Source organism: Pelodiscus sinensis, chromosome 29 (genome assembly GCF_049634645.1).
Source record: "Pelodiscus sinensis isolate JC-2024 chromosome 29, ASM4963464v1, whole genome shotgun sequence".
In the NCBI taxonomy this organism is placed as follows: Eukaryota; Metazoa; Chordata; order Testudines; family Trionychidae; genus Pelodiscus; species Pelodiscus sinensis.
Window position 1 is genome coordinate 14,868,877 of NC_134739.1, and position 71,925 is coordinate 14,940,801.

At 45.8% G+C, this 71,925-nt stretch overlaps 1 protein-coding gene across 7 annotated transcripts; it reads right to left on the reverse strand.

The window, feature by feature from the left end:
• Positions 1-6,775: 6,775 nt before the first annotated feature.
• SPOP (speckle type BTB/POZ protein) lies at positions 6,776-50,018 on the reverse strand. Of its 7 annotated transcripts, XM_075911546.1 has the most exons (13): positions 49,866-50,018; positions 44,594-44,662; positions 37,997-38,109; positions 35,103-35,158; positions 27,837-27,979; positions 26,130-26,251; positions 25,540-25,691; positions 25,319-25,446; positions 15,193-15,370; positions 14,128-14,183; positions 13,586-13,708; positions 9,530-9,672; positions 6,776-7,979 (listed from the first exon to the last, which is right to left on the reverse strand). In XM_075911546.1, exons 5-13 carry the CDS (start codon positions 27,912-27,914, stop codon positions 7,835-7,837), a joined length of 1,125 nt encoding a protein of 374 aa, XP_075767661.1. In that variant the 5' UTR covers positions 27,915-27,979; positions 35,103-35,158; positions 37,997-38,109; positions 44,594-44,662; positions 49,866-50,018; the 3' UTR covers positions 6,776-7,834. The 7 variants fall into 7 exon arrangements, with proteins under 7 accessions (XP_075767661.1, XP_075767660.1, XP_025039051.1 ...); XM_075911545.1 differs by lacking the exon at positions 35,103-35,158; XM_025183266.2 differs by lacking the exons at positions 35,103-35,158; positions 49,866-50,018 and adding an exon at positions 49,272-49,400.
• Between the last annotated feature and the right edge of the window lie 21,907 nt (positions 50,019-71,925).

Here is a 71,925-nt window from a genome sequence, read left to right on the forward strand (position 1 = left end):
TAAGGCTGGGCAGGGAGCTCAGACCCAACATGGACAGGGGCTGCTGCCACCCCGAGCGTGCCCTGGCTGCTGACTTCACCCCCAGGGACTATTGAATAATCATGTAACCGCTGGGTTTTGATGCGGTTACATGATTATTCCATTAATCCATCTCTAACATCCCTAGCAGTAAGCTTAAAGGTAGACTGCAGTTATAAAACTTGGGCCTGCCACTTTGCATCTCTCGCAAGGCTGGAGCAGCAGGGAAAGGGTGAACAGTTGATTACATGCCTCACTCTACCTAAAAGGAAGTGCACACTGAATCCCACACACAGGGTTAGTCAGCGTTTCAGCAACAGATACATGGTGGGAATTTGAGAGCCAAGTGAAATGTGGAAAAGGCAGTGAGTGTGTATGCTGAGGGTCTGGCAAGGGGAGCAGGCTGGGACAGGAAGGACACTCTCCTGCAAGCACTTGAGTAAAGGCTCTTTTTTAAACAACTCACAAAATCATCCAAAGCACAGGATTTGGTGGCGATGGGGGATTTCAACTGTCCAGACATAGGTTGGGAAACTAACACAGCAGGGCACAGATTATCCAATACATTCTTGGACAGCATTGGAGACAAAATTTTATTTCGGAAGGTTGAGAAAGGGACTGGGGGGAAGCTGTTCTTGATTTTAACAAATAGGGAGGAACTGGTTGAAAATTTGAAAGTGGAAGGCAGCTTGGGTGAAAGTGATCATGAAATCACAGTTCATGGATTCTAAGGAATGGTAGAAGGGAGAACAACAAGAGAGACAATGGATTTCAGGAAGGTAGATTTTAGTAAACTCAGGGTAGGTAAGGTTCCATGGGAAAACAACTGAAGAGAGTTGGCAGTTTTTCAAAGGGACATTATTATTAAGGGCCCAAAACAAACTATTCCACTGCATAGGAAAGATAGAAAGTCTGGCAGGAGAATACCTTTGGATCAACCAAGAGATCTTAAATGATCTAAAAATCAAAATGGAGTCTCATAAAAAGTGGAAACTAGGTCAAATTGCAAAGGATGAATATAAGCAAACACCACAGGTATGCAGGGGCAAGATTAGAAAGGCAAAAGGCACAAAACAAGCTAAATCTAGCTAGACATAGAAAGGGCGATGAAGACATTCTACAAATATATTAGAAGCAAGAGGAAGACCAAAGGTCAGGGTAGGCCGGGGTGGGCAGTAATTTTGAAGGGGGGGCACTTTACAAATTGCAGAAGTGGTCACAGGCTGGCCCAGACGGGGCAGGGCCTCAGGAGGAACGGGCGGGGCTGGGAATTACACTGCCAGGAGCTTTGCTTGGCCTGAGATCCCTGCTCCCTGACTTCTGGCCAATGGAAGGGACCTGGAGCAGATGGGAGGGTGCTGGGGGCTAGCCTCCTCCCAGAGCTGTCTGGGGTGGAGGCTTAGAATTCACACAACAGGCTTGCAGCTCCTGGCCCTGCTGCTAACCTACCTGTTGCCTGGCAGCTGCCCGGCAGGCACAAGTCCTTTGAATTGAAGCAGTTGAAAGGGCTCGCACCTCCCAGGCAATGGGCCAGTGGGACTGAGAGCTGCAAGCCCTTTCAATTGGTTCTGTTTAAAGGGCTTGCGCCTGCCAGGCAACGCGCTATGGCAGGGATCAGCAATCTTGCAGAGGGGACGTGCCTCTAATGTATGGATCCAAGTGCTGATGACACTTTTTTAAACCAATAATAGCCCTACTTACAGCAGCTTCATTAATAAATAAATAAAGATGCAGATCTTACCTGTTAGTGCAGGGTCAGCAACCTTTCAGAAGTGGCGTACTGAGATTTAACTTATTCACAGATCTGTGTGCCGGGGGAGGGGAGGCAAGGGCAAGCTGGGTACAGTGACCTTATTTTCTAAACCAGCTGCAGCTAGTGAGAACGGTTCAATTTAATTATGAAACAGATTAAGCCTTTTAACTATCTCATGTTAGTTCATCAAACTTCATTTCAAATAAAGTAAAATATTACGTCCAACACAAAAGGTTTCGATGTTTTCTTTATGGAGGGCAGGAGTGGGGAACCCTTTTTGGGTCGAGGTCCCTGACCCACAGAAAAAAAAAAAAATCAGTTGAGGACCACACAAGCGAGAAGCAAAAAAACTCCTCCAGTGCTCACAGATGTGGCCCCAACTGAGACAACTCACTTGTGTCCCAGCCTCTCGGGTTGATGGGAAGGGATGGGGGGCACTGAGGTTCAGGGCTTCCCATAGACCAGATTTACTTTTCTGAGGTTCCGGAGTTAGTGGATTTTATGGACCTCCTTAGGCTCTGGGGTAGGGACAAAAATGAGGGGTACAGTGCATGAGACAGAGCTGCCAACAAGTAGGATAGGGATGGGATGCAGGATCTGGGAGGGAGCTGGAGTGCAGAAGCAGGCTGGGAGTAGGGTGTCTGGCCAGGTAGAGGGAGTAGGAACAAAGGAGGGTGCAGTGTGTGGCCAGGAGAGGGGGTGCAGGAACAAGGGAGGGTGTCGGAGCAAGGTGGGGGTGCCAGGTCTTGAGGGAGAATATGGGGAGTTCTAGGCATGAGGGGGACCTTACCCAGCTTTGTGTCCCTTTCCAGCAACGGCTGCAGCCACACTGTCCCAGCCCCGCAGTGGCCACATAGTATGGGGCCGGCCCCGGCAGCGCCACAGCCATGCGATCTGGGAACGGCCCCAGAGGCGCCGCTGAGAGGCTTTTGCCCACCCCTGGGGTAAGCCCATTGCTCAGTGAAGAGGGAGAAACAATAACAGGAAGCTTGGAAGTGGCAAAGGTGCTTAATGACTTTTGTTTCAGTTTTCACCACGACGTTTGACGAAGGGATGCCTGACAGTGAATGCTAGTGGAAATGGGGTAGGTTTAGAAGTTAAAATAAAAGAACAAGTTAAAAATTACTTAGAAAAGTTAGTATTCAAGGAGCTGATACAGGCGGTATCTGAGCCTTTAGCTACCATCTTTGAAAAAAAATAAATCATGGAAGTCGGGAGAGATTCCAGAAGACTGGAAAAGGGCAAATCTAGGGCCCATTTATAAAAAGGGAAATAAGAACAACTCAGGAAACTACACATCAGTCAGTTTAACTTCTGTGCCAGGGAAGATAATGGAGCAAGTAATTAAGGAATTTATCTGCAAACACCTGGAAGATAATAAGGTGACAGATAACAGCCAGCATGGATTGGTAAAGAACAAATCATGTCAAACCAATCTGAGAGCTGTCCTTGATAGGATAACAAGTCTTGTGGATAAGAGAGAAGTGGTGGACGTGGTTTACCTAGACTTTAGTAAGGCATTTGATACGGTCTCATATGACCTTCTTATCAATAAACTAGGGAAATACAACCTAGATGGGGCTACTATCAGGTGAGTGCATAACTGGCTGGATAACTGCTCTCAGAGTTCACAATCATGCTGGAAGGGCATAACAAGTGGGGTCCCACCAGGTCTGTTTTCGGTCTGGTTCTGTTCAATAACTTCATCAATTTAGATGATGGCATAGAGAGATTATTATTAAGTTTGCAGACAATACCAAGCTGGGAGAGGTTGCTTTGGAGGATAGGGTCAACATTCAAAATGATCTGGACAAACTAGAGAAATGATCTGAGGTAAATAGGATGTTTAATAAGGACAAATGCAAAGTACTCCACTTAGGAAGGAGCAATCTGTTTCACAGACGCAGAATGGGAAGCGATTGTCTAGGAAGAAGTACTGCAGAGAGCGATCTAGGGGTCATAGTGGACTACAAGCTAAATATGACACAATGTGACACTGTTGCAAAAAGAGCAAACATGATTCTGGGCTGCATTAACAAGAGTGTTGTGTGCAAGACACGAGAAGTCCTTCTTCCGCTCTACTCTGTGCTGATTAGGCTTCAACTGAAGTAGTGTGTCCAGTTCAGGTACCACAGTTCAAGAAAGATGTGAAGAAATTGGAGAAGGTGCAGAAAAGAGCAACAAAAATAATTAAAGGCCTAGAAAACATGATCTATAAGGGAAGACTGAAAGATTTGAGCTTGTTTAGTTTAGAAAAGAGAAGACAGAGAGGGGACATGATAGCGGTTTTCAAGTATCTGAAAGGGTGTTATAAGAAGAAGGGAGAAAAATTGTTCTTGGCTTCTGATGATAGGACAAGAAGCAATGGGCTTAAACTGCAGCAAAGGAGGTTTAGGTTGGACATTAGGAAAAACTTCCTACCTGTCAGGGAATAAATTGCCCAGGGAGGTTGTATATCTCCAGTGATGGAGATTCCACAAGAACAGGTTAGACCAGGGGTGGACAATAATTTTGGGGAGGGGGGGGGGGAGAAGCCCTCTAAGATTTTGGAAAGTGGTCTAGGTTTGCACTTTTCCGTGGTGGGGATGCGGGATCTAGGATGGAAGTTGGGCACAAAGGGCACACAAGGTAAGGGACTGGGATGCAGGAGACGGTGTGAGGTCGAGCGGGAGTCTGAGCAAAGGAGGAGGTTTTGACCTGGGTCAGGGGATTGGGGTGTAGGGTTAGGGAGAGGGTATTGGTTAAGGAGAGGATTTTGGCCTAGGGGAGAGATTTTAGGAGGGGGGGGGTGAAGTCTGGGAGGGAATTGTGACCTCCCAGGGGAAAGGGGGTCCAGACTGTAGAGGGTTTGGGTGGTCACCTGGGGCAAGGAAATAGGGTGCAGGATCTGAGAGGGTGTTTGGGTGCAGGAGAGAATTCTGGCCCAGGGGAGGAGTGTAGAAGGGGGTACAGAGACTGGGAGAGAGTTGTGACCTGGGGCAGGGAGGTGCAGAGGGTTTGCAAGGTGACTTTGGAGAGGGAGTTTGGATGCAGGAGGGGCAGGGTGCCAGGGGCAGGCTCTAGCTGGGATGCGCTTACGTAAGCCAGCAGCCATGCAGCACCCCAAGGCAGGCTGGGCTCCCTGCCTGTAGCAGCTTTGCTTGAAACTGCAGGCTGCTCCTTCCACATGGCTTGGGAGAGAAAAGAGATTTGCACTGCTCTCATCCCCCAGACCAATCTCTCAGCTCCTATTGGCAGGTTGTTTCCAGCCAATAGGAGCTGAGGATTGGGCTGGGGGTGGGGAGATCGCACAAATCTTTCCCCTCTCTCCAGAGTAGACAGCCCACGGACTGTGCTTTAAACGTGCAGCTACGTGCCTGAGGGTCCCGGCAGGGTGGTCCACGGGCTGGATCCTGTGGCTTGGCAGGACATATGGCCTCTGGGCCGTATTTTGCCCAGCCCTGGGTTAGACAGACATCTATCAGGGATGGTCTAGACGGTGCTTGGTCCTGCCGTGAGGGCAGGGGACGGGACTCGATGCCCTCTCGAAGTCCCTTCCAGTTCTAGTATTTTCTCTTTCATACAAGAGACAAAGGCTGTGAAAGGGAATCATAACAGAATCAGAAACAAAGTACAGGCAGTCCCCGGGTTACATGGATCCGACTTACATCGGATCCCTACTTACAAACGGGGTGAGGCAACCCCGCACTTGCTGCTTCCCCCCAGCAGACCAGGGAGACGCGAAGCTAGAGACCCCTCCCCAGCACACCAGGGAGATGCGGAGCGGCTTTTCTCAGCAGACACCTTAGCTTGAGAATAAAGGACAGAGGGAAGTGAGGTGTGGGAGAATAAAACTGAGCTCTGGAGAAATGTTTGGCTAGAGTTTCCCCTACAATATGTACCAGTTCCGACTTACATACAAATTCAACTTAAGAACAAACCTACAGTCCCTATCTTGTATGTAACCAGGGGACTGCCTGTAATCTAATCCATTTCCCAGACAAACGCTCAATTGTTGTCTCAAGTAGATTTCGTGCTCTGATGAACTGGGGGTTTCATTTACCTTGTTATGTTGTATGTGAGTTCTACTGTCCTATAGTAACCCACGTGTGTGCCTCTGTTCCCCTGGGCACTGCATCAATACCTAGGTGGGGGTGAGAATTTTGGGCGTCACTTCCACTGAGGGAGCCTCCCCACCTACAGAATGGCTGATGTCCTTTGTAACTTGGGCCCAGGAGAGGATGCGACCAGGTGACACCTTTTGCCCAGGAAGCAGGACAAAGGCCAGAGGAAGAGCCTGTCTGGGGAGCTGGGACCAGAAGCGGGTCGGTCTTGGCTGGCTTGGGAGGCAGGGGACAGGCCAGGGCCCTGGCTCTGGGCCTCCCCTCCCCCAGAGATGGATTGTACAGAATGCTTCTGGTTACTGTGCTGACATGTCTGTTCTACGTTGTATCCCTGTTGACTAATGAACCTTCCGTTCTATCTGCCGGCGGAGGAGCCGCATCTGACTGCTGCTGGAGTGCACGGCCCAGTGACCCCCAACACACCTTCAGTGACACGTCCTGCCTGGCCATCTTGCAGTCGGATCAATTTTCTGCCACCCGGAAGCAACGTGCTTCAATTTAACTCCCATAGATATCTTGGCCTAGTGATAGCCCAAAGAGATGATCCCTCTCCCCCACATTCAGCCATCCAGCCTTTCATACTGCTCCTATAAACCAGATCAATTGAACAAATGAGCTCTCTTCCCATATTTATATATACATCTCTAGATACAGGTAAGGCTAGGGGTCAGCTTCATGTAGCTAGTAACACAAAATGTTCTCGGGTATTTCGGCAATATCTGCTAAAAGGAATAATATGTAATTTGACATTATAGCTCTGTGCACAACCTTCCTTAACTCCCATTTGGATTCTGGGACTGGAATGTCACTATCAGTACCCGATACACTGAACATTTTGGGAACTGGCTTGCAACTGGGGGGAGTCTAAAAATAGAGGGAACAAGAAAAAAAAAAGATACTGCACAGTACAAAATAGTAATTATTTATATTTTTCAAAAAGAAAAAAATTACCAGCTATTTTGGAACTTCTTCCCTGTAAGAAGAGTGACTAATAGAAAGGAACAGGACTGGCTCCTAGACAGTCAGCAAGTCAGGTACAAACAGTTGATAAGAATCATTAGCAACTCAGGACAGGGACCTTTGACATAGCATTCATGAACAATAAAACTTCTTTTTTTAAAAAAGGGGGAAAAATAAAGCAGGGAAAAATGCAAAAACATTTCCCACAATATCTAAAAACAGGTAACCATTGTCCTTGTCAGACAGCACACTTCAGATCAAGGATTTTCCAGTCCTAGAAAGCCAACAGATGTGTAAAGGCTGCCTTTAGTCTATTCACATCCTCCTTAGCACACAACATTTTGCTGTCCCCTTTCACTTCAACTTGTCATTCAGTAAAAAAGATTTTTTTTCAATCAACATACAAGTGCTACTAAGAGAGAAACTGATCTTCTTGTTGCTGAATGGCATTAAGGAGTTACACAAATGTCCAGTTTTTAGCACAAGTGGAAGGACTTAAATTCTTTCTTTTATATAAATACTACTGGAGCTCCCACCAGGTACTTCCTCTTCAGAATCTCGTTGGAATTTTTCTTCTTTTCCTACTCTCTCCAAAACTAAAATGTCCTCTTTGCTCCGGGAGTCTGACGATTTGTTCTGTGCTGTCAGACACAGAGCCTTTGTTTCCCCCAGTACCACTACTGGGATTGTCCGAGTGGGCTGGTGCTTAAACCGAACCCCGTAGTTACTGACTCAGCCAAGTGGAAGGGAACACAGACGATGCAGCGACAGGGATTTGTTAGGTTGAACAGCTTCTGGGCCCCAGGCCCGCCCACCCTCCCCCCTTCCCACAAGTTACTTGGTGCTGTTTTAAAAAGTCTGGGTCTCACGAAGCAGTCTCTCCCCCCACAAACAGAGTAAAAGCTCCTCAGATTGCGCTGTCTACCTGGTGGCCAAGGTCAGAGCAGCAATAGCTGCTGCTGCTTCCAGAAAAACATGGGGTTATGTGACAGGGATGGCCTTAGGATTGCTTCAGTCGCTTACGTGGTGGACCCAGGAAGGGACACTGTGCGGAGGCCAAAGAGCGATATGCTTCAGCCACCAAATGGGGATGTGATACCACCATGGACTTCCAGCCTGAGGTCTCCATGACATCAGAAGCATGACTAGAAAGAAAACAGAAAATTAAAAAAGTTTAGAGTTATTGATTTTGCTGAGTAAGCCACATTAAAACAGATTGTTTTCACATGCCCTGAGGAAGTTCTCTCTCTCGGGTACTGGAATCTCTCATTTAGTGCACATGTTTTATCACTTATAGTCTGTTCGCAAATTTTGGTCCTGTTAGTTTACCTTTTGTTTTGCATGGTCCCTTCAGCATGGTAAAATTTAATGATCAAAACATGAATGTTCTGAGGCAAGACACAATGTACCTCTCTTTCAAGAATGGGAGCGGTACTACTCTTTTCTGGGTATCCCAGCTATTCAGGGTGTGTCCAGACTACATCGCTCCATCGACAGAGTCATGTAGTCTAGACACACCCTCGGTTAACTAAATTGCCTATAAGAAGTGGGCAATAATTTTTGATGTGGGGGGGGGGGGAGGTGGGGAGAGGTTGACTCCAAGATTTTGGTAAGTGGTCAAGGGCAGTACTTTTCCATGGAAAGGGTGTGGGGTCTGAGACAGAGGTTGAGTGCAGAAGGGAGCTTGGGGTAGAGGATTGGGATGCAGGGGAAGATTCTGGCCTGGAGGAGAGGTGTAGGAGGAAGTGCAGGGTTTGGGAGGGAGTTGTGACCTAGGCAAGGGGTGGGGAAGGTGCAATGGGCTCAGCACAGAGAAGTTCACCAAACCCTCCAAAAAAAGAATAATCTGATCAGGTCCAACTAAACATTCCCTGTTCTACTCACATCCCTGTTGTTCCAAGGTTTAGTCCTTGGAGGCATGGATATAGCTGGGTAATTCCAGCTTTGTTCCTGGCTCAACCCATGGTCTTCCAGCTCTACTCGCATCACACAAGGACTGCAGCAGGAAGATTATTGCTTCCGATTCAAAAACCCACACTCTTTACTGGCTCTCCTGGCTTCCTGCCAACACTTCCTATCTCCCTAGCATTCCTGGAGACTCTCTAGGACTCACTGTCTATGAGTTTAATCCTTACAGGCAATTTAGTTAACTGAATGGCTAGGATGTTCAGAAAAGGGCAGTAAACCTCCCATTCATCAAAAATCCCCATTCATGACAAGAGATAGGACTTCTCACATATGCCACGTAGCTGGGAGACAAGACAATCAGCTAGCACCACGAAAGATTTCAGACCTTGATATAGTCAAGTTTACCTAGGAAAATATCTGCTATATGAACATTTCCAAATATTAATGACATCTCTCTCCCTCTAGTGTTATTTTATATTTTAAAAGTTCCCACCCACAGAAATAGTGAGGCAGTTCAATAGTCTGCAGCACTCCTCTCCACACATCCCCTGAAGTGATCCAGAGAAAACTTATTAATTAATCCTTAGAATTAATGGCATTTTCTAGGATGCCAGAAAAATAGATTTTTATATTTCAGTATTACAGACCTGTAAGATTAAAGAAGATCGCTACCTCCACCCTCTGGATTGATCAGTCTCACAAGAGGACTGGGGTAAATTCAGCAGTTTGTTTTCTCCTCCAAATTTGTTTCATTCCTGACCCAAGGGTGGGACTGTAGCAAACTTACTAGTTAATGAAGTCCACAGCTTGAGTTTTTAGCTGATCAGCACTGTGTAGATCAGCCAGAATGAGAATCTCAGCTGCATTTTCCACAGATAGGTTACTGCACAGTGCATCCTCGCACATCACCTTCAAGCGTTCCAGAGCATACTGCAAAACAGAAGCCAAATTATGGTTACAATGGAGAAAGCCTTAACTTGACCTGCACTGAAGCGCTATTTGTGCTGCTTCTCCCTCCAGTAACAAAGGCTATGCTATTATACTGCACAGACTTCTCCACTTTGTTAGTTACACACACTCACAATCTGTATTCATAAGAGGCTTCTGACCAGCAAAAGTGTAGAGCTGTGCGCCCACCCTGAGCAGAAGAATGGACAGGAACCATACCCACCATAACTCTTATCCCACCTTCTTTTGTTACAGCATTACTAGCGTCGTTGTCATGCTTAAGGATGACTGGAATTCTCATTCAAAACTCTTCTCTCAGATATTTCACACCACATATTGCTGAAACCTAGTGCTTCTTTTACTCTATTGCTACATATAAAGTTCTTGTTCAGTAGACAAACCTATGTTATAATGAATGCTCCATAGGTGTTCTAACATTCCAGTAATGCTCCATAGGTGTTCTAACATTCCAGCTTTCACTTGGTTTCTTTGCCATTAATACTCAGCAAGTCAAGAACCTCGTCAAACACAAAGTACTACTTTTTAACTAAGAAGTTAAGCAGAGACCTGTTTCCTGTGGTAATCCAGATAGAAACTGAAATTATCACAGCACATCTGAAAAGCATGGGCAAAAACTCTACTCTAACTTCCATTTCTCAAACAGTTTCTGGTCATCTTGTGTTACAACAGTATCAAATAATTTGAGCCATGGGGTGTTTGGGCCAAGTGAGTAGTCAGTAGATAGACTGAAAGGGAACCCTAAGAAGAGGAGCAGCTATCAAATCTCACACACCAGTTTCTGCAGCTCTTGAATCTGTATTGAAACAATCGGCAGGCAATATGATCCAGGTTTTCAAAAGCAACATGTAATCTTGGTGCTCAAGCTGACAGCTTAAAAGGAAATGATTTTTAGAAAGTGCTGAGCTTCCAACCTCCTAAATAAGATTCTTTAAAGTCTTTCAGCTGGGAACCAAAAAATGGAGGCAACTAGAATCTCTAGTCACTTTTGAAAATCTTGGTCTGTGAGATCTGATCCTGGAGATGTCTTTTGGATGAAACAAAAAATGAAGTCCTGACTCTCATGATGTCCTTCACAAGCAGAAGGCCAGATATCCCAGTGTTCTAATCAAATTCTACCTTGACTAGTTACATTCAGATTACATAAATTCCCCTAACACTTAAACATGGTAAGCTTTCGCACTTATCTTAAAATGATGTGCATCATTACTGCTGTTAAAGAGCTGCTGCTTTTCATCTGAGACATAATTATACTCCAGTGGTGGAGAGGTGATCCTAGTGAATAGTTTATAAAGCTTTTTGGAACCCTTTGGGGTGAGAAGCTATATTAATGGCAAATCCTCAGCAATATGCGAGAGATTATGTATGAACTACAACTGGACTCATGAGGTCGGTTTCATTTGCCTACAGTCACTGCAGTGCTGGTGTCTGTGTCATTTTCTTGACTTTATAAAGAGCACTGGGATACTCACAATGTGAAAGGCACTGTATAAAACTAATTTTTAGACATTCTGGTGGACTTTATTCCATTATAGATAACGTTATAATCAATGGCTTCATATGATAAGACCTGTTTCATTTATAAAACATGGTGAGAACGCTCCTTTCAGTTTGACCCATGGCACGTACAGCAAGGATAGTTTTCCCTTGCCAAAGAATCTGAGGGAGGATGGCAAGTTTTTTAGCTGAATGACCTCTATGTGAGAAAGGGAAATAGAATTTACTAGATAAATTTGTATAACTGAAAGGGGGGCAAGGAGGACTTTTTGCAAGGACTTTATAATACTCCAGTCATCTGAATAAGTGGGTTTTGCCCACGAAAGCTCATGATACCATCTACATGTTTTGTTAGTCTTTAAGGTGCGACTAGACTATCCGTTGTTTAAGTTTTTCTAGTTACAAACTAACTTGACTATCCCTCTGAAGTTTTTGCAAGCAGTTATTCCATACTGCTATCTGCTAGTAGAAGCTAAAAAACATTTCCTGTGTATACTGAATCCATTGCTTCCCTCACATACAATTTTCATTTCACTACAAGTAACAGCTCCCAATTATGTAATTGGACAAAAGTAGACATTCTGGTCTCTCGGGTACTAAGTTTTTTTTCTCTCTTTCTTAATTACACTTTTGAAAAAAACTGCCTAATAGCGTACTTACCCAAGAGACTGAAATAGTGTCTCCTGAGTTTAGAAGACATGTTTTGTTTTGTTTTTGGTCTAATTACATATTTTCCCCCAAGAGACTGGAAGAGTTCAGAAGAAGCAGTTTCAGGTCTCATGGGCAAATATTAGATGTTTTATATGCTTTCATGAAAGATTTCTGCTTCTGCTTTTCAAAAGACACACGAGGGGAGTTTAAAAGAAAAAGCGCTATTAAAAGCCAAGAAATTCAAACTTAAAGCTGACTCTGTCCTTAATATACTACTACGGATTATCTACTTTGCCTCAGTTGAAGATGGCATATGAGCTTTCAAATAAATCCTCTTTCAGCACAGAATAAAACATGTGGCAATGGTTATACTGTGTGCGAGGATCTGCTTGTATTATCCCCCTTTGTAATTCTAGTTATGCTATTACAAAGCCCTCATATAGAATGTGTCACTTCCACATCACCAATTTGGACGAGGCCCTGGTCAGTACTGGCAGGAAGTAGTTACTATTTGCTGGCTGCATGGTGGTTTGTGTGGAACACAGTTACATGCATCCACATCTTAAAATCCACCAGGCTAATTGGCACCCACAAGAGAATCCAAGGACTGAAGAAGCATGGAGACTGAACTACGCTCTCACCCCTAGAGGTGGTCCCTCCAGGTCAGAGTTGAGGCACAATGGCAGGGCAGTGTGGAGAATCTTGCACTGCTGCTACCCGTGCTGAACCTGTTTGGTGGATAAATAGAGGACTTTAGTCTCCAGTGCTGTCAAACTGGCATCTTTTACCAGCACTAAATTCACTTTTAAAAGCAAAAGAAAGGAAATAAAAATTCTGGTTATAGATTAAGAATTTCCACCAGTAAATATGACTCATAGGCCAGCAACGCATCTTCTGTCCTTGGTGCTCCAAAGGGAGGTGGACAGAGGCTGGCAGGCTATGCCACTGCAGTGCTCTTGCCAGACATGGACTACCACCAGCCCTCCAGCCAGAGTATCCCCAATACCTCCCTGTAAAGTCATAGCAGAGTTAAGGCAGTAAGCTCCCTCCAGCGCACCCATTTCTTCTCAAAATGCAGGGACTGCCACTGCAAACATTAGAGCCTCCCCATTGCTTATGTTCACAGCATTCCCGCTAGGAGTTTCCACCACCAGCCAGCCCAGAGGAAAAGCAAAGACTAAGACTAGGATTCCTGTCTGGCAAAACAGAGCACTACTTCTGAGATTCAATGCCCTGGCCACCTATTTCCAGTTCTGTCCTGAACTTGCCTCTTATCTCACATGCTAGACTACGATGAACAGAGATGAACCCTGAGTTCTAGGACAGCTTTTTAAGCGAGCATTGGGACAAGTATTTAACATGGCCATCAAGAATTTAACAGAACAAGGTGCTCTCTCTCCTCTCGCTACTTGAACTGAGGACAGAAAGCTTTGAATTAATTCCTTGTATGAGTTACACTGGCATTTCTTTCATTTTCCCTATGCTACATAAGACTAGATTCAGTTAATAGGAGCAGTTCAACAGAACTACCCTGGTGTACTTTTCACCAAAAACCACAAGTGCATGAGTGCCCATGCATGCATGTTCATCTAAGCTCACTCAACAGTGCCTCAGTACAGTTCAAGGATCTCTGTGAAAACATCAATGCAAAAATCTCCAAGGCTCAACCATGTAAAACAAGGCATATGTCATTACCAATCCCCCAAACAACCACAAATCCCAACTGTACCTTGTCAGCAGCTGCCAGCAAATCGTCAGCCATTTTGTCAAGGTTTGGTGCCTTCCCCGTGTAAATAAAGCACATCATTTCCTTAAAAACTTCTGGCTCCACATCATTGATTTCAACCCGATTCTGTCTCAGAAGAATGAAGATTATTAAGATCCTAACATAATGCTAAACATAGATCTCTTTCTACCAGAGTTTTCTGAATTTCAAAATTATGTATACAGAGAACTCTTAAGCAACTTGTACTACTCACAAAAGCGAGTAAAAAAGTTGGTTTTATTTAATATTTTCTAATTGTCTCTATCCTACTGCTCATTCTCTCTCTCTCAGGTAACAAACATCAAAGATGTCTCATTGACCTTTCTTCCTCCCTCCAGGGAAGCTAAAACAGAGCCATGTGAAAAAATGCCAAAACGTTTAAAAAACAGTTTGTGTCCATGACATACATCAGCTTCTACCTCGTATTCTCAAGTCATCAAGGATATTAAGAATTAACCTGAGATCTATTCAGCCAGCTGGGAAAACTCCTCTCTTTAGTTACTTACCTTTTTACTCTCTTCCATCTCATGTTCAAACATGGCACTGAAAACTGGGGAACGTGCTATGGTGATGGGGGAAATAAAACAAATACAATTAAAATACTAGCGCTCCGCCTTTATCCCCAGAGGAACTGAAGGATATAATACCCCATATCTTTCCCTCCCCAATGTTTTCTGGTATTAGACAGGAAATATTACAAGACAGCAGCAGTCACAAACTCAAAATATCATCACACCTATACACTGCCTTTGTTTAGCTCAGTGTTTCTCAACCAGTGGTACGAGTACCCTGAGGTACTCAAGTCTGGGGGGGGTGGGGGAGGTATGTCAACACAAATGAAATTTGAAGAAAACTAAATTTTTGTTTAAAGTTTTACAGCCCTTTATTATTTTTGTACTTTTCACACCCAAAAATTTCATTGCCTGCCCATCTACGATTAAGCTGTTTAAACAAATGTGTTGCAATGGTAGAAAATAATGTTGTGTGTCTGAAAACTGTAGGTACTGGGGTACTTATAAAAAAAGTTTTTTTGGAAAAAGGGGTACTTTAAAAAATAAATAAATAAAGGTTGAAACACACTGGTTTAGCTGACCCAGAAGCAAAGTAACTTGAAGATGTGTAAATCAGGGTTTCCTGGGGCTCTTCAGACAAGGCCAAAGACTAAATGAAGAGATCTAAGGCAATCAAAATGTATTTCATGGCACTAAGCAAAGATGCTTCTGAAAAAGCTGGCAACTTCCCTGCCCAATTGCTTTGGGGACACATTACACTGCCAATCACAAACATATCTCCACACCCTTCTCATCTAGCAAGGAAGCAGGAAATCCTATTAATGGAGAAAACCCTCCATCCCCGCAGCAACATTACAGCAGAAAATTAGCTGCCATCGTCAAAGAATCTTCTTTCACTATAGAACTATAGTTGGCTGGGATCTGAGGCATTTTTGCTGCTATTTCCTGGAGCACTTTCCTAAAAGCAGAAGTATCTCAAAGACTTATTATGAGACCACTCCATCTGCCATACTGCTGCTGTTTCCCATCCTGTTAAGACTTTCACAAGTCAATACTGACCTGCCAGTATAGCTTTGTGAGCCTGGAATTCCTGGCCTGCAACACACAGACAGCAGTCTGTGAAGCGAGAATTCTCCCAGAGTCCTCCCAACTCATCCGCCAAGCGGCATTCAGGTACCTTCACCATGTTCATGGTGTTCTGGCCAGAGATATTGACCGAGTCCTGTACCACACTCACCTGAAAAGAAGCAACATGTTAATTTGTCTACATCAGGCTTCACTTTCCAGGACATGTGAAGGGAAATTGAGAGATCAAACCCTCATCTCCCAAATGAAAAAACAGTGGAACTAGATATATGCCCACACTGAAGAGCCATCTGTATCTGAAACAGCCTCCATCCAAGTTCTCTCCTACAAGATCCCCAACTAAAGCCACCGCCATCCAATCTGGCAAACGGTCCACCTATTCTGGACACCATTCCTGACTAGGGATGTAAAATACCATTTAATTGGCTGACTGGTTATATAGAATCATAGGACTGGAAGGGACCTTGAGAGGTCGAGTCCAGCCCCCTGCCCTCAAGGGGCAGCACCATCTACACCATCCCTGACAGATGTCTATCTAACCTGTTCTTAAATATCTCCAGAGAGGAAGATTCCATCACCTCCCTTGGCAATTTATTCCAATATTTGACCACCCTGACAGTTAGGAATTTTTTCCTAATGTCCAATCTGAACCTCCCTTGCTGCACTTTAAGCCCATTACTCCTTGTCCTGTCCTCAGAAACCAAGAGGAACAAATTTTCTCCTTCCTCCTTATGACACCCTTTTAGATATTTGAAAACCGCTATCATGTCCCCCCTTAATCTTCTTTTTTCCAAACTAAACAAGCCCAGTTCATGAAGCCTGGCTTCATAGGTCATGTTCTCTAGACCTTTAATCATTCTTGTCGCTCTTCTCTGTACCCTTTCCAATTTCTCCACATCTTTCTTGAAATGTGGCGCCCAGAACTGGACACAGTACTCCAGCTGAGGCCTAACTAGTGCAGAGTAGAGCGGCAGAATGACTTCACAAGTTTTGCTTACAACACACCTGTTGATACAACCTAGAATCATATTTGCTTTTTTTGCAACAGCATCACACTGTTGACTCATATTTAACTTGTGGTCCACTATGACCCCTAGATCCCTTTCCATCATGCTCCTTCCTAGACAGTCGCTTCCCATCTTGGATGTATGGAACTGATTGTTCCTTCCTAAGTGGAGCACTTTGCATTTCTCTTTATTAAACTTCATCCTGTTTACCTCTGACCATTTCTCTAACTTGCTAAGGTCATTTTGAATTATGCCCCTATCCTCCAAAGAAGTTGCAACCCCACCCAGTTTGGTATCATCTGCAAACTTAATAAGCATACTCTCTATCCCAATATCTACATCATTGATGAAGATATTGAACAGTACGGGTCCCAAAACAGACCCTTGCGGAACTCCACTTGTTATCCCTTTCCAGCAGGATTTAGCACCGTTAACAACAACTCTCTGACTACGGTTATCCAGCCAATTATGCACCCACCTTATCGTGGCCCTATCTAAGTTATATTTGCCTAGTTTATCAATAAGAATATCATGCGAGACCGTATCAAATGCCTTACTAAAGTCTAGGTATATGACATCCACCGCTTCTCCCTTATCCACAAGGCTCGTTATCCTATCAAAGAAAGCTATCAGATTAGTTTGGCATGACTTGTTCTTCACAAACCCATGCTGGCTATTCCCTATCACTTTATTACCTTCCAAGTGTTTGCATATGATTTCCTTAATTACCTGCTCCATTATCTTCCCTGGGACAGACGTTAAACTGACCGGTCTGTAGTTTCCTGAGTTGTTCTTATTCCCCTTTTTATAGATGGGCACAATATTTGCCCTTTTCCAGTCTTCTGGAATCTCCCGTCTTCCATGATTTTTCAAAGATCATAGCTAAAGGCTCAGATACCTCCTCTATCAGCTCCTTGAGTATCCTGGGATGCATTTCATTAGGACCTGGTGACTTGCTGACATCTAACTTTCCTAAGTGATTTTTAACTTGTTCTTTGTGTATCCTATCTTCTAAACTTACCCTCTCTCTGCTTGTATTCACTACGTTAGGCACACCTCTAGACTTCTCGGTGAAGACTGAAACAAAGAAGTCATTGAGCATCTCCGCCATTTCCAAGTTTCCTGTTACTACTTCTTCCTCCTCACTGAGCAGTGGTCCTACCCTGTCCTTGGTCTTCCTCTTGCTTTTAATGTATTTATAAAAGGTCTTCTTGTTTCCCTTTATGCCTGTAGTTAGTTTGAGCTCATTTTGTGCCTTTGCCTTTCTAATCTTGCCCCTGCATTCCCGTGTTGCTTGCCTATATTCATCCTTTGTTATTTGTCCTAGTTTCCATTTTTTATATGACTCCTTTTTTATTTTGAGATCATGCAAGATCTCCTTGTTAAGCCAAGCTGGTCTTTTGCCATATTTTCTATCTTTCCTACACAGCGGAATTGTTTGCTTTTGGGCTCTTAACAACGTCCCTTTGAAATACTTCCAACTCTCCTCAGTTGTTTTTCCCTTCAGTCTATATATATACATATACATATACATATACATACACATACACACACACTATATATAGTAACTGGTTAACCGATTAAATAGGCGGGCGGGCAGGCGGGAGGTGTCCACTGCAGCCTGGCTTGAGCAACCCCACCACCGCAGGCGGGGGGGCACTGGCTGACGTGGAACAGGCCTGTTTGCAGGGCACCAGAGCCTACCATGGGACAGAGGCTGCAGCTCCCTGCAGATGCACAAATGTCTTCTATAATCTAGCACTTGATCCGCAAAGATCTTAACAAGATCTGACGAACAAAGAGTCTGACGAACACAAGACAGCCTAATGAGCACTCTACTCTACAGGTTTTTCCACTATTGCTGTTTCTGGTTCAGTTCCAGTATTTCAATCTCTTGCAAAGTCCCCCCCCCCCCCACACACACACTTCTTTTACACTGATACATATCTGCAAGCAATTAGTTTCTATCTTGTGTAAGAATCATAGAACACTAGAACTGGAAGGGACCTTGCGAGGTCATCAAGTCCAGTCCCCTGCCCTCACGGCAGGACCAAGCATCATCTAGAGATCACCCCTAATAGATATCTATCCAACCTACTCTTGAATATCTCCAATGATGGAGATGCCACAGCATCACTAGGCAATTTATTCCAGCGTTTCACCACCCTGAGGAAACTTTTCTTAATGTCCAACCTAAACTTCCCTTTCTGCAATTTAAGCCCATTGCTTTTTGTCCTATCATTAGAGGCCAAGGAGAACCATTTTTCTCCCTCCTCCTTTTAACACCCTTTTAGATACTTGAAAACTGCTATCATGTCCCCTCTCTGTCTTCTCTTTTCTAAACTAAAGCCCAATTCTTTCAGTCTTCCCTCAGATCATGTTTTCTAGACCTTTAATCATTCTTGTTGCTCTTCTCTGGACTTTCTACAATTTCTCCACATCTTTCTTGAAATGTGGTGCCCAGAACTGGACACAATACTCCAACTGATGACTAATCAGAGCAGAGTAGAGCAGAAGAATGACTTCTCATGTCTTGCTCACAACATTCCAGTCAATGCCTCCCAGAATCATGTTTGTTTTTTTGCAATAGCGTCACACTGTTTAGATTGCGTAGACTGTCATGTTTAGATTGTGGTCCACTATGACCCCTAGATCCCTTTCAGCAGTGCTCCTTCTTAGGCAGTCACTTCAGTTACAACTATTATTCATGAAATGATGAAGGGATTGGCGAACTCAGGAGATCTGGGATGGATCCCTGGTCACTAGCTATAATCTCAGAAATGTTACGTGGCAACCAAAAGTAGCTACCATGTGATGGGTGTGTGAAGCCTACATGAAATGAGTTGGTGATATCCAAGGGTAAGATTTTGCCAGAGAAGTTCTGGATTCTGTGACTTTCAGAGACCTCAGTGACATTTTCTACTTCAGCTTGGAGCTCCCAACAGCTGCTGTGGGGGCCAGGGAGCTGTTAGTTCCCGCACCCACCATTTTTAGTAAAAGGCATAGATAAGTAACAGACCTCTGAACTTTTGTTTACTAAAAATAACGGTGACAAAATCTTCACCTTAGTGATGTCTTTCCAATTCCTAGTGGACAAGAATCCATAAAACAAATGATACCCTTTTGGCAGACTCAGACTGAGCAAAGAACAAATGGTCCATGAATATTAAATCCCCCAATCCTATAAAATGGAAGAACACTGATAGGGCAGCACAAGTAAAACTTGGATGGCTGATGCTGTAACTTTTTTTGGAGTCTATTATTCCTGGATTTAGAGAGCAATTTAACAGCAGACAGGCATGCAGATGAGAGCTAGAGAGGGAAACACCACCTACACAGTCCATCCAGAGAATCTCCAAACTGATGAGCAAGTGGGGTGTGAATTGAAAGTGCTAGACAAGGACCATTATTCTCCTCCCCAACTGCATTCTCAACAAGTTGGTAGAAGGGTTCACAGTCAGAGGTGAACAAAGCAGTGGGGACACTTGAGAAAAACTAACAAAATAAAGAGGGTGCTGCTAAGACAGAGACAACTCAGCAATCTATACAGAACTGACCCTCCCCCCTCTCAAAAAACCCTACATATCACTGACAACCCCCGCACAATAGTCGCTCAACACCAAGTGTTGCTAATTCCTTAGAGAGCTTCTCTATAGGAAAGATTCTTGCTGAAGGAAAGCACAGATGCCAGCAGTAGCACCAGCACCTGTGGCCAGTAGAGAAGTGTTAGAAGAGCATATGGCACACCTATTTATGTGGTAAGAAACATACAAGCATCAGCAAAAACTAGCAGAAGTTCCCTCTCAACAACTTTGAGCTTACAAATTACATTCCCTTCCCCTCTGACATCAGCAACCTATAAATTTAAGCTTCTCCTCGTGCACAATGAATATCGACAGAACAAGCCACGGAACAGGCAACAGAAAAAAATGATGCCCTGTGAGAACAGGAAAAAAATTCTCTTTGGGAACGCAGACACTTGGCTTAAAGATTTGGACAACATGATTTTTTTTGTTCACTGGCCATTCAGAAATTTGAAAGTTTCAGTTCATGTCAAACTGAGAACAAGGGTTGGTCACCAATGTATAGAATGGATAGAGAGAAACCCAAAAGCCAACAACAAAGATGACCAAAGTCATATGATCAAAGGCTGAAGGAACTGGGTATGTTAGGTTTGGACATGAGGAGACTAAGGGGGAGAATATGATCACCATCTTCAGATACTTGAAAGGCTGCCATAGAAAGATGGAGAAAAAGGTGTTTTCTTTTACCACAAAAGGCAGGACAAGAGATAATGAATTTGAACCAGAGAATAGCAGATTAAGATTAAATTGCAGGAAAAACTTCCTATCAGTAGGACAATAGAACAGACTGGGTAGGAAAGCTGTGGAAGCCTCGTCCCTGGAGGTTTTCAAAAGGAGGCTGGATAGCCATATGTCTTGGATGGTTTAGATGACAAATGCTGCATCTTGGCAGGAGGTGAGACTAGATGACCCTGGTGGCCCCTTCTAGCCTATGAGTCACAGAACAGGCAGAGAAGGAGCTGCTGGAGATGCTCTCCTTATAACTTTGAACCACGGACTTAAGGTATTCTCTCGACACATGGATAACCTGGGTTCAGTTCTTCCTTCTGCCTAATGGAGAAGGAATTTGTACTTGGGCTTCCCACACTGTAGGGCAATGCTCCAGCCATCGGCTATGGGATAGTCTGGTGTAGATAATTCTCAGTCTCGCCCATTGAAGCTGTTCCACGGTGTAGAAGTAATTAAATAGTAACCGGAGCAGGAATTTGAATTTGGATCTTCCACATCTTAGGAGAGTGCCCTCACTACCAGGCTATAAATTCACACTCATTGTTTAACATGGCCCATTGACTATTCATCATCACTCATGGCAATTCATAGCCATTCATAATAATAATTAAAGGAAAGAGAAGCAAAAATTGCTAAAGCTACACAGGCCTCATGCAAGACATTTTCCCAGCCATAAAAAACACTACCCCAGATATTAAAGCATGGATCCCAACCACAACACTAATGGCTCAATACTCAGCATTAACAGATTGAATAAGTCTCTTAAAGGAGGTGTCTGCTGAGGCAAACAGATACAGTCTATAATGCTTGGAGAAAACATGCAGAGGAAAATAACCACTCTATACAACTGTAAATGAAGCATTTTTCTTTTCTTTTTTCTTTTGAGGTGGGAGATTGGGGTGGGTTTCAGCTGCTGCAGCAAAATCAAAGACTTTACCCTCATGAAAAATCATGTCCATGATACCCAGCAAAAAAGGGGGCCTGCTGTCTCTGCCTTTCAACAAAGATCACAGGTGCCAGGAACACTGAATTTCCTAAGAAGGATAAAGAGGAACAGAAGGCAGGGGTACAAAGAGGGACACTAAAAACTAGATTAAAGACCAACATTTTCAGACCAGGATGCAAAATAAAACTATAAAATTGTATTTAGCATCCTAAATAAATACAGTTATCCTGGTCTAAAACATTTGGTTTACAAGGCTACAGTGCTTTGTAAGCCACCAAACAACAGTAGATAAGATACTGCCCACAGAAAACCCCACTCATCTCAGCGAGACTAGTTTTCTAAGGATGTCTGACTGTGTTCTAAAGAGGAGACCCTTTCCCTTTCTGAACCTCACTAGTGAGTAACGGGAATGCCCATTTCCTTATCAGAAATATTCTTGGATGCACATATTGAGGCTGAAATTTGCAGAAGTACCTTGGTGATTTAAAAGCAGAAGTTCCACTGAAAGTCCATGAAACTTTTGTTCCTAAATCAGTCAGGAACTTTTGAAAATCCCACTCAGAAAACAATACAGATAAGATTGCATAAATCTTTCGCCTTTTACTATTAGTAGGATTTTCTAAAGGCCTCAGTATTAACCTAAAAGTCTGCTCCCAATCAAGCTAATGCTCCAACTGAAGTTAATGGTAAAATGTTAGGACTTATGACAACACTGAGCATGCCTGAAGAGACCCTCCACAGAACCATAGAATCATAGAACCGGAAGAGACCTCAGAAGGTCAAGTCCAGCCCCCTGCTCTAGGCAGGACCAATCCCAACTAAATCAACTTGGCCAGGGCTTTGTCAAGCCGAGACTTAAACACCTCTAGGGATGGAGACTCCACTACTTCCCTAGGGAACCCAGCCCAGTGCTTCACTACCCTCCTAGTGAAATAGTTTTTCCTAATATCCAACCTGGACCTCTCCCACCTCAACTTGAGACCATTGCTCCTTGTTCTGCCATCTGTCACTACTGAGAACAGCCTCTCTCCATTCTCTTTGGAACCTCCCTTTAGGAAGTTGAAGGCTGCTATCAAATCCCCCCTCACTCTTCACTTCTGCAGACTAAACAGACCCAAGTCCCTCAGTTTCTCCTAATAGGTCATATGCTCCAACCCCCTAATCATTTTGGTTGCCCTCCACTGGATCCTCTTCAATGCGTCCATATCATTTTTGGAGTGGGGGGGCCCAGAACTGGACACAATACTCCAGATGTGGCCTCACCAGAGCCGAATAAAGGGGAATGATGACATCTCTGGATCTGCTGGCAATGCTCCTCTTAATACAACCTAATATGCCATTAGCCTTCTTGGCTACAAGGGCGCACTGCTGACTCATATCCAGCTTCTCATCCACTGTAGCCCCCAGGTCCTTTTCTGCAAAACTACTACTTAGCTGGTTGGTCCCCAGCCTGTAACAATGCTTGGGATTCTTCCATCCCTAGTGCAGAACTTTGCAATTGTCCTTGTTGAACCTCATCAGATTTCTTGTAGCCCAATGCTCCAATTTGTCTAAGTCACTCTGGACCTTATCTCTGCCCTCAAGTGTATCTACCTTTCCCCCTAGCTTAGTGTCATCCGCAGACTTGCTGAGGGTGCAATCCATCCCCTCACCCAGATCATTAATAAAGATATTGAATAAAACCAGTCCTAGAACCGAACCTTGGGGTGCTCTACTAGAAACTGGCCGCCATCCTGACATCGAGCCGTTGATCACTACCCGCTGGGCCTGTCCTTATAGCCATCTTTCTATCCATCTTACTGTCCATTTATCCAATCCACATTCCCTTAACTTGCTGGCAAGAATATTGTGGGAGACCGTATCAAAAGCCTTGCTAAAGTCAAGGTCTATCACATCCACTGACTTTCCCATGTCCACAGAGCCAGTTACCTCATCATAGAAGCTAATCAGATTGATCAGGCACAACTTTCCCTTTGTGAATCCATGCTGACTATTCCTAATTACTTTCCTCTCTTCCAAGTGTCTCAAAATGGATTCTTTAAGGATCCCTTCCATGATTTTTCCAGGAACCGAGGTAAGACTGACCGGCCTATAGTTCCCTGGATCTTCCTCCTTCCCTTTTCTGAAGATGGGCACTACATTTGCCTTTTTCCAATCATGCGGGATTTCTCCTGACCTCCACAACTTTTCAAAGACAATGGCCAAAGGCTCCTTAATGACATTTGCCAACTCCCTCAGTACCCTCGGATGCATTAAGTCTGGACCCATGGATTTGTGTACGTTTAGCCTTTCTAAATAGTTCCTAACCTGTTCTTTACCCACCAAGGGCTGTCCATCTTCATCCCATCTTGCGTCACTTGGGATGTACTCTTTGTAACTCTCTTGGAAATCATTTCTCACAAGCGAGGTCAACAGCAAAAGATTACTTGTTTGGTCTTGCAAACACAGGCTCTGGAAGAATGTGTCTTTTTATACATAGACACAAATTTCAAGCCTTTCACGATTGGACAAGGGGCTGTTCAGTGTGTTCCTGACCGATCACAAAAGTTACCACTAGGGATGTGAATGACTAGTTGACTATCAGACAAGCAAATGCTTATCAGACAGTTGACAGGCTAGTCGACTAGTCACTTCCCCCCCTTTCTGCCTCTATCAGAAAGAGGCAATTAGGGAGCGTTTCAAAGCAGCAGCACTACATGGTGCCGCCCTGAAACACCATGTGCAGCCCGGGGCCAGCTGGGGTATCCCCAGGCTGCACGCAGAGTTTCAAAGCAGCAGTGCCACGTGGAGCCAAGCGTCAGATGGGGACTCCCCTGCTGACCCCAGGCTCTGTGAGGCGCTGCTGCTTTGAAACGCCACGTGCAGCCTGACGGTGGGCTCACTGCAGCACTTTTGCCTTTGAAGTGTAGCAACAGCCGTAGTAATTTGCATTGACTATTCGATTAGTCAATCTAAATTTAACATCCCTAGTTACCACTACTGTGTCCTCTTCAGAGGAACATACTACTTATGTGACTTGTTCTTGAACTCCAAAGGCCATTCTGCATCTTTCAGTTTCAAGATATTTGTGTGCCCTTCTTGTTCCCAAATTGTTGGGGTTTTAAATTCAAATGCACTCTCATTCACAAGGGGAGCATCTGGCCAGTCTGAACACTGAATAGGTATTACACTGACATTCCTTCAGAGTATTATTCCTGCGTAACTACCAGCTGAAACATTTTCCCACAGAACTGGGCAACATTCAGTCACTAGTCCTCCCTTTGACTCAGACAGCTATCCCAGATTTTACTCTGTGAAACAATTTGTCCCCTCCATGAAGTTCTTAGGTACCCAAGCAAAGTATACATTTATCAATCAAAAACTACATATCACTCTAAAAAAAAAAAAATCTTTTCTACTGTAAAGAGTGATGTATGCTGGGTACATTTAGGAATCTTCAAACTGCATTTGCCCCATCACCAAATGTCTTTATTAACCCACTTACATTATCAAGTGTGTGGGACCCAAAAAACCCTACTTGATGACTATTTCAATGAGTGTCAAATCATGAGTTATCGAGGCAGAACCAGAACTGGAATGATAAGGAGTGTATGAATGTGTTTTGTTGTTGTCTTCCTCCACGGGTGACCTCAGAAACACAGCAACCAAAAATAAATGAAATGACAATATTGTAGTCAATTACTCATTAAAAAAATCCATATAGCACTGTAAACGTAGACAACCCTCCTCCCCCACAGGAGTGCCACCTGTGACTTCTTAAAAACCAATCCTGAAAGAGAGTGACATCTCAAGCCAATAAAATTGCTACCATTTCAGTTGATGAGGAGACTTGCCTCACAGAAGAGAGTGAGTTTGTCATCTGGAAGAAGTCCATTGGCCTCATCCAAGAGAAAGTCTCTTCTAATGAACTTCTTGAATCCCCAGTCCTTGCCTTGTACAAACCGATATGCTCGCTGGCTCTCTGAAAGACAGATGTGTTGGTTCAGACAAATGCTAGTGCTGTTAGCATCAATAAACACAAGCAAGTGACTCAGCAGATAAGAGCTACACATACCCATTGCTTTTGTTTCTTCTCCTTTAGCATTGAGGATGGAGAATTTGAACTTTGCACGAACTTCACTCTTTGGACAGCTAACCAGTAATAGGTAGAGGGACAGATAATCTTTACTTTCTTCATCCAAGCCCTTAGGGTTCACACGCAAACACCTGTAGAAACATATAGTTGCATGAGATGTGAGGAACTATTTTCTGGCATAGCATTGAATAGAAGAGTGAATTTTATACAAAATGAACAGCAAATAAATTCTGCTACACTGACCACTGTCTAAGGTAAACATAACAAGAATACTGTGTGATATTTCTTCTAGATTACATTTCCTATATGAGCGCCTAAATTCATATCTTTGGACCTACCTGTCTATAAGACAATCAATTCAAAATCATGAAAGGGTTATGTACTTATTATGGAGAACATTGAAGACCATAAACTATAGAGACAGATGCTGATGTGTATGTTGCATGCACCCAAACACTGTGCCAGGGCAACAATATCTTTTCCCTGAGTGTGTATGCGCCCAGTGTGCTAAGGACATAACTGATCTCTCCTGTCTGTATATGCTGGGTATCTTCTGTAACATTTCTTACCATTTCAGTTTATCATTGGCTCCTGATGAAAAGGTTGAACTTTTGATGACCTCGCCCATTTCCTCCCGGCAGAAACTAAAGTTGTTTATGGTCCACATGTATGAAAACTTTACCACTTTAATCTGAAGATTCAAAACAAAGAAGCAATTCAGGGTCATAACTGTGCATACTGAGTGGAGTTCTAACAAATTCAAGGCCATGAAAAACAAGTCACGAACTGTGAAATCTAGTCCCCTGCTATAAAATCTGATCTTGTGTGTGCTTTTACCCTATCCTATAAAAATTACACTGCTCTATCGTGTGCATCTCAAATTGGGAGTCCTGATGCAAAAAAAAAAAAAAAAGTTGCAGGGAGGTCACAAGGTTATTTTGGGGGCAGCTGTGGTATTGCCACTCTCAGGGCACATCTACACTTCCAGGAAGATTGACACTCTGGAGGTCAATCTGGCGTTCAATTACCAGTGGGTCTGGTAAGGAGCCACTAAACTAAATGCTGAAGGCACCCCATCAAGCCTAGTCAACAGGAGAGTTTCTCTCGTCAATCTCCTGCTATGGGGCCACCCCAAAGGGGGAGGGGAAAAAATAGATGCAAGGTAGATCAACTGCAGCAACACAATTCACATAGCTAGAGTTGTGCATCTTGCAGCTACTTTCTCCTTCAGTGTAGACTTGGCCTTAATTCTGTGCTGCTTTCAGAGCCAGCTGGCAGGATAGCACCCTCCTCTCAAAGCTGCACCACGTCAGCAGCAGTGCAGAAGTAAGGGTAAGAGTACCACACACACACACACACACACACACACACACACACACACACACACACACACCCACCCACCCTACAAAAAAATCTTACAATCCCCCACAATTCCTTTTTGGTTAGGACCCCTACAATAACAAGATCTGTGTAAGTTTACATTGAAGAAGCTGAAAAAATGAAAATTCACTATTTTTAAAAATGTTAAAAGCTAGTTCCCCCCAGCACTGTCTCCTCGGTGCGGAGAGAGGCGGGGAAGGCAGAGGTGCAGCACTGCAGGACCCAACAAGAGCAGGACTACTCAGTCCCAGCTTGTGCAGGGTTCCAGACCTACCCCCACTGCAGTTTAAATGTAGCAGGAGCTGGGCTGTGGCTCCTACCACATTTAAGCTGCAAAGCTGCAGAGGGACCCCTTAAATTGTGTAGTCGATACAAATTGTATCAACACCACAATTAGGCAATTACCCGCTTCTTAACATCCTTAATTAAGATACATTGCTCTACCTACACCTATGACTGCACTGCCCAGCAACCCATGGAGAGTTCTACCAAGGCCCTTGACCTCCTCTCTTGTATGTGAAAAGTAACCCAAGGGAAACAAAACTGAATCTAATTCTGTAATAGCTGCATCTCCAAAATGGAGCACCTCAACTTTTTCAATATACCTCAGGAAGTTCCATAAGAGTGGAGACAGAGTGACATTAGCTTCCCACTTCCTCTGACCTGAGTCAGCCTGTGCTGCTTCCATTCATAGAAGATCCAGTTTAGAGATGAAGTGATCTAAATATTTGTAACTAAAATCTACTGTAGGCCTGGCAGCAATGGTTTAGGCAGTTAAAGTAATTAGTCTTTCATTTCTGAAAACCTGGGCTCTACAATTGTTTAGATCACCAAGCTTCTTATTGTGTGGTGTGATCTTATCAACCTGTGAACATCTGGGCACATTGTGAATTTACCTGAGTGTAGCACCAGCTTTCAGCTACAGGTCCACTCGACATTTCTGCCGGAGGAGGAGGACTCGGCACCCTTGACATCGCCAGTTTGAAGATTAAACAGGATTTCACAAGTCAGCGAAAGAAATAGCTATGCTGTCTTCAACCTACCGAGCCCCCAAAAAGGAGAAAAGAGCAATTCCATTAGAATTTGCAGGACATTTTACTCAAGGATAAAAACAAAACAAGACGTGACGCCCATTCCTCTTTTAAACACTTTTAGATTAGAGATGTGAACATGTCACCTTTTACACAATTAATTGATGAGCTTGGACTCATTGGTTAATCCTAACTGTTACATGCAGGCCCCTCTCCCCCCACCCACTGCCTCTGTATCAGAGTCGGGGGGGGGGGGGGGGAGAAGGAAACCAGTGCACACAGAGCTGGCTTTTCCAGCTCCCCGCACATACAGCTCCCACAGAGCCACATGCTCCACCACTGCCACTAATACAGCGAGGGGGGGTGTTAGGTGGGAGCCAGTATGCATGGGGTGCCACCTTCCACACAGCTGCCTCACCCTCGCTGCTGCCTCCCTCAGAGACAGCAGCGCGGCGTGAAGGAACTGGTGGAAGCCAGAGTGCATGGGAAGCCCACTACATTGACAGTGTGACTACACCTTGAGCAAACATGCCAGCACTAGTACTATTAAAATAGCAATGTGGATGCACTGGCAACAGCTTCATACCCAGGGTCCTTGGCTTGCTTGTATAGCCCACGTTGAAGTCTGTGCCAGCATATCTACACCGCTATTTTTAACAGCATAGCTATGGGAAAAGCTAGCACAGGGATGTCTACCCAAGCTGTAATTACACTTCTGACTGCAGTATAGACATCGGATCACAAAGAAGGAAATTAGAGACAAAGACCATATTCACTTCTCCTTTCAATATACGAACACTTAATGGGAACAAACCCAGAATACAGAACCCTAACCCCAAATCAAACTAGGGCACTCCCTACTTGACTTGCTTTTATTATTGTTCTTCTCAGGTCTTTGATGAAGGTCCCTGACATTTACGCATTTTGATTTTGGCACATTCCTAAACTGTTATACAGCAATCTCAGAAGAATATACACAAGCTAGTACACAGCCCAAACTTATTCCAATTGTGGGGCTTGGCTTTACTGGTTGCTGAGAGGGATGTGAAGGACTAGTTGACTATCCAATAAGCAAATGCTTATCAAATAGTCGACAAGCTTGTCAACTAGTCGCTCCCCGACTTTGCTGCCTCTATCATAAAAAGGCAGCAAGGTGTGGGGGAAGAAGGAAGTACTTCAAAGCAGCAGTGCTGCATGGAGTAGGGATATAATAGTGTAGTCAATAGATAAGCAAAAGCTTATAGCTTAATGCTATAGACTACACGCATTCCTCCCCTCCCTTGCCAGTTCTTTTTTAGCAGGCTGGCCAGCAGCCGGGCTCAATCCCTGCTTGCGCTGGGGTCCAGGACCTACCCCCACTGTGCCTCTGATACAGAAGCAGCAGCACAGAGTGGCAGGGGCTCTTCAGGGGTGGGGAGAGAGCACACTGGCTGCTGGTTCCACACCAGGTTACTATAGAATAGTTGAGTAACCGATAAGAATTCATGAGGTTACTCGACTGTTCAATTAACCGATATTTCACATCCCTAGCATAGAGTCTGGGGCCAGATCCTGGGCTCCACGTGGTGCTGCTGCTTTGAAATGCCACTGCGGGAGCTCGAGCTCCTGCAGCATTTCAAAGCAGCAGTGCCGCATGGAGCCCGGGGTCAGTGGGGAGTCCCCAGCTGACCCTGAGCTTCACGTGACACTTTCGCCTTTAAAGTGTAGCAACAGCCCTAGGGCTGTTTCTACAATTCAAAGGCAGAGATGCCCTATCGACTAGTTGAATAGTCAATTACCCGCAATTTAACATCCCTAGATCTTATTGTTTCTGGTATTAAAAATAAAACATTGAAATGCACGTACTATTGGAAATCCTTATGAGATAAAGTTTTGGTGCCCTTTTTTAAAAAACAAACCCTCCCAACTAACTAGGGTCCCCCAGCATCAGGCTCCTCCTGGCATTTCAAAGCGTCAGCGCTGCGTGGAACTAGGGATCAACTGGGGAGTTCCCAGTTGATTCTGGGCTCTGAGAGATGCTGCTGCTTTGAAATGTTCCGGGAGCCCGGGCTCCTGCAGCAGTGTTTCAAAGCAGCAGTGCTGTGTGGAACCCAGGGTCTGGCCCTAGGCTCCACACAGCGATACCACTTTGAAGTACACCCTTCTTCCCCTGCTTTGCTGCCTCTTTCTGATAGAGGCAGCAAAGGGGGGTGAGGAGTGACTAGTCAACAAGCTTGTGACGATCCAATAAGCATTTGCTTATCGATAGTCAACTAGTCGTTCACATCTCTAGTGAGATCTAATTTCAATCTCTGAATGAAAGCTATTCTGAAAAATTATGAGAGGAGTGGTAGTGAAATTACAGGGGTCCTTATGCTTATTAAAAAACAGGAAGTTATACAACTATCAAGTAGTTTAAAGAAAAAGGATGGAGGTAATAGTGACTGGACAATTGTTATTGAATGTTCACAAGGGGTGGGGGTGGGAAATGTTACAAGGACTTGCTTTGCAAGGATCTATAAACTTCTAGGTGGTGGTCAGAACTGTGGTTTCATATGCCCTATTTAAAGCTGGCTTTATTTTTCTGTCTTCATATTGCTGAAATGACGATGTGGTTTTCTCATTCTAATTGTAGTAAATATGGAAAATACTGGCAGCAGGCATGAGACTACCTGGCAACTTTTTGATGGATCTTCCCCGGCTGCAGCTCTGCAAACCTGCTTGAGACTGCAGGTAGGGCAGCACTGGGAAGAGGAGCCAAAGGAGATGCTGAAGATCAAAGGGATGCTCAATACCTCCCTGTGCTGCATCCTGCTCTTGCACTTGGACCCTGGGTTTGGCAAATCCCAGCAGCCCTTGAAGGAAAAGCTGGGATATGCCGTCCTTGGGATGCACCCCACCAAACCTCACTGCCCCCTTTCTCACAGTCACTCTTTCTAGCTGCAGGCACATCTGCAGGGCTGCAGCCAGGGAAGGAAGCGCTGGGACATGTCAATCACTAGCAACAGGCAAGTCTGCACGACTCTATACAAGGAAAGTATGCGCTAGCACTTCCTTCACCAGCTGCAGCCATGTGCACCTGTCCTCCACTTACCCGCAACGCTCAGACAGAATAGAAACTATTTTGCTGGTTAACAACTAACAGATTGTTAAAAAGTGCATTCTACTGCACTCAACACACTTTTGCAATGTAAAATATAAACACTATCAAGTGCTGTTAAATAAAAAAAACTTAAAGGGGGACTGACTATTCCTCATTTTAAGAAGTGCAGAAAGTTAACTTCTTCTGGATAAAATGTACCATAGAAAAACCATTTACTAAAGGGGATGAGCAAAACCCGGACATGTTTGATGAGCCTCATGTGAGACATGTTTACTGTCACTGTTGTAATCAGAGGCAACCAACATAATAATTTAAGTCCCTATTCCAAGCTTCCAGCAGCTCTTCAACATTTGTTGCATTCAGTAGTAGTGTATGCCACATTTGACATCCAAAATGAGACAAAAATCAGTGATTTACTACTAAAAACCCAACCACCAAATGAAAGGCAAATGACTTGGACATAAGGAAGTTACAATTTTTTAAAAACGTCAACAGCATCATCCTCAGTGTAGAACAAAATGAGCAATTTAAATAAAGCACTTTTGTCCAAAACTCATTCCTCTGGGAAGATTTAAATTTGCAGGTCCACTGACCGATTTTGAAAGTGAATTAATAAAAGAAACAGCATGCTTGTTAACACAAGATAATTGATCAAAAACAGCTACAGCGATTTTTATAGGAGAATTTATATTCTTTGCAATAGTATTGATTATGTGCAAAACCCACAAAGAAAGGTATAGTAAAAATCTTAAATTGATTGCATAGTGAAAACAAACTCTGTGCTTCTGGTTTGTACAGTATCCAGCATAATAGGCACCCTTTTTGTCCTTAGGCACTAATATAATAACCATTATTAATAATAATTGCAATAAACCTAATCTTCAGGCTTATGCATGCTTGGCATTATTTAGTCTTTATTTTCTCAACACGCCTAACAGTCCTACAGCATGCTGTGAATGTTCAAATTGTGTAACTGACATCAGCTGGAAAAAGGAGGACTGATGTCCCTGCTTTCTTGTGACATTCAAAGGAATTCTCATGAAGATGGAGTCTATTTAACAGCCATAAGTATGCTGCAATGTGCATTGACAATGTGGACCACTTAGATTAAAACATAGCATTTCTCACACAAGCAGCAATTCCATGGAGAGGTTCTACATTTGAAAGAGCAACTGAAACTAGTTTTGGAGGGATCAGATAGTAGTGTCATCAGCCTGTGATCTACCTGAGTCTCAGCAGAAGTCTTGCTTGATTTTATCAAAACTAGAACCACAGAAGGATAAAAATATAAAAAGCAATTAAAATGAACTATGGAGATCTGTTACTTGGCCAACGAGAGTGATCCTCAATACAGTAGAACCTCAGCATTATAAACAACCTCAATTCCTGAGGTGTTTAACTGAAACACTCATAATTCTAAACAAAATGTCATGGTTGCTCTTTCAAAAGTTTACAACTGAAATTGCCGTAGTAAAGTTTCAAAGCTGTATTATGCATAAGAAAAAGTCACTTTCATTTAAATTAAATAAGCATTAAAAACAGTTATTACACTGTCAAATCTTTTAAGATCCCCCCCCCTTTTTTCAGTAGTCTATGTTTTGCACAGTACTGTACTTGTTTACAGGAGGTCCCCAATTTACAAACAGGTTATGTTTCAAAAGTTTATTTTGCTTGGAACTCAGAACACATTTTCCCATAGAAACAATGTCATAAATGGTAGTAAGGTTCCCAGGCTAGTCCACAAATGCCTATTTAACTCATAATGTAGCTGAAATACTGTATATCTGCAATGAAAATTAGTAGAAATAGTTTATTTAATCTTGAATGCTGTTGCTTGAGGAAAGGCAAGTTTAATTAGAGCAAGATGAGGCAGGTGGAGATTCTGAAGGGGACTTCTGGGCATTTCCCAGCCACTCACTCTTCTCCCCTCCCTCCCCACTTGCATGGGCTCTGTGCCAGCTCCTGCAGCCAGCCCCATCCCGTCTGCCACTCCTCTCTCCCCACGAACTGCACCCAGCCCCAAGTAACCAGGAGCAGGGGGCAGTCAGTGGCTGGAGAGAAGTGGCAGTTTACCCTTCAAAGCGCAACTTCTCTCTAGCCACTGGCTATGTGACCATTCCCTGCTCCTCCAGTCAGCATTTGCGCTGCCCACCACCACCTGCGCTTCTTGCCTGTTCCCTGAGGCAGCAGGTGAGCTTTTGTTTCTATGTGCAGATGTCTGTAACATGGGGAGTGCCTGTATTTTGGGTTGTTTTTTTTAAGTCCCTGCTACTGCCTGATTACATACTGCGGGTTACAAATAAGGTGTGTGCTTGACTGGTCAGTTTGTAACTCTGGTGTTTGTAATGGAGGTTCTATTGTACAAAGGTCAAAAGTTGAGTCCAAACAAAGAAAGATGAAACATGGCTCATAAGAAAAAATTCTGAATTATTTTTAACAGAAGATGCAAACTGTACAATGCAGATACATATTTATGCAGAAATTTGTCTCAAGTTGCTGAATAAAGATGGTGGAAAATTGTGCAAGTACAAAAATCACAGACAGCTGAACATTTTAATTTGTACACACTCAAACATTCCAGTCAACTCAGCATGTTTTAGCACCTTAGACTGGTGTTGTCAAAAGAATTTGTAATAAGGGGTGCCCTGAAAAGCCCAATTAAAAATCAGTAAAGGGATTTGGTGTCAAGTGCCAGAAACAAGAGTGGTTGGTTTAGCTTGCTAGCAGACAGGGAACTACATTATATGTTCCGCTTATAGGAGTGCAAGCTTGTCATTGTGAGCGCTCTCACATTTGAGGAATGTTTATGAAAATGAAGAGTATTTAATATCATAAACATTTTATGGGGTTTCCTGGGTTCATTTTTTCTCCTCCAGGAAAAAGCTAAAAAAGTTTTTTTGGGTTAAGTTTAATACCTGTTAAGGTAAATTAGCAGAAGAGTCCTGCCACCATATTGCATGCAGAGGAATTACATTAGTAAGCTCCCTCGAAACGGAGGATTCTCAGCTCAGCAGAACCCACTGTTATCTGCTCTTTAGCTATTTCTTCACCCACCTTGCAGTTTTTGTATTAATGCCTATTTTCTTCATCTTAAATAATTACCACCAATGTGGTACTATAAGAATGCTTTATGGAAGTCAAGCTAGATTAGATCTACCACATTTTCCTCGTCCAGATCTCCCCCCCCCCCAAACTTCAGTAAGCCAACATTGCATTTTATCTAGTTTCCCATTTACCTCCATGTCTTCACTGTTTCTTTCAAAATCTGTCCTAAAGCAGGAGTCTCAAATTCAATTTACCTTAGGGCCAATCCTCATAGCAGGCCAGTGGGCACCCCCCTTTCGCAGGCCTCCACTTATTCCACCTCCACTGTGTATCTCCTGGTCCCTCCTGCTGGCCCGTGCACTCACCCCACACATCCCTTGGGCCCCCATCTGCTGCTCCTGGGTGAATAAAAACTCATGGAAGCCGCTGCTGCCTCCAGAGGCCATACAGCAAGACTAGAGTAAATCCCTGCTCCACGGGTGGGGATGGGAAATGGGAGGGAGGGAGATGTGTGCAGAGATGTCCCTTTCACGGGTATAAACTGTGAAACTATTGACTCGTTTTGTGAAAATGACTAGATATCATGATGCCAACTCTCCTGATTTGATCACAAGCCTCCTGATAATTGGGGATTTCCCCCCCCCCTAGAAAGTCCCACCCACCTGATTAGAATTAAACCAGATATGGGAACTTCACTACTTGACAGCTCATGTGCCATGATTAACTGACTGCTCTGATTTAGTAGATTGACTTGTTTGCTGGTGCACAGTATTAGAAGAGAATCTCAGCATTCTTTTTCTTTTTTTAAAAGGAAAACTTTGTCTCAAGGTTTGTGGAAAAGAGCTAAGAAATGTGTCCCAAGTTCAGCCAAATACTTCAAACACCAGATGTCAAATTAAAAGATCCCCAAGTGAAATCTGTGATTTCAACAAGTCATTCTCCTTTTGAGGGATAGGCAGACTGATTCACGAGTTATGAATACTTAGGGGATGGGAATACAGTACATGCAAGTTGACAGCATTTCTTTCTGATTCCAGGAGCCCAGGCAGAGTCCAGGATCCTACAAAAGACATGAAACTGAGTCTCAATCATAGAATACTAGAACTGGAAGGGACCTCGAGAGGTCATCAAAGTCCAGTCTAGTCCCCTGCCCTCACCGCAGGACCAAGCACTGTCTAGACCAGTGTATCGCAACCAGTGGTACAAGTCCCCTTAGGGGTACTCGAGAGAAGGCTGGGGGGGGTACATGAACACAAATGAAATGTGGAGAGAACTGAATTTTTGTTTTAAGTTTTACTGCGCTTGAAATTTTTGGGTGTAAAAAGTACAAAAATTATAATCGCTCACCCAGCTACGATTAAGTTGTTTAAACAAATGTGTTGCAATAGTAGAAATAAAAATTGTGTGTCTGAAAACTATAGGTATTGGGGGTTCTTTATTTTTTTAAAAAGGTGTACTATATAAATAAAAGGTGAGACACACTGGTCTAGACCATCCCTGATAGATGTCCGTCTAACCTACTCTTACATATCTCCAGAGATGGAGATTCCACAGCCTCCTTGGACAATTTATTCCAGTGTTTAACCACCCTGACAGTTAAACTTTTCCTAATGTCCAACTTAAAATTCCCCTGCTGCAATGTAAGCCCACTGCTTGTCCTGTCTTCAGAGGCTAAGGAGAACAATTTTTCTCCCTTTTCCTTGTAACACCCTTTTAGATACTTGAAACTGCTGTCATGTCATCTGTTTTCTCTTTTACAGGCTAAACAAACCTAATTCTTTCAAATTTCCACATGAGCCATGTTTTCTAGAACTTGCATCACTTGTTTGCTCTTCTCTGGACCTTCTCCAGTTTCTCTATATTTCCTAAAATGGACACCGTATGCCAGTTGAAGCCTAATCAGTAGAGTGCACTGTTGACTCATATTTAGCTTGTGTTCCACTATGACCCCTAGATCCCTTTGTGCAGTACTCCTTGTCCTATCCTCACAGGCCAAGATGAACAAGTTTTCTCCCTCCTCCTTATGACACCCCTTTTAGATACTTGAAAACCACTATAATGTCCACCCCAAGTCTTCTTTCCAAACTAAACAAGCCCAATTCTTTCAGTCTTCCCTCATAGGACATCTTCTCTAGACCTTTAATCATTCTTGTTGCTCTTCTCTGGACCTTCTCCAATTTCTCCACATCTTTCTTGAAATGTGGTGCCCAGAAATGGATACAACACTGCATCAGAGGTCTAATCAGCACAGAGTAGAGCAGAAGAATGACTTCTCCGGTCTTGCTCACAACACTCCTGTTAATGCAATTTAGAATCATGTAACAAGAAATACCCTGTCCATTCTTCTCTGAAAAAACAAAAAGCTCTCATGCCTTCTTCATACAGAATAAAGGGGGGATGGGGACGAGGAGAATTCCAAGTTCTTCCCTCCCCTTTGTAGGTCAGTTTGAAGTAGAGCTCTGTGCAGATACACTTATCTATCTGTGGATGTGGATATCCGTGAGAGAAATTGGTATCTGCTGATCTGCAGGGTTCTACCACTGGGAACTGCAGCATACCTGTGCCAGCTGCTCCTCCTAGCTGTGCTGTTGTACTGCCCTCTGCTCTGCCCCCAGTCATGTTTCCTGTTTAGGGTTGTACAGCCCAGCAAGTGTCAGGGCAGAGGGTGGTGCAGCTACACAGGCTGGCCAGTCTGCTAAAAAAGTACTGGCAAGGGAGAGGAGGAATGCTTGTAGTATATAGCATTAACTGATAAGCAAAAACTTATAGGTTAATTGGTTAATCGACTACACTATTATATCCCTAGGTAGCACTACAGATATTTTTCATCTAGGATTAGTAAAATTAGTCCTTGGAGTAGGTGTTAAGGAAAATTTTTTAAGTCCTGACTATGAACACAGATTATTTTCTTCTGTTGCACATGGACTGAACTCTGGTGAACTGTCTCCAAATTCAGCTGGAGTGAGTAAGCTGTTGGGATCCCCACTCCACAAAATGGGCAACACATTTTCAAAGATTCAAATAGAATCAGTTGGTATTTATCTAATTCTTCAGTTATTGGGTTGTGTTCTACCTGTAAAGCTGGGTCCTAAAGAACAATGTGGATAATGCCTGTATTGTGCACAGAATATACTAATGGTTCTAGAATGGTTTTATAAGCACAGCACAGGAATGACTCATAAGACCCAAACATTACGTTTGATTATATATTAGTCCTATACAAATTATTTGTTCATTATTTTTAAGTGATCCATGTCCACTGCATTTCTCGTAAGTAGTTTATGCTATAAACAGGACAACCAAAGGCAGGAAAATCATAGAGACAATAGCTATTCCAGCTAAAAGTGGAGTGCAACAGTTTTTCAGTTTACATAGTATGGAGAAAAAATATAAACTATTATAAATCGAAAAACCACATGAAAAAGATTTAGATAAAAAACTGGGAGAAACATTCTACTAAAATTAACAGTAGGAATAAGACCCTCCGGAAAAGGGCACTTTTTCCGGAGGATCGGGGCCAGTGTAGACGCTCTTTTTCGGCTTTTTTAAAAGCCGGAAAAAAGCGGCGGACATTTTTATTTAAATGCCGCGGGGGATATTTAAATCCCCCGCGGATTTCCCTACGACGACTGGTGAAATTTACATGCCCCTTCCGGAAAAGGGGCCAGTGTAGACGTAGCCTTAGGGTCTGGATTATTTCACTCTGGTACGTATCATTACTAATCTTCTGAGTCTCCCTTCTATACCCAAGAACAAGAAAGCAAAGTGAAGGATGAAACCTTAACTAAGAAGGTATTTGCTTTGTTGGGTTAAAACAGGAGTGGGGAACCTCTGGAGTACCAGCTGCATTCAGTTCATAAGGATTAGCCACTGGTGGGCTACCAGACGTTATGTTTACCTAAGCAGCTGCTGACATGTCAGTGCCCAGTAGCCGCAGTTCCTGGTCCACAGGCAATAGGAGCTGCATTACAGTCTCTTCATCTCACACATGAATAAAAGATTCTCAGATTGCTTAACAAGAGAAGAGAAACAAATGTCACCAAGCCTTTGTAAGCTAACATATCAATCTACATCTTAAAAGCGATAGAAATGTAGCCGTGTTAGTCTGGTGTAGCTGAAACAAAATGCAGGACAATGTAGCACTTTAAAGACTAACAAGATGGTTTATTAGATGATGAGCTTTCGTGGGCCAGACCCACTTCCTCAGATCAAACAGTGGAAGAAAATAGTCACAACCATATATACCAAAGGATACAATTTAAAAAAGTGAACACATATGAAAAGGACAAATCACATTTCAGAACAGGAGGAGGATTCGGGGAGGGGGGAGGAAGGAAAGTAAGTGTCTGTGAATTGATGATATTAGAGGTGGGGAGAGTGGGATGTCTGTGAGCTAATGGTATTAGAGGTGATAATTGGGGAAGCTATCTTGGTAATGGGTAAGATAGTTTGAGTGTTTGTTCATTCCTTCCCGGAGAGTGTCGAATTTTAACATGAATGACATTTCAGAGGATTCCCTTTCAAGTGCAGATGTAAAAGGTCTTTGTAGCAGAATGCAGGTGGTTAAGTCATTGAGAGAGTGTCCTTTCTGGTTAAAATGGCAAGAAACTGTTTTTTCTTTGTGATCTTGTCTGATATCTGTTTTGTGGGCATTAATCCTTTGGCGAAGTGTCTGAGATGTTTGTCCAATGTACATAGCAGACGGACACTTTCGGCACATGATAGCATAAATTATATTTCTGGATGCGCAGGAATGTGTGTTCTTGATCTTATAACTCACTTGGTTAGGTCCAATAATGGTATCAGCAGAGTGAATATGTGGACAAAGCTGGCAACGGGGTTTGTTGCAAGGGAAGGTACCAGGGTTGGTATTAGTGTGGTATGTCCTGTGGTTGTTGGTAAGAATCATCTTGAGGTTAGGTGGTTGTCTATAGGAAACTATGGGTCTGTCTCCCAGAGCCTCTTGGAGTTTAGTATCCTGTCCCAGTATAGGCTGTAGTTTATTGATAATGTGTTGGACAGGTTTAAGTTGGGGGCTGTAGGTGATGACAAGTGGTATCAAATAAAAGGGCAGTCAAAAAAAGAGAACCCTATTTAGTTTAACAGGAGACTGGGTCTTTCAACAAATAATAAATAGGCTGGGTTGGAGCGGGCTATGTTATAGTCTGTTTTACTGTGAAGTGTGTGGGACAATGTATCTACAAAATGCTACTATGACTGTAGGAAGATGAAGGCCTAAAACTAAAGTCCATGTAGCACAGGTTGAAGCCTGAGGCCTAGCTAACAAAGGATAAAACATGGCTAACATACAGCAAAGCTATGTTGTGAGCAAGAGGTAGGCCCCACTCATAGAACTTGGCACAAACCGGGCTGAGAGTGTAAAACACTAATTGGCAATAGGCCCAGGTATAGAACATTAATTGGTACTAGGTACCAACTGTAAAACAGTAATTGGTACTGGTCATAAGTTCAAAGCACATTCCAAAAGAATGGTACCGCCAGCTCATTAAAAAAGACCTTGGTACCCTCACTCACCACAGACAGAGCTAGGTTCAGGAAAGGGTCTAAAATGACAGCATAATAGACAGCGATGATCTAATCAAACTGCGAGGTACAGAGCGATGGGTAAGGATGAAAGCGACTAATCAACTATCCGATAAGCTTTTGTTTATCAGATAGTCGACACACTAGTCAACTAGTTGCTTTCCCCCGCTTGCTGCCTCTTTCTGATAGAAAGAGTTCTGAGGGGGGGGGGGAGCTGGCTTAAAAGCCAGTTACCTCCAGCTCTGTGTTAGGGGGCAGGGTTAGGATTACCCCCAGTCCCAGCAGGGACTCTTGTACATTTCAAAGGTGGAACACCGCATGCACTTCTGCCTTTGAAATGTAGCAACAGTCAGGTGGGCTCTTGCTACATTTCAAAGTGGAAGCGCCCTTATTGACTAATCGAATAGTCCATAGAAATTCCATCGACTATTTGATTAGTTGATTAGTCTAATTTTAACATCCCTAGTGATGGGTGGTATCTAAGAAACGTGAGAGGGTGGGACGTGAGTGATGTGTAACTTGTTTGTTTATAAAGTGGTCATAGGCGTGTGCAGCACATTTCATTAGTGTGCACCCAAATAATTTTTTTTAAATGCACTTTGAACCCCCATTAGCCACATCCCTAACCCCCATTAACCACGCGCCTGACCCCCATTAGCCACGGCTCTGGAAGTAACCCTCTCCAGGCAAGATGGGCACATGACCAAAAGTAAAAAGTGTTGTGTGACCCCCAACCCAAGGACTTTTCCCACCATCCACCTACCAATAGGGATTAGTTTGGCCCCTCTAGTTTCTCTCTAAGAGTTTCCTCCCATGAGCAGAATGAATTATGTTGTGCACAAGTGCCGAATTCATGTGGCTTGTTTGGATGTGCCATTGTGGCACCCAAGTTATTAATAAATATCTACCTTTCCCCTCTGCTGCTATGTCTCTTTCCCTTGCTCCATCAACTTCCCTGCCTGCTGCCCCCCAACCCCTCACCCTCCTCTGCTGTCCTGACTCCTGCCCTTCTCACTGCTCTCAGCCTTCCTGAGACCTGCCCCTCCTCCACCAGCTCTTCTCTCCACCCTACGCCCACTCCTCCAGTAGCCCCACTCTGATCATGTGAGCTACCTCTCCTCATCCCTTCGTCTAACACCTCCCTCACCTCTCTCCTCTGGTGCTGGTCCCTTCCCTGCAGGTGTCTGCCCTTCTGCTTCACCCCCAGAATCCCTGGCACCTTCACCTTCCCCCTGCACCCTCCTGGTGCCTCCCCCTTCCCTCACTGCCCCTGCCCCCTTTGTCCTTTTTCCCCTGATGCCCATCCCCTCACCACCCTCTGCCCCCATTCTCCTCATGCCCCTGTGCCCTCACACATGACTTGCTCCAACCCCATCTTCCTCATGCCTACCCCTTCTGTCAAGCCTTCTCCCAGCACCTCCCCCTCCAATCCCCAATGCCCTTACCCTCTCCTCTTCCAGCATCACCGTCACCCCTCCCATTGACACCTCCCCTCCTGCCCTTTTCCTCATTGTCTCCACTTCCGCCCTAGCATTTGTGTCTCCTCTACCCTGTCCCCTTTCTTCCCCCTCTCCCCTCCACCTCCGTACAAGCCCCTTACACCCCTTCCTCTTTCTTCTTCCTCCACCCTCCCCCACCGCAAAAGCCCCTTCCTCTCCCACCCCTTCCTCTTATTCCCCCCCGCCTTACTTTCAGCTTCTGCCTTACAGCTTGCAGGGCTGGAGTCAGAGCCAGCCCAAGCTGGAGCGCCGGGGAGGGGCACCCCCGGGGCGCCGTATGGTGCTGCAGGGCCGGGCAGGGACGCCCCTGGGGCATCATACCGCACGGTGATGCAGGGCGGGGCGCCACGTGGTGAAGCCAGGACAGTCAGGGACACCCCCAGGGCGTCACGCGGTGCTGCAGGGCCAGGTGCCACGCGGTGCTATTGGGATGGGCGGGGGCAGCCCCGGGGCACCGTGCTGTGCTGTCGGGCCAGATGAGGGCGCTCCCGGGCGCCACGCCGTGCTGCCAGGGGCGCCCCAATGGCGCTGCGCCATGCTGCCAGGCTGGGCGGGGGCGCTCCCGGGTGCCGCACCGTGCTGCTGGGCCACGCTGTGCTACTGGGCCGGGTGGGGCCCAGGGTGCAAAAATGGCTTGGGCTACTAGGCCCGAGACATTAGGGTGTGCCTGGGCACACCCAGCATACTCCGTGCGCACGCCTATCAAAGTGGTATATATGAAGTAGTGTCTTGTAGGGGGGGGAGGGGGACACGACACTATCTTTGGCCATCCAGGGGGCAGTGGGAGTTGAGCTGAGGCCACTGTTATGGGTACATAAATGTAGTGATTCAGTAGGGTCTACTGACCACTATTACTGTACTTTGCTTAACAATAAACTTGGCCAGGCACCTTCAATCCTTATTTGATTTGTGCTCTTTGAAGGCTCTCTTGGGGTCTGTGGTGGTGACTAATTGTGTAAATCAACATGGCACACCTTACTGAGCACACACGCAAGCAGCCTTCGGTTATCATTGATGGAGCAGGAACCCATCGGGACGACCCCAACTAACTGACAACTAAAATTAATTAGAAACTGTTAAGACATTAGCTGCTAATTATCAAGTGTGAGCAGAGTATACAAATACTCATTACTCGATGCTGCCCTTTTGAGATGTTACATTTAAGCTTAACAATCTTGTTAATGGTATAAATCTGTAAGTTGCCCACAATACTTGTTTCCCTCAGAGCACATCTATACCAAAGTATTCATCAAGGTGTTGGAGAGCCCTCTCAAACCGGAAACATACTGCAAGCAGCAGCATCTTCCACCGGTTCCCATAATTTGTTCCAGAACCTATTCTTGAAAAATCACCACCTTCAGCCATACATCAGCCTTGGAGACCCCCAACAAACTCCTACCACTGAAAACCCCTCAATGGCATGTTAATCAAAACAAGCATAATTTTCAGTCCCTGATAAAAGCTGATCATAATTCTGCAATTTGCTATCAACTAGCTCTTTGTTGACCCTTCTGCTTTACAGGACAGAAGAGTTCCTTTGTAAGGGTGGGAGCGAGACACTTTCCAGGTTGCATGTATCTCTTTTGTGACCTTCTCAGACACAAAATGTAGAAAAAGCTCAAGTTGGCCAGTGCTTTCCACTTCAAAACCTCCTGAATTTACTTAAAATCAATAATCTTGCTTTCTTACACAACAAATCTTAACTTTGTCCACATTTAAAAAAGCGGATTTTTCTAACTAGCATATAGGTTCTAATGCCCAGTTCATTCATTTATACAGGCAGTCCCCGACTTACGCGGATCCGACTTATGTCGGATCCGCACTTATGAACGAGGCTTGTTTCGCCCCGGAGCTCACAGGCGGCGGGTCGCCACCCGTGTCCTCCGGGGCGAGAAAAGCTTCTCCCGGTCTCCCTGGTCTGCTGGGGGGTTCAGCAAAGCTGCTGGACCCCCCCAGCAGACCAGGGACACCCGAGCAAAGCCGCCGCCTGGGCGGCTTTACGAGCCAAGCCGCCCAGGCGGCGGCTTTGCTCGGGTGTCCCTGGTCTGCTGGGGGGGGGGGGGGGGTCCAGCGGCTTTGCTGGACCCTCCCCCCCCCCCCCAGCAGACCAGGAAGACAGGAGCAAGGCCACACGGGCGGCGGGGTCCCTCCGCCTGTGCGGCTTTGCTCGGGTCTCCCTGGTGTGCTGGGGGGGGTCCAGCGGCTTTGCTGGACCCCCCCCCCCCCCCCCAGCAGACCAGGGAGACAGGAGCAAAGCTGCACAGGCGGCATCCCGCCGGCTGTGCGGCTTTGCTCGGGGGCAAAGGAGCAAAGCCACACGGGCGGCGGGGTCCCTCCACCTGTGCGTCTTTGCTCGGGTCTCCCTGGTGTGCTGGGGGGGATTCCCCCCAGCACCCCAGGGAGACAGGAGCAAAGCCGCACGGGCAGTGGGGTCCCCCCCCCCCAGCAGACCAGGCTTTTGTTGCGGGACTCCTCGGGTAGAGCAGCTGGGGTGCTGCCGAGTTGGTCCTGTGGGAACCTACCGGGCAGCGCCCCAGCTGTTCTGTCCCAGGCTCCAGATTCAGCAGCTGTTGAAACTGATCAGGCTGATTCCAGGAAGCTGGGGGCAGAGCAACTCTACCTCTGGCTTCCTGTAGTCAGACCCTGGTCAGTTTCAGTGGCAGCAGCTGAATCTGGAGCCAGTTCCGACTTACATACAAATTCAACTTAAGAACAAACCTATAGTCCCTATCTTGTACGTAACCCGGGGACTGCCTGTATGTATAAATCACACTTAAATCAAATTAAGAATGCTAGTGAGCAATGTTCTGTTTTCATTCTGTAGCCCATTTTCCCAGGATCTGCACACAATGTCTAAATAAAAGCATTTTTTGTTATTAGAGAAAGTTGAAGCTTTGGAAAAAAAGGCACTGGAAATTGCTTTAGATGGACCTTGTCAAATACAGTCAAATGAATTCAACCATTTCTATACCACAAAAAGGTAGTCTACATCAACTATCTACACAGTGGATGTATTGATATTTCAGTTTGAAGTGACTATAACCATACTTTGCAATATACAGGACATATATTATGAGTTAAGTGTAACACTAATGTCTACAGAAGAGTATAGACATTTTAATAATTGTTACCTGAGAAAATGGGTTGGTATCATGAGCTTTCCTGGGCACATCTACATGTTTTGTTAGTCTTTAAGGTGTTGTTACACTATTCTGTGTTTTTTAAGTGTTCCTACAGTGGTAGGCATCAGTGCAGCTAGCAATATTTTTTTAGCCTCTTCCAAAGCAGAAGCTAGAACAGTATGTCCAGTTAAAGCTTATTGTTTGATTTTTTTAATTCCTCCTGTGCTCCTAGCTTCTTTATTAATCCAACACTCTCAAAGCTGAAAAGCCAGCTCTGTCACACAGAAATCAGCAATGTAACTCCTGTAATCAGCAACAGAATTTACTCACAGTGTAAAAATGACCTCCCAAGTATCCAAGTATTTGCTACAGAGTCATTGGTTCTCCGTCTTTTTTGTCCTAGGTAAGAAAAAAAAATCAAAGTAAATGGCACGTTAAATGTCTGCTGTGTATTTTCTTGAATATTAGTCATATCACCAGCATAGAAAGAGAGGTTCATAGAACATTCTCCCACCCTCATCGCCAGAGTTCAGTACATGGCCAGCAGTGAGAACATGAAAACGGGAGATGACTTTCTGAACACAAGATTACAATTGCCTCACCAACAAAGGACATATTTTAAACCCAGACTTGAGTATTCTTAATCTTATGTTACCCTTCTGTGCTTTCAGGAGTCTTTAGAACGTGTGATATATGATGCATTAAAAAGCCTCTTGAATATGCTGTTCATGCTAAAATCCCATAATATCCTGCAAGATTCTGAATTAGAAGTGAGGCAGCAAGCAATGTATCAGAACCTGAATATATAAATCGTTTCTATTATAAATAAAAGAATTTCTGTTTGATTCCCTTTTCATGATGAACAGCAAGCAGCAATAATCAGAGACTGGAACATTACAGCAGGATCTTATGTAACACTTCAATTGTGCAGACAACTAAGCTGAAGGCAGGAGTGGGGGGAACCTGAGCAGATCATTAGCAGTACATATTTCCAAACATAACAATTTGAACCTAGCCATTTTGAGCTTTTCATTGCTCTTGCAAGCAAAGAGTAACTCTGATTATTAATGTAATAATAATACCTTTTGCCATCTCTGGGTCAAACTTTTATCAAAATAAAACACCAAGATAGTTAGCTTATGGGTTGAGAACATGTGTGAGGCACTGCAATGGCAAGTCACATGAGGTAAATACTGAACAGAAAGGTGTGTAACAAGAATAAAGCTGCTAAACCTCTCCAATTGTATTTGGATCTAGAAAATTCATAATGACAGACAGATCACAAATCTAACATTGTGTACATTAAACCTGGGCTATGCTACAGAAATGTAAATTCCCAGCCTTCCTTCCCCTCCCCTCCCCCCCATTCCACTAATCCTAACACTGGTTCAGTTGGCCTGATGTGACACTAATCTACAGATAGTTCTGGCAGCTGGAACTGGTTTTATTTTTCAGCAGGTCTAACTGACACAGTAACAGCAATAAAGACAGTTAGTGGCCACAAGACTATCATCATAGATCATTGACCAGTTTTAACGCCAGCTCAACTGAACTAGTGGAAAATTTTTGTAAGGGTTCCCATTGTTGACACTGCACAACTGGAACAGCAATGGCACTACCATGGAAACTGTTTCAAAACAAAGTGTCCCAATGATAGTTCCCACCACCATTTGAAGAAGTTCCATTATGTAGGTACAACAACATCCTATATAAAGCTCCTGCTATAGAAAAGAGCTACTACTGTCTTTATTGACCACTTATAATCAAGCATACACCTAAGAAATTTAGAAATTCATTACAATTATAATATTTTAAAAGGTGCTAAAACCATCTTGTATCTTTCGAATATGGCCTTAAAAAGTGTAACAATCACCTTGATAATAGAAATGCCAAAGATTTTTCAATGTCAACTTTGTCAGACTAAGTGTTCCCGAAGTCCATGAATCAGATTTTACAGTAGTTAGAGGCTTATACTGTGTGCCTGTTTTCTATTATTGACTGTTTCTGATTTAATACCATGTTTTCAGTGATGCATTGACACTGCCAAAGTTCGAGGCCTCTAGATACAATAGTGACAAAAATACAACCCCGCCCTTGAGCCACATATCTTCATTCCAGATTCACAATGATGCAAGTGACATCAACGCAAGCCATTTCAGGCCTACCACTCTGGTTAAAAAACAAAACAAAACAGCACAGAATCAAGTCTGCGCTACACAGTGTACTTGAATAGTTTCCAGTTTAGAAAAGTCATTTTCGTAAAGCCTATAACCATTAATATTAATTGGGGCTACAGGTTTGTCACGATTGTGTGTCTCTGACCACATCTGCAGCCATAACTTGGACCAAGTGGTCCAGGGCCAGAAAGGGTAGGGGCAAAATATTACAGAGAGAGTCCCACCTGCAAAAAAATGGCAAGAGACAAACAGCTGGAACAGAGAGCTGGGTCAGTCCTGCAGAACAAGAACCATAGCTGAGAGCAAGGCAGACTCTCTCTGAGGCCACCTCTCTTTCCCACAACCCTACTCACCTCAAGAAATAAGGACCTCCCAACCTAGGCTCAGGACCAGACCTCCCCACACTGTGACTTTATACACTCATAACACATACCAGAGTTACCAGGATTGCAATGTGATTTCTGATAAAAAATGTGATGACAGACTTGCAGTAAGGATGTTAAGAAGCGGATAATTAACTAATCGTGTACAGGCAGTCCCCAGGTTACGTACAAGATAGGGACTGTAGGTTTGTTCTTAAGTTGAATCTGTATGTAAGTCGGAACTGGCGTCCAGATTCAGCCGCTGCTGAAACTGATCAGTTTCAACAGCGGCTGAATCTGGACGCCAGTTCTGACTTACATACAGATTCAACTTAAGAACCCCAGGCATCCCCAAGTCAGCTGCTGCTGAAACTGATCAGCGGCTGATTCCAGGAAGCCCGGGGCAGGGGCTTCCTGTAGTCAGCCACTGGTCAGTTTCAGCAGCAGCTGACTTGGGGACGCCTGGGGCAGAGCAGCTGGGGTGCTGCTGGGTTGGGTCCAGTAGCGCCGCCGCTCCTCGGCGCTACTGGACCAACCCAGCAGCACCCCAGCTGCTTTGCCCCAGGCGTCCCCAAGTCAGCCGCTGCTGAAACTGACCAGCAGTGGCTGAATCAGGACGCCTGGGGCAGAGCAGCTGGGGTGCTGCCGGGTTGGTCCAGAAGCGCCCAGAGCGGCGCTACGGGACCAACCGGCAGCGCCCCAGCTGCTGTACCACAGGCGTCCGGAGCAAAGCCGCGGAGCACGGGGGCAGCGGGACAGCCCAGACGCGCCGTGGCTGTCCTGCTGCCCTCGGGCTCCGCGGCTTTGCTCTGCTTTGCTCCCCGTCTCCCTGGTCTGCAAACTAGGGGGATGGGGAGCAAAGCCGCGGAACACACGGGCAGCAGACAGCCCAGACGCGTCTGGGCTGTCCGCTGCCCGCGTGCTCCGCCGCTTTGCTTCGTCTCCCTGGTCTGCTGGAGACCAGGGAGACGGCCCCGTTTGTAACTGCGGATCCGACATAAGTCGGATCCGCGTAACTCGGGGACTGCCTGTAGTCAATACAATTTGTATTACGTACATGATTAGCTGATAAGGGGCCCCACTGAGGCTCTGCAGTTTAAATGTCGTAGGAGCTGGGCATGCAGACAGCCCGGCGCCTATTACATTTAAACTGCAGATCCGCAGCAGGGGTAGGTCCCAGACCTGGTGCAAGCTGGGACTGATGAGTCCCAGCTCACACCAGGTTCTGGACCTACCCCTGCTACAGATCTGCCTTTTAAATGTAGCAAGAGCTGGACCCAGCATGAGCAAGTACTCAGCTGTCCCGGCTCATGCTAAGTCTTTGACTGCTGTGACTCTGCCTCTCCTGCCCCCCCCCCCCAGCTCTTTTAAACTAGCTCTCCCCAACACTGGCTCCTGCTTCCACCCCCCTTGCTGCCTCTGATACAGAAGCAGCAACAGGTGGGGAAGCAAGTAGTCAACTAATCTACTACTCTTTTACATCCCTAACATGCAGCCCAAATGATAATTTGTCACATTTCTTATAGAAGGCCAACCTGAATTTACAACACAAAGAAACCAGAAAACATTAATTTACAAAAAGGCATTTCTCTTTATAAACCATGATGATGTTCTGACATCACAAAAATCACATCCGCCCACACACTTCACAAAAAAGTGAAGACATAATCAAGTGATACACATTTTTAAAATGAAGTTTTCCTTTTACAAAAATATGGTTTCATTCTCACAGACCACAGCCATGCAATAAATGTTTTATTGAACATGTTACCAAAGTATTCCAGAAACAAATATCAATACATCTGTAAATCAGTTCATATTATAATCATATTTAACATGTACAAAAAAGAACTCAGTTGCCTCTCATCACCTATGATGATGTATTACTATAGTCACAGGCCTGGGGCATTCTGCTAAGAGAAATATCAACTCATACTATGCAGTATTAAGCTGATATAAAATCTGATTTTCCCTGCTGGTTAAGCTGTTTTCCTCACAATCCTCATTAGTTTAGCTAATATTGGTCATTCCCACCTCCCCAACAACACACTCTCTTTGTTTAGCTGCTGACCATTTCACTTCCTTTACTCCAATCCTCATCTCTCAACCAATTTGTACTTGTTGACAGAAATGCTTTCCTCCTAATTACTGGCCTCACGATACAGTTCTTATTTTTAAGGGGTTACCTCTGCGTCTCACTCCACTCCTTGCTGATTCAACAGCTTTATCCCCTTTCGCCATTATCCTTGCTTGTTTAACTACTGGCCCCCTTCCCCAAAACTCTTACCTCCTAGCTTCAGTGAGTTACCCCTACTGCTCTAGGCAGCTTTGTTCTACAGCAGGGTAGAGAGTCAAAGGGTTTCTGGTTCGGACAGCTGGAATAGGTGAGGATAAAACCTCGCTCCCAGGACTCCTACCCCCACTCTCTGCAGACAGCCCCCTTTGAGAATACAAGCAGCTACAGCTCACTATTTGGCAGCATGTCTCCCTTCTCCAATTCTCCCTGCGCAGATGCAGAGGATCCTTATTCCGCAGGTCCCTGCAGCGACGGTCTGCGCAGGCGCTGAGGACACGAAGCAGCAGGATGTTGCTGCTCCCAGCGCTTCCCTTCGAGCTGCGCGTGCGTAATCCCCTGACGGTCCCTCCTCCCGCACCCTGACGGAGGCTGCGCGCGCGCACACACATGCACAGCCTCTCCTCTTTACTGCGCACGCGCGTCCTCCTCCCAGCAAATGCGTCCGCCGCTTCCCCACTGTTTCGACTCCCAGCGGCTCACAATTTGGCGGCGCTGACACGCATGCGCTGTTCTGCTTCTCTTCCCCTACGCTACCATGGCTCACTATTTGGCAGCAGGGCTACCGCCGTCACAGGACCATTTGAACCACCAGCGTGGAGGAGGGGGGCGGCCGTTGCGGGCCTCTCGTTCCCAGCCAGCTGGCGAGGCCCCTGCTTGGAGCTGCCCCACAGGGGACTCTCGGAGGGGGTGTGGTGCCACCAACGCCTTCCCTCGGGCCAGCCACGCGCCTCGCCAGCTCCGCCATCCGCTCTCCCCGCCCGCCTCACCTGAGAGCGGGGCCGCGGGCTGCCGTCCCCTGGCGGGCTCCTCATAGTGCCCCAAACCGCTGTACATCCGGGCCTCGCCGCGACGCCGTCCCTCAGCGCCGCGACGCCACGCTCGGGGAAGGGGTGGGGGGGTGTGGAGCGGAGCGGCACGCACTGAGCATGCGCAGCGCGCGAGCGGGCGGGAAGGGCGTCGAGGGAGCTGGGGAGCGCGTGGCGGGGGAGCCCGACAGGCGCGCGCTGAGGCGAGGCGGCGCGCGGAGAACGCGGCGCGTGCGCAGTGGTGGGCATCCCCTCCTCCTCCCCCCGCCCAGGCTCTGGGCTGGCAGGATGGGTACCTGTTGCAGGAGGCCAGGGCAAGGACTGCAGCCTGCCCCTCCTGTACCGAGCGCCCCTGCATCCTGGGGGGCGTGCAGCCCCTTCCCACCTTGGAGGGGGGCGCAGAGGGGATGGGGTGCAATTGTTGCTTGCCCTGCTCAGCCTGGCTATGTGCTGTATTCCGTGCATGGGGAAGCATGCAGCGCCAGTCTGTGCCACGCAGCCTTAGGAGGCAGCCCCGGAGCACCACACACGTCTTACCCCAGTGGGGCGGGGAGAGAGGATGCCCTCCCACCACTAGCCACTGTTGGAAGCACGCTGGGGATAAGGGCACATGCATGTATGTACACAGCCCGAGGAGTGCTGCACATGGCACACGGGCATGCCTGCATGCACAAGGCACCTCCTGGCTACATCTAGACTGGCATGATTTTGCGGAAATACTTTCAATGGAAAAGTTTTTCTGTTAAAAGTATTTCTGCAAAAGCGCGTCTAGATTGGCAAGGATGCTTTTGCGCAAAAAGTGCGCTCCGTGGCCAGTCTAGATGCGATTTTGCGCAAGAAAGCCCCGCTCGCCATTTTAGCCATCGGGGCTTTTCTGCGCAAAACAATTCTTCCCTGTCTACACTGGCCCTCTTGAGCAAGTATTCTTGCGCGAGAGGCCTTTTTCCCAAGTGGGAGCTTGAAAGTATTTGCGCAAGAAGCACTGATTTTGTACATTACAAAGTCAGTGCTCTTGCGCAAATTCAAGCAGCCAGTGTAGACAGCTGGCAGGTTTTTGTGCAAAAGCAGCTGCTTTTGTGCAAAATCTTGCCAGTCTAGATGCACCCTCTGTGGATAACACTGCCAGGTTTAGGTGTATGTGCGGCCCACGTGGAAGGCAAGGTTGCTCCAGGCCCCTCTCCTGCCCATGGGATCCCATTGTGGCCGGACTCTTCCTTTGCCTGCTTGTCTGTGGGATAGGGGTGGGGCAGGAGACATGGTGCCCTGGGCACCTGTGAGGCAGGGCCTTGCTCCTGGCCTTGCTCTGGCCTGAGGACTGTTGCTCGCAGCTCACAGAGGAGGACAAGATGTCAGGGATAATGTCTGCATGGATGACTGACCACCTCTCCCTCTTTATTCTCCATAGCTGGACCAACCATCACAGAGAGGCAAACGCCACCAGCCAAGGCAGCCGCCCAACCCCGGGGCAGCCACACGCAGGAGGATCCAGGAGGATCTCAAGGGTGTGTCTTGACTACAGGGTTTTTTGACAAAAGTCCACTGTTATTGACAAAACTATATCTGCGTCTACGCTGCCGCTGAGTTCTGTCGACATAACAGAACTCAGCAGTTTTGGCGACAGCTGTAAACCTCATTCTACAAGGAATAACGCCTTTTGTCGACAGAACTCTGTCGACAGAAGGCATTATTGAATCTACACTGTGTCTGCACTGTCATGTCGACAAAGAGGCTTGCTTTGTCGACAGAACTGGATGTAGTCTAGACGCTTTTTGTCAACAGAAGCTTTGTCGACAGTATCTGTCAACGACACTTCTGTCAACAAAAGCCTGTCGTCTAGACGTACCCCATGAGACAACACGTGGCCATCCTCCGGGACATGCAGCAAACCCTGGCACAGAAGATCCAGGATAGCGCCCAGTGGCAGAACCGAATCAGCTTGTGCAGCAGGGCGAAAATGTGTGTGCCACCATCCATAAAATGATGACAAACCCAGCTCCTGTCCCTGCACCTGCCCCCCCGCCATGCCTATGTCTCCGCCCACCCACCTATTGTTCCAGGCCCCACCCACTAACGTTTGCCGAGGTTCCTGGATCTGAGACGGCACTTCCGGCTGCACTGTGCGCCACCCCAGCCCTGAGCCCCCTCCTCCCTGCCCCTACCCAGGTTCTGAACCCCACTCCTCCCCAGTTACCTTTACTATGAAAAAAAAGTTCTTGGTTTTCACCTCAAAACTGGTGTCTTTATGGATTGTACAAGGAAGGGGGGAGGGAAGGGTTGTGGTGGGAAAGGCATGGGGGGGTGGGGAGGGCTAGGCACAGGCCCATAGTGGGGTGGCCTGGGAGAGTCACGGGGGTCCTTGAGAGAAACTCTCCCTCAGGGCCTCCTGGATGAGCACCACCACCTGATGAGCCTGGCAGATTGCAGCTGTGTGCTGCAGCTCGCAGGCCCTTCCCTCCCAGCCACTTCTGCACCCCACGCTGGTAGGAAGGCCTCCCTCTCCCTCTCCACGATGTGGTGGAGAACACCACGCATGGAGACCACCTTGGGGATGTTATACTCCCCCACATTGAGGAGGGTCAGGAGGCACCTGGAATGCGCCCTTGGGCAGCTGAAGGCGCAGTTCAGCTGTATTCTGGCCCGGCTTAGGTGGGCATTGAGTTGGTCCCTGCTGGGGTCCAGGTGGCTGGTGTACAGCTTCATAAGCCACGGCATGAGGGGATAGGCCGCGTCCCCCATGATGCACAGTGGCATCTGCACGACCCCGACCCAAAAATCACGCTGGGAAAAGAATGCGCCAGCCTCCAGCTTGTGGTGGAGGCTGAAATTCTTGAAACTGCGGGCATTGTGTGTCCTGCCCAACCACCCGACAAAAATGTCCATGAACTGTCCACAGTCGTCGACCAGGACCTGCAGGACCATCAAGAAATAGCCCCTGAGGTTGATGTATTGGGCAGCTTGATGATGTGGTGCACGGATTTGGAATATGGGTTCCATCGATGGCCTCTTCGCAGTTGGGGAATCCCAGGGTGGCAAATCCAGTGACAATAGGGTCCAGGTCTCCAAGGTGGATGACCCTGTGCAGCAGGACAGAGTTGATGGCCCTCACCACCTGCAGAAGGAGACAAAGAAACACACAAAACAGAGACTCAGAGGGAGACCCTGAGCTCTTGGGAAGTGCCCGCCCCCTTCCCTTCCCAAACACCCCAAGGGTCACCCCCTATGAGGCGGCCCCCACCCCACCCCGTGAGGGCGGGACGGTAGAAGCCCCTGGGGATGGAGCTTCCACCCCACTCCTGTATCCCCCACTCCTCTTTCCCGAGGTCCCCCTTTCCAGGGCACTCCCCCACCCCTCCAGGGCCTGCAGCCCAAGAGTGCCTTACCTCCGTGAGGAGGGCCCCAACAGTGGACTTTCCCACGCCAAACTGGTTGCCCATGGGCTGGTAACTGTCTGGGGTGACCCACTTCTCCAGGGGGATGGCGGGGCCACGTCTGGGTGTCCCGTCATTGGAGGGCAGGGGCAAGCCAGGCACACAACGCCATAAAGGTGGCCTTCTACATTTGGAAGTTTTGGAGCCACTGCTGGTCGTCCCACTGCTCCATCACCAGCCGGTCCCACCAGTTAGAACTGGTGTCCAGCCTCCAGAGCCGTCTCACCACTGTGGGGTGCAGTTGCAAGGGCCTTGCTCCCACACACAGGGAGAGGGGCTCAACGATAAGCTTGGTGTCAAGCTTGTGCAGGGCCATGAAGGCAGCCTGCAGAAACTGCAGCATGGCCGCGTGGGGCCATTGCACGCCCCCAGGCAGCTCCAACTCCAGGGCAAGGCGTATGCTGTGGAGTCCAAAAGCTGGGCAACCAGAGCACGCACTGCAAAAGCTTTGCTGTCCGTCTCAGAGGTAGGCAAGCACGCAGAAGAAGCAGAAAAATGGCTGTCCACGGGGATCTCTTTAAGCACGTGTCTCATCTAGCCTTAGGCAACAGCACCCAGAAGCAACTGCTGACCTAATGCCCTGCCTGAACTGGTTCCAGGTGGTCTTAAATGCAAGATAGCGTCCAATCAGTGTGGACGCTATCTTTTGAAAAAGCACATCGCTTTTCCGTTATGCTTTTGCCATCTGGAGGTTTTCTTTCAAAATAAGCTTTTCCAGAAGATCTCTTCTGGAAAAGCTTATTTTGAAAGAAGCTTGCAGCCTAGACGTAGCCTTAGGCTGTGACTAGACTGGCATGATTTTGCGCAAATACTTTTAATGGAAAAGTTTTTCCGTTAAAAGTATTTGCACAAGAGAGCGTCTATACTGGCAAGCGCTTTTGCATAAAATCTTGCCACCTGTCTACACTGGCCGTGAGTATTTGCGCAAGAACACTGACATTGTAATGTACAAAATCAGTGCTTCTTGCGCAAATACTCTGACGCTCCTGCTCAGGGATAAGTCCTCTTGCGCAAGTGTTCTTGCGCAAGAGGCCAGTGTAGACAGGTAACATCAATTTCTTGCGCAAGAAAGCCCGATGGCTAACATGGCCATGGAGCTTTCTTGTGCAAGACAGCATCTATGCTGGCACGGATGCTTTTGTGCAAAAGCAAATCTTTTGTGCAAAGGCACATGCCAGTATAGACGCTCTCTTGCGTAAATACTTTTAATGGAAAAACTCTTCCGTTAAAAGTATTTGCGCAAAATCATGCCAGTGTAGACGCAGCCTAAGGTGTTTGGTGGCACCGTAAACACTTAAAAATTGTTTGTCTTTCAGATGCTTCTAGACTTCTCGTTATAATATCCTTTATTAGACCAACTTCTGGTGATAAAAGAGACAAACTTTTCAAGCTTACACAGAGCCGAAGAAGAGCTCTGTGTAGGCTCAAAAATCTTGTCTTTCAATTCTAGTGGAAGCTAACAGAGATGTTCCTTTCGGTTTGCTAATTGAGCAGCTGCATTTGGATCTGAGGGTTTCTGGTTAGATCAAGCACAGATGGATTTCTTACACTTTCAAGATTATCCATATGTCATTGAGATAGATGTTCCTTTTTTATATTGCTTAAGAAATGTTTGACCATGTAAATCCATGTTTCCTAACACATTTGAAATACCAATTTTTTACAGTTGGAAATTAAATCTGGTCGAATTATGACTAGAAATGTAAAATCCTGTTTAATCAATCAACCAGTTATACATTATGTTTAACCAGTTAACTGTTTAAATGGGGGCAGGCAGTAGTCCTGGCCTGGCTGGAGCAGCCCCCACCTCCATGTTGGGCAGAGGGCTTATCCATCTCAGCTGGGCTGCCAGTTAACCATAACCAGTAAGCATCACCCATTAAGGGTGATGCTTACCAGTTAACCATTCACATCCCTAATCACGAAAAAGATGGAATTCCCTCTATCCTTCAAATGAAACGTAACTTGAGGTTAGTCCTTCCCTCTGCTGTGACTATACATGTGGAAGTGAAATGTACTGAGAATGCTGGACAATTCCCAGATGGAGGAAACTGCTCAGAGCTTGAGAAGTTGAACACTGGTACACTCACGTGAGTTTTGACAGTGTACACATGGGAGTACTGAACCCTTCAGAGAGCAAGTGTGAGGTATACATTCCCAATGATTGTCTGAATGATATGAAACAGATTGTTTATGTTTTCTGCATGAAAAGATGCAGCAAATGCTAATGTAGAAATGGCTTTGGAGGTGTTATTTCTATAGCCTTTGTGTAGATAGATGTTTGGTTTTATGTGAAGCTGATTAAACTGATGTCCTTGAAACAGTTGCATCTAAGAATTTTAAACAGCTTCGGCTTTTTAATATTCACTTCCTCTTTGGTTTTAATTATTGTGTTCCTATATTTTCCCTTTCAATTTACTAAAATGTAGAAATGTAATTAGAGAGAGGCTAGACTCAGAAAAAGCTGCCAGTGTTTCTACATCATGATTAAATAGATCTGCCATCCCTTTTGTGAGAGACTAAAAAACTGGATTCTCATAATTATCTGCATGTTATCCAGGAAAGAATCTGTAACACGTACAGATACAAACTTATTGAAAATGCAGCACTAATTAAACTCATATAGGCTCCTGATGATCAGGAGGGTATGAAAACAGTTATTTCCTCTATTTGCTGTCTTTGTTACAAAAACAAACAAAACCTATCTCCAGTCACTGGAGAGATTTAATGAGGCTTTTATCTATGCAACAGTCAAATACAATGGAAGTTATTTCATTCACTTCTCCTTATGCCGGGGGAAATCTGCACAATTTATTTTCCAAATGTAATCCCAAAGGAATGCTGCAGTGTATTCATGAGCAATAATGGACTCGTTCCTTGCTCTGAACATGCAGTTATTGTTTGCTTTTTATGGTAAAGATTTTTTTAAATGAATTTTGATATTACTAGTGTGTGGTTTCACCACAACATTTTGGTAATAGTAACAGAATCATAGCTTTTTAATGTAATATTCATGAGAGTGTCCACTTCTGAAAATGCAGGCTCCTTTCTTACACCTAGACAAAGAGCTTACACAATACAATTTTGAACAAGTAATTAGCTTTAGTGCACCAAGATGTGCAAATATTGGCACAATCTGTGATATAAGAAAGAGCAGCTGAGATTCTGGTTGTCCCAAGCAAGCCTGTAGCTTTTACAGACAAAATTTTCAAAAGAGAGTTAACTGGTGTAGTCTTTCTTCCATAGCCCTCCTTTCCCTAACTGAATGCATGCGAGTGTAGTTGATAGTGAGGTAGAAGGGTTCCTATATTCCAACATTTCCTTCATGGGAAGCTGAATAGTAATTAGCATTTGTATTTTCAGAATGCTGTGTAACTTTTAACTAATCCTCAGTGTTCCATGAAGCAGGGAGTTAAATAGTACCATCTTTCTTTTAAAGTTGAACCACTGAAAGATTCAGAAGCTTATTCACGGCCAACAGCAAGTCATTAGCAGACTCAGGATAACTTTAGAATGTAGACAGTTTTGGTAGTTAGCTGTGTACACGGACCATTAGATTACATTTTATGGGTTATGGTCATCTGGGATTCTAGATGTACAAAGAAGAGGTTTGTGTGGTTTCATATGCATGAAGAGATAGTCAGCATTAGCGATTGTAGCTCCCGGTGTGGTGCTCAATTCTTAGGTTTTGTTGTCACGTCTTCTGCCAACTTGCTCTGTGATTTTGAGCAAGTCATTTAACCGCTCTCGTTTCAGTTTACTTATCTCTAATATGGGGTTATTAGCTGTCTTACAAGATTGTAGTGATTTATTAACTGATTCCAATATGCTTTGAAAGTATCTGATGAAAAGCATAATATAATGACAAAATATTACAGTATGTGGTGTATTGCAGCAGCTTACTTTGCAATAAACAGAACTGCTAATACCTCTGTTGCAAAAGATGCATTTAAAATATAAACCCAAAGGATTCTGATTCTGATGTGTGACACAAACTGTAAAGCCAAGATTCATTCTCTTAGATCAGAGTGTAATACAGCCTCTCTCCGCCTTACAAACCGGTTACAGACCAAGCAATTTGTACTAACTCGGTTTGTTCATAAGTCGGACCCCATAGAGTTACCACGCGACCGCGCTGTTCATAAGCACAGATCGCGTTTGTAACTCGGGGTCATAAATGTTGTAAATGGCGGACCAACTGCAAATGGTCATAAGTCGACCATTCACGACTCGGGGACCGGCTGTAGTGGGATCCCTTTGTCAAATTCTGTGCCCAGATCTTAATGCACTAATGCTTCTCAGGATTCACCTTTCCAGCTGCAGGACACCACAGGGTATAGAAGCCAGTGGAAGAGTGTTATCTTTCCAAGCTGTAGCCTTATTTGTGAAAGGGCTAATCTTGTTAGACAGCGCTGGTCTCCTTTCGAGAAAAATCTGATTTGGGGATTTTAATTGCAGGCAGCCAGTTTCTGGTTCTATTTTTACACCTATTGGAAAAGTATCAAAGTTAATTTCTTAGTGGAGGAAATCATACTTTAAAATGTGCCATTATGAGGAAATGACTCCCTGATGTCTTTGAGTCAGTGCTTTGTTTCTTGTTAGAAGCATCTTCTGTCTTCCCTGATGAGCCTGGCTCTTGTTTTCAGCGACTGGTTTACTTTAAGATGCTTTTGATCCTGTATTCATTAAAACTTGATTCTGCTGCTTCCCACCAGCCCTAATGGTCTGTGAAATTATTTCTGTTTCTCTAAGCTGCTGTTAACTCTGCCATCACTACAGAGCAGAGGAACTCAAAACATTGTCAAAAGTCCTCCAATTTATTCAAACCCATTTCTCTCCACAAACAAAAATTAATCTTCAATGTTATCACAGCAATCAGTTTTAGTGGAGAAGTGGAACTGGGTGGAGAAAAGTCTAATAGGTTTTTATCTCTACTGTTTTCCCCTGTGCAGGTAGAGGAGGAGAATTGGACAAAGGACTAGGAAACAGAGAATGATTTAGCTGGGGCAGGAAGACTTGAATGAGAAAGAGAGAAGAGGGGCTTAAACGGAAAGCCATTAATCAGGATTAAAAACAGAAGAGGGTAAGAGAAAAAAAGTGAATGAAGAATGAGATGAGAAGGGAGTAGGGGACATTGAAGGGAGAGGATCTAGGAAAGTAATAATGTTTATTTAAAATTTCACCTGGGTTCAGGAGGAGGTGGAGGAGAGTGAAGGTAACTAAGGAAAGAGATAAGTATCAGAGGGGTAGCTGTGTTAGTCTGAATCTGCAAGAACAACAAGAAATCCTGTGGCACCTTATAGACTAATATTTATTGGAGCATAAGTTTTCATGGGCAAAGACCCACTTCGTCAGATGCATGGAGTGGAAATTCCAGATGCAGGTATAAATATATAGGCATAAGGAAAGAGTTCCAATCAAGAGCAAGGCTAGAGATAAGGATGTCAATTCAGTCAGGCAGCATGAGGCCCACTTCTTGCAGCTGATGTGGAGGTGTGAACACCAAGAGAGGAGAAACTGCTTTTGTAGTTAGCCAGCCATTCACAGTCTGGTTTTAATCCTAAAATGATAGTGTCAAATCGGTAGCTCTGCAGTTTCTCTTTGGAGTCTGTTTTTGAAGTTTTTTGTTGCAGAATGGCTACTTTTAAATCTGCTGCTGTGTGTCTAAGGAAAGAGAGAAATGAACTTGTCATCTTGCAGGGAAAGGGGGCAAAAAAGAGAAAGAACAAGGGGATGAAAAAAGACGACATGGATTCCACAACCTACTCAGCTTGGTTTTAAACTCCTAAACTGAAGGTGCTAAGGTACACGGGGGTGGCCCATGTGCCTAGGCAAACTAGGCAGTTGCCTAGGGAGTCGGTGGCCCGTGTGCCCCGTGATTACGTCACGGCCATTGACGGCCGTGCAGGCGGGAGCGCTGATCATGCCTTCCGCCTGGGGCGCCAGCTGCCGCAGCCGGCCTCGGGCAGCTCCTGAAGGTACACAGCTTTGCAAGGAGCACAACTTAGTTAGGTCCCACTTTCTTTTTCACTAATGGAAAACCCTCATGTATGTAAATATACACCTTTTAAATAGAGAATAAAACAAAATTCATATCTGTTCCCACTTACACAGATTATAACGAGCATAGTGAATTCCAGCATCCATCTTAAAGAATTTGAAGAGGATTCTATTTTGTCCTTGTTCAGCTAATCAGTTGCTTTTTATTGTTTTGTTTCCTCAGTAACAATGTCTTACAATAGGTCAAGAATGGCATTGGGTTGTTCTAATCAAAAGCTGGCGATCTAACATTCAGATGCTTAGCTATATTTGATAAAGGTGACAAACTGTACCTTTAGGAAAGGGTAAGTTCCTGCAGTACAGAATGCAGTTCATTAATAGAGAGCTTGAGATATTTGGGATGTCATAGCATGCCATTTAATAATGATGTTAAAAGAAAATTAAGGTTGCAAAGTCAAGCACTCAAAAGATAGGAAATGCCAGAATTAAATTTCTCCAGGCAATTTCAGTTTGGCCGTTGTGCACATATACACTTTCATAGAAGATGTGAATGACTTTGAATGATAGTCTTTAATTACACAATCACATGTTATTTTGCCCCATGAGTACCCAATCTCTTTTAGTGAACTAGTAGTTGTTTAATACTTCTATTTAGCATTCACTTTGAATGTGTGCCTCTAGGCTTTAACACATACCAGGCATACTTTTCACTGAATAAAAAATTAATTTCCTTCTGGGCATTTGTTTGGTGGGCTGACCACAGTGGCTGCGCTATTCACAAATATTAATGAGTTTATCTTCACAGTACCCACATGAGATGAGGTAATAATACTATTCCCAATTGACAGCTGGGAAATTTGAAGCACAGGGACAGATTACACGTTTAACAGTTTTTGGCTTTACACTAGTTTTGGGTAGCCAGTTTGAAACACAGAGCAGGGCTGGGCATGATGTGATCCGGGGCCAGATCCGGCTTGCGGACGGCATCTGGCCACTTTCTGTTTATACCCTGCTGCCTGTGCCACCAAATCGTACACAGCAGGATCCTATTTAAATGCTCCTGGCTCCTGGCCACAGCACTGCTCTGGCAGGGGCTAGAGCTGCCTGCCTTTTAAATTGCTGCAGCTGCCAGGCAACACATTGGTGGTGGGGCAGGAAGCCGTGAGCCCTTTGCTGTGTTTTTAATTCAAACCCTCCAGCCCCAGACAACTTGAGGGTGGGGGTATTGAGGCTACCGGGCCTGTGTCTACACTGGCAGGTTATTGCACAAGAGCATCGTGCGTAAGAACAGGTCCACACTGCCATGTGCGAAAAGTGCTTTTGCGCAAGAGCATCCATGGCAGTGTGGAACTGTTCTTACGCACGATGCTCTTGTGCAATAACCTCTCTTGCACAAGAAAGCTCTGATGGCCATGGTAGCCATAGGGCTTCCTTGCGCAAGAAACCCCTGTCGCGTGTCCACACTGCCCTCTTCGCAAGAGGACTTACACCTGTTAGAAAAGAGCGTAGCTCTTGCGCAGGAAGCCTCTCTTACCACGCTGTTCTGTAAATCTTCTTGCGCAAGAGCGAGTGGGCAGTGTGTACGCGTTGCAGAAGAATGGCTGTTCTTGTGCAATAACCCACCAGTACAGACATAGCCCAAGGGCTGCCAGGTGTCCGGTATTGGCCCAGACAGTCCAGTACTTTCGGCTTCTGTCTGGTAAAAAAACAGAAAATACCGACATGTAAAATGTCTGGTATTTTCTGTTTTTGTCAGATGGAAGGCCGTTTGGGACATTCTTCCCCTGCTGTATCTGGTGTGGTGGGGAGTGTGGGATTTAATGGTGCTGTGACATTTGGGGGGGGGGGGGGGCATGGGGTTTTTTTGCTCAACAACTTTGGTCCCCACCATATTCAGTATTTTTTGTGAAACTATCTGGCAACCCTAGCTAGACCCAACCTCACCCCTTCCACCCCAGGGGGTGGAGCCAGCCCTTGACTATGTACCAAAATTCATTAAGTGGCCCCCTTGTGAAAATGATTGCCCACCTCTGATGAAGAGCCTTATTTTCAAGAATACAGATATTTCATACTTGGCTCCCATCGATTGCAGTTGCAAAAAATTCGGACTGTTCACAACTTCAGCTCTACACTAGGGGTCTCTCAGGAGGCCCCCATAAAATGAGCACACTGTTAGTGGTCACCCGTGAAAAGTTTGGTTTAAAGTGATTTGTCCAGCATCTGAAGAACACCGTGGCACAAGCAGGAATCAAATCCAGTTCTCTAGGGTGGCTTTTGAATGCCTTGACTATGAGGCTCTGCCCTCTCTTCCTTGCCTTATTCATATAACAGGTTCTCTGAACCAGGATGAACCTCCATTCTGTGCACCAAATGAGGAAGGGTCAAATGGAACAAATAATATGAGCTCACGTAATTAAACGCCCATAACGCAGATTTCTATTCTACTAGAAGATTTACCTGGCGTTGCTCAGGCCCTTGACTCAATTTTTGTTTCATGTGAAACATTGCTGTGGAACTGGGCTAGGGATGAGGGGCTCAGGATGCAGGCTGCCCTGGGGGACTACCCCAGCCCTCTCTCATTGCAGCAGCTTGAGGGCCAGGTGAGAAGCACTTCTCCATAGTTGCTGCAGCATCATTGGGCACGGCTGGGGAGGGGTGCATATCTCTTGGCTGGGGCAGGTCCAGGTGAGGAATGCAGCTAACTGTGTACTTCCCCTTACTCCCTGACGATGGGGAACAGCCAGCAATGTTAGCTGGGGAGCTTCAGACCTTCCCTCCCTGAAGGGCATGTGGGGAGCGGGAAGCAGGGGCAGTCCTGGATGGAAGAGGAGGGCATGCTCCCACCCAGCCCTTTTCACCTTTCTGGTGATTATACGGAAGAGAGACAGTTAAGAAAAGCAATCCGATTCCAGGCACATCCCATTTTTCTAGCACAACCAAACCCTTACCTTGCTCTGAGTTAGGCCAAGAGGAAACTGCAACCGAATTCAGTGGTCCTAGGTCTTACTGCTTAGGAGGACTTCTTGACTGAACAGACAGACCAGCTCTCTAAAATATATCGTAGAGATATGAGCTGCATCAGTTGACAGCAGAAGGCGTCCTATGCAGGACTAGCTCAGGGGTCTCCAACCTTTTTAACCACAAGGTCACTTTTTTCAATTTAAGTGCAAATGTAACATCTCCCTCAAACCCAAATACCCTTGCCCTGCTTCCTTCTTGCCCTTTCTCCGAGGCCCCGCCCCTGGTCCGCCCCTTCTCCAAGGCCCCGCCCTGATCCACCCCATCTCCGAGGCCCCGCCCCTGGTCCGCTCCTTCTCTGAGGCCCCGCCCCTGGTCCGCCCCTTCTCCGAGGCCCCGCCCCTGGTCCGCCCCTTCTCCGAGGCCTCACCCTGCTCACTCCAGCTCTCTTCCTCCCTCATAGGGTGGCAAGGTGTCCGGTAAAAAAAAAAACCCAGAAAATACCGGACATGTAAAATGTCTGGTATTTCCTTTTCCCCCACCTCAGATGAAAGGCCACTTGGCGGGGGCAGGGGGAGCATGGAGCATGGGGATTTAAAGGCACAGTGACTTTTCTTTTTGCGCGGAGGTTTGTTTATTTATTTTGCTCAACCAACTTTTTCCCACCACGTTTGGTATTTTTTGTGAAAGTATCTGGCAACCCTATGGGTTCGTCTAGACTACATGCCTTTGGCAACAGAGGCATGTAGATTAGGCTACCCGGCATAGGAAAATGAAGCGGCGATGTAAATAATCACCGCTTCATTTAAATTTAAATGGCTGCCACGCTGAGCTGATCAGCTGTTTGTCGGCTCAGGGCGCTAGTCTGGACACTCCGCGGTCGACATCACAGACATTTTTCGACCTCCCAGGTAAACCTCATCCCAGGAGGAATACCTGGGAGGTCGACAAATGCCTTTGATGTCGACCACGGAGCGTCCAGACTACCGTGCTGAGCTGACAAGCAGCTGATCGGCTCAGCGCGGCAGCCATTTAAATCGCCGCTTCATTTTCCTATGCCGGGTAGCCTAATCTACGTGCCTCTGTCGCCAGAGGCATGTAGTCTAGACGAACCCTATGAGTCCCCCATTCTCACTCACTTGCACCAGACTGTGATAGGAGCTTGGGGTGCAGGCTCTGGTCTTGGGTCAAGGGATTTGGAGTTTGGGAGGGGCTCCGAGCTTAGCCCAGGGTGGGGGTACAAGCTCTGGGAAGGAGCTTGGATATAGGGAGACTCATATCTGGGGTAGGAAGTTGGGTGCAAGAGGAGGTTCAGGGCTGGGACGGGTTCAGGAAGCAGGCTCTGGCTGGGCATCATTGAACTGCGATGGCTTCCGGGTGCTGGAGCAGCGAGGTTAAGGCAGCTCACCCCTGTCCTGGCCCTGCACCGCTCTTGAAAGCAGCGGCCTTTCCAACAATGGCTCCATGTGCTGCCCCTCATCTACAGGCACTGAGCCCATAGCTTCTACTGGCCACGGTTCCCCATTACTGACCAATGGGAGCTGCAGGAGCAGTGTCTGCAGGCAAGGACAGCGTGTGGAGAGCCCCTGCTCCGCCTCTCTCAGGGGCTGCAGGGACACGCCAGCCACGGCCAGGAGCAGCGGTTACCACGGGGATGATTACTGCAGCCACGCCAGGTTAGGCACGTTAGAATGAAATGTAAGTGAGAGAGGAATGAAAATGATGAAATGCACAGGCCAGTCAAACACACCACCCTTTGCAAGCAGTCAAAGTAGTAACAACAACTCATGTATGTGATGGGTCCGGAGATGTGAGTGAAGGACAGTGTGTGTTTGTGAGAATGGCACACACACACACACACACACACAGTGTGAGTGTGACACAGATTGGCATTGACAAGTTCCCTCCATCCCTTCTCGCTGTGTGGAGATAGGGTACAGAAGTGGGGGGAGAAGGGACACCCTGACATCAGTGCCCCCCTCCAACTCGCTGCAAGCCGGAGGCTCCGAGGAAGGCAGCTCCAAGGCAGAGGGCAGGGGCAGCATGACAGTAGGTGGAGGGCAACTGAAGTTCCAGCTCTTGATAACTTCCCTGGCCGAACCAGTCAGGATCACCTGTCAGAGGCTCCAAGATCGGCTGGTAGATCCCGATCTCGAGGTTGGTGACCACTGGACTAGCTTCTATCAAAGTTAGCCATTTGACAGCTCTCCTCTCACCTGCACGCCATATAGCTGAGTTCATCCCCCCCCCCCATTGTTCCACAGATGGGAAAAGTTAAATGACATGCTTTGACATCCAGAATAAATATGTTCAAAGAACGTTACGGTTGCGAAGTCGAGCACTCAGTGGGTAGGAAGTGGTAGAGTTAAATTTCTTCAGGCAACTTCAATTTGGCCTTTCAGTCTATTAGGGTGCTTGTATATGTGGCTATTTGTGCACTAGGAACTGAAGAGAAAACTTTTTCACGCAGGCCACCAAAGAGCAATTCAACAGCACTAGCCATTATCAGCCTGAGCAGGAACCATCACATTGCAGAACTCCTAGTGGCTAATGAAAACGGGGCATTACCTGGGAAGCACATTGTCTCCAAAAGCTCTAAACATTCGTAGAAGATTAGGGTTGGATGCGAAGGCTACACAATCACGCAAGTTCAGAGCCCAGTCTGTCTTTCTGCATTTCTGGAGCAGTAGGGTGAGGTAATGAACTCAGCTGTTAGGAGCGCAGGCGAGGGGATAAAGTGTAAGTGCATTGCTGCCAAATGACTAATGTAATAGACGTTAGTTCTGCATAGGATTGCTTTCTGCTGTCAGCTGGTGCTCCCACAGTCTGGCCCCAACTGCAAGGCTGAGGCGAACCTCCATCAGAGAGATCTCCTCTTACAGCAGAACACACAAAATGAAAGTTGTGATTTTTAGAAAGACTTCCCAATGCAGGAGGACACCTGGGCTGTGTCTAGACTGGCCAGTTTTTCCCGGAAAATCAGCCGCTTTTCCGGAAAAACTTGCCAGCTGTCTACACTGGCCGCTTGAATTTCCGCAAAAGCACTGACTTCCTACTGTCTGAAATCCGGGCTTTTTGCGGAAATACTATGCTGCTCCCGTTCAGGCAAAAGTCCCTTTTGCGCAAAAGGGCCAGTGTAGACAGCTGAGATTTGCTTTCCACAAAAAAGCTCCGATCGCGAAAATGGCGATCGGGGCTTTTTTGCGCAAAAGTGTGTCTAGATTGGCCACGGACGCTTTTCTGCAAAAAGTTCTTTTGTGGAAAAGCATCCGTGCCAATCTAGATGCTCTGTTCCGTTAAAAGCATTTCCGGAATATCATGCCAGTCTAGACGTAGCCCTGGTTTCTATACAAAACCCTCCCTTTCCCCACAACTCTTCACTGTGACTGTTCTATAAACTCATCAGCACACTTATGGAAATCGTCTCTCGGCTTATTTTCCACAGACCTTGCCACCTTGACTAACCAACACATTTCTCTAATCATCACTCTCCAGTGAAGGAATGCCTCCCGCTAAGATGTGGTTGGACAGAGCTCATTATCAGTATTGCCGGCAGAACTGTCCCTGTGATGCATCTCATGTGAGACACTGTATTTTTGTACAGTGCTTAGCAAACTAGATTCTGGTCTATGACAGACGTCTAGGCACCAAGGGGAAATAAGTAATAAATAAGAATAGATGTGTTTTTCCCTGCAGACTATCTTATACCTTTGTTCTGGCTAAGGTGAATTGATATTAAAAAGTTATGTATATTTATACTGCATGTGGAAAACATACTGTAAAGTGTTCTTTTAAATGACCATTGTGAACCAAATACAACGTCCAACAAATTTCTATGAGAACATGTACATGTAGAAATAATTAAACTAGACTAAGAATAAAAACTACAGGATTGTATACACGTAGGTATACGCTTACAGTGAACCCTCCCCAGGACAGTGTGGGGAAAACAGAAAAAAGATGTTTTCTTAATTATGAGATGTTTCACATAGATTGTAAAAAGTGAAATCAATATTTATAACCTTTAATATCTCACCTGTGACATCCAGCTGTCTCCGTCTCAGTGTGATGTAATTTTCTTTGAGACACCTATTTTAAATGCTCATTATTTCTTATTTGAATCATATTTTAGTTTGCATTCTATAAATCCAGGCACAAAACCGCTCCAACTGAGTGTGTCTCCATCCCAGTAGTTGCTGAGAGTTGTCCAGGACTCCCTATCACAAGGAATAGGGACTCACAGTTTGAGGTTAGACTCTCAATCTTGCCTCCCCTGGGAACTAGTAGGGTTTTTAATTTATCCCTTTCCTTTTCGTGCTGTTTTGAAGTTCTCATCTACATCCTTATGACTTATGAGGAGAGGCTGAGGGACTTGGGTCTGTTTAGTCTGCAGAGGAGAAGAGTGAGGGGAGATTTGAGAGCAGCCTTCAACTTCCTAAAGGGAGGTTCCAAAGAGGATGGAGAGAGGCTGTTCTCAGTGGTGGCAGATGGCAGAACAAGGAGCAATGGTCTCAAGTTGCGGTGGGAGAGGTCCAGGTTGGATATTAGGAAAAACTATTTCACTAGGAGGGTGGTGAAGCACTGGGCTGGGTTACCTAGGGAAGTAGTGGAGTCTCCATCCCTAGAGGTGTTTAAGTCTCGGCTTGACAAAGCCCTGGCTGGGTTGATTTAGTTGGGGTTGGTCCTGCCTAGAGCAGGGGCTGGACTTGACCTTCTGAGGTCTCTTCCGGTTCTATGATTCTGTCCTGCATTTTGTGGAAATAAATAGGAATTCTTTAAACATACTCTGCTGTTCTGCAGAGCCATATGGGAGAACTAGCTTTGGTAGCAGTTCCCAGTCTCCTATTTCTTGGGTCAGCAATTCATTTACACCGTCTGAGGAAGAGGCACTTTGCATCACATTGCTCTTAAGCGTCAACACAGAGAGTCCAAAGGGAGTTGTTCCTTCCAGTCTCCCAGTGGCAAGGTAGTGAGGAAACTCATAGAACAATGGAACCAACACAAAACTTCAGTTGTTTAACTGTCAAGCCACTAAGCAGCTGCCTGCAAAGCCAACCTGAGATGGGGAAACCCTCCAGTCAGATATAAACCAGGCTTTTTAGCCTCTCGCTAGCAGTGTTCCCTCTAAGCTGCTCCGCGGCACAGCTTCCCAGGTGAGTAATCAGCCCTGCCCAGGCTGATTGACTAGGCAGGCTGATGAGCCACCTGTGAAGCTGCACTGCAGCGCAGCTTGGAGGGGACACTGCTCACTACTGCTCACTGAAACAAAAGGAGCTGAAATACATTCAAAAGAAACTTGGTAAGTTCTCTGCACCCTTGGTCTTGTGTATCAGGTTTTTAGTCTCTCTCACTGCTGCTCCTCTTAGAGATGCTGGATGCCCCAAAGGTTGTGGAATAAGCCCCAGTGAAATTCAGATGTGATCTGTTGGGAATGGAAAGCGAGTGTGCACACCCCACTCCATTGCTACTAGAAAGGGAGATCGCGGATGACAAGGGCAGTCCCTCACCCGAAGTGCTGTGTCAAAGCTCCTGTTTCAATGAGGTGGATCCTGCACTTCCAGGCCGATTTGCTTGCCTCGGAGGCTCACAGCAGCCCTCAATTTTAGGCACCACACCTAGGGCATCTGTGAGGGGGCGCGAGGGGGTCACTCACCACCGTAGCGGGGGTCCGTCATCTGTCCCCGGAATCAGTCCATTCCGTCTGGCCAGGCCTCCGCTCACGGGGCGTTTCCCCTCTGGACCCCTTCCAGTCACGTATGTCTCTTCGCCACACTGCCCTCCGGCAGTGCCCAAGTCACTCGCTCTGAGCCCCCCTTCCGGGGGTTGGTGTCTCTCCAGCAGGCCTTGCCACAGGCCTAGCAGGCTGGCCAGTTGGCTGGCTGGCTGGCTGGCTGGCTGGCCGAGCGCCCTGGCCCAGCCTGGCTCTCTAGCCCTGCCCTAGCTCCAGGGAGCGTCCTGCTCCCTCGGCAGCCAGGCTCACACTGCCTGTGCTGAAGCAGCTCTTCCCCTTTATAGCTCCCAGCTGGGCCTTAATTGGCCAATGCCGCCCAGCTGGGCTGAATTCCCCGGGCCTGCTCCAGGCCAGGGTTTGGCTCTTAAAGGGCCAGTGCAGGGCAGCTGCCCTGTTACAGCATCAGTTTGTTGAGCTCTTTTCAGCATTGGCCAGCATATGATATAAGGGGAAAACAACCTCCACAGCCTCTTCCCCAAGTGGGTATTGTGAGAAACCCAGGCCCACCCTCTACTCTGGGTTCCACCCCATGGTTCTGTAATAGCAGCTGCCTTGTGAGTCCGTAACACCTGCTGCAAGACCCCAGGCTAGTTCCCCAGACCTTCCTTTTCTCTGATTCGTCCTCTTAGTGTTCACTTGCTGCCTGTCTTCCTCCTGTTCCTAGCCGTGCTTTCCTCCACCCTCTCAGCTGTACACACCCACCAACTGCAGGAAAACTCCTTTTCAGCTGGGTCCCTAATTAGCCCCAGGTGTCCTAATCAGTCCAGGCTGCCTAATTCTGCAAGCCTGGTCAATTAGCCCCAGGTGTTCAACGGCCCCAGATTGCCTCTGCTGGTTCTAGACCGGCCCCTCCCTCTTACTCTGGGAACAGAGATCTCCTCAGTCTGAGGTGGCAAAGTCTGCAGACGCTATTAAACTGCTCAAGGAAGTTAAGACCAAAGCAGACTGTGAAGAACTTCAAAAAGATCTCACCAAACTAAGTGATTGGGCAACAAAATGGCAAATGAAATGTAATGTGGATAAATGTAAAGTAATGCACATCGGGAAAAATAACCCCAACTAGACATATAATATGATGGGGGCTAATTTAGCTACAACTAATCAGGAAAGAGATCTTGGAGTCATTGTGGATCGTTCTCTAAAGATGTCCAGGCAGTGTGCAGCAGCAGTCAAAAAAGCAAACAGGGTGTTAGGAATCATTAAAAAAGAGAGAGAGAATAAGACGGAGAATATCTTATTGCCCTTATATAAATCTATGGGACGCCCACATCTTGAATACTGTGTACTGATGTGGTCTCCTCATCTCAAAAAAGATATACTGGCATTAGAAAAGGTTCAGAGAAGGGCAACTAAAATGCTGAGAGGTTTGGAACGGATCCCATATGAGGAGAGATTAAAGAGACAGGGACTTTTCAGCTTGGAAAAGAGGATACTAAGGGGGGATAGGAGAGAGGTCTATAAAATCATGAGTGGTGTGGAGAAAGTGAATAAGGAAAAGTTATTTACTTGTTCCCATAATATAAGAACTAGGGGCCACCAAATGAAACTAATGGGCAGCAGGTTTAAAACAAATAAAAGGAAGTTCTTCACACAGCACATAGTCAACCTGTGGAACTCCTTGCCTGAGGAGGTTGTGAAGGCTAGGACTGTAACAGGGTTTAAAAGAGAACTAGATAAATTCATGGCGGTTAAGTCCATCAATAGCTATTAGCCAGGATGAGTAAGGAGCGGTGTCCTTAGCCTCTGTTTGTCAGAGGGTAGAGATGGATGTCAGGAGAGAGATCGCTTGATCATTCCCTGTTTGATTCACTGCCTCTGGGACAGCTGACATTGGCCACTGTGGGCAGACGGGGTACTTGGCTGGATGGACCTTTGGTCTGACCCAGTTTGGCTGCTCTTCTGTTCTTAATATACCTCCCCTCCATTACTTTTTTGTAACCTGATCTGACCCTATCACAGCACCTAAAATGGGTCCTGTTTATAGGTGGCCCAGCAGTAAGATTGTGGAGGCAAGGATTTCCTTTTTGTTTTGTGTTTGTATGTCACACAACACAATAGGCTCCTAGTCCACAACTGGGGATGTAAACACTGAGTCTCTTGAACGAGAAAGGGTTAAAAAGTCAACTCCTTGGGGGCAAAAGATCAACGGTATAGGGACAGGATGAGAGTCCTACTATGGAAAGAACAATTTTAGCAGAGAATGCACAAGGCTCTAACCAGTGGGAGCCTCAATGGGTTGAAACTGCTGCTATGGACCACAAATAGTCTGATTTGAGTCCCAGCTGCTGTAGTTTGTGTGCACACTTGATGGGGAGGAGGGAGGAGTGCAGAGAAGGAACTCATCCAATTCTCTAAATTCACTATTTTGTCTGATCACCAAATGGCTCACAAAAGGAAATATGTTTGTGCACATGTAATCGATACAAGGACTCACACTAGCATTCTCTTCCACCTATCCTATCTCCTAGAATTGGAAGGGACCGTGAGAGGTCATTGAGTCCAGTCCCCTGCCCTCACAGCAGGACTAAGTGCCTCCCTGACAGATTTGTCCCAGATCCCTAAATTACCCCCTCAAGGATCGAGCTCACAACCCTGGGTTTAGCCAGCCAATGCTAAACCCACTGAACTACCCTTGCCCTCACCTACTACAGAAGCCCTGAAAGGGCCACCCTGTCTGTGCTGGCCCTCTCGGTCACTACTAGTCTTGGCTCCATCTCAGCTTTATGTAATTTACTTGAATATGATTCCAAGTAGAAGCACATAAATCCCCAAATCATTAGTCACTTTTGAAAAATGGTGACCATAAATAATCAGTGGCAAAGATCACTTTGCTGTCCGTTCAAAAGTTGTCATTGGCTATCTAATGTACTGTATCATGCCTAGAAAAGGATCCATCCTATAAAGCCAGGTGTATCCTTCATTGACTGTATAGTCATACAATAGCACATTGTTTGGAGAGAGTTTAAAGCCATAACTATTTAAACACAAGGCTGATGGAGTTGCAGGGGGGACTAAAGAATAAAAGGATGAAAAGGAAAGCTGCCAAGCTGTTCCCCCTTGTGGATGCTATGTTTCAGTCAGCTTTAAAATAAAACTTCACCTTTCTTAGCTCACATCAACCAGTTCCTCCCAGAGGGACCATGCACACAAACACTCCAGCAATGTAACCGGCTGTTTATTCTGTGTATGTGCATGGCTCGTCTCAGCTCCCAAGAACTGACAAGGCTCCTAAGAGGATCCTGCTAGAAGTGCTTTTAAAAACAATGCCTGTGGCTTCTGCTGTGAATGAAGCCAGCTGATTACCTTATACAATGACAAGAGAATAGGCAGGTGTGTGTGTATATATATATATATATGCACACATACAACAGAATGGATCTCATCCTGGAAATATAGTGAAGAATCAGTATTTGGTCTTCATGACATTTTCACTAGTGCATCTCAGGGAGAGTCGAGACTATGTACACACAATAACGGAGGAAGACCTAGATTCCCAAATTTTAGTTCTCCTGTGAGCCCATAGACTTTAGAAATAAAAGTATATTAACCAGAGACCCTGGGTGCGTCTAGACTGGCAAGTTTTTCCGCAAAATCAGCTGCTTTTGCAGAAAAACTTGCCAGCTGTCTACACTGGCCGCTTGAATTTCCACAAGAGCACTGACTTCCTACTGTCTGAAATCAGTGCTTCTTGCGGAAATACTATGCTGCTCCCGTTCGGGCAAAAGTCCCTTTTGCGTAAAACTTTTGTGCAAAAGGGGCCAGTGTAGACAGCTGAGATTTATTTTGCACAAAAAAGCCCCGATTGAGAAAATGGTGATCAGGGCTTTTTTGTGGAAAAGCGCGTCTAGATTGGCATGGATGCTTTTTCACAAAAAGCGTCCGTGCCAATCTAGATGCTCTTTTC

Bases quoted from the DNA above. Each gene is read 5' to 3' on its own strand.
- SPOP (XM_075911544.1), bottom strand. From the start codon at position 27,914: ATGTCAAGGGTGCCGAGTCCTCCTCCTCCGGCAGAAATGTCGAGTGGA. The intron at 15,371-25,318 runs GCAAGTCTCCTC...GCTTCTTTTCAG, and splicing joins AACTCACTCTCTTCTGTGAG to GTGAGTGTGGTACAGGACTC. The intron at 14,184-15,192 runs GTCAGTATTGAC...CCATCACCATAG, and splicing joins TCACAAAGCTATACTGGCAG to CACGTTCCCCAGTTTTCAGT.